Raw genomic sequence first — 72,089 nt, 5'->3', positions numbered from 1 at the left:
GGTCACCCCTGATAAGTCCTTAGTATATGGTACTTAGGTACCCATGGCATTAGGGTTACAGGGGATCTCTATGGGATGCAGCATTTCTTTTGCCACCTACAGGGAGCCCATGAATAGCTTTCTACAGGACTGCCATTGCAGCCTGTGTGAAATGGTGCCATTTACACTGCACCAGATCACTTATAAGTCACCTATATGTCAGGCCTTCCAACCCTTAAGGCTAGGTGCAGAGTACCTGTGTGTGAGGGCACCCCTTCACTAGCAGAGCATTTTCGCAGACTTCGTGAGTGCGGGGACGCCATTTACGTGTGCACTGGACATAGGTCACTACCTATGTACAGCTTCACAATGGTAACACTGAATATGGGCATGTTTAGTATCAAACATGTTGGATTCATACCTCAAGGCTTTTGCAAGCACTGGTTATATGATTCCATGCACTCTGGGGGTTCCTAAGAGGACCTCCAGAAGTGCAATTATAGCCTTCTGGGGTTTTCCCCAGCTGCTGCCACCTCACAGGCAGGTTTCTGCCCTCCTGTTGCTTTAGCAGCTCAGGCCCAGGAAGGCAGAACAAAGGATTTCTTTTGGGAGAGGGATGTTACACCAGCTCCCTTTGGAAATAGGTATTACAGGCATTAGAGTGGTAGCCTCCCAGAGCCTCTGGAAATGCTTTGAAGGGCACAGATGGTGCCTTTCTTGCATAATCCAGTCTACACTGGTTCAGGGACCCCTAGTCCCTGCTCTGGGGCAAAACTGGACAAAGGAAAGGGGGGTGGCCACTCCCCTGTCTGTCCCCAGCCCAGGGGTGGTGCTCAGAGCTCCTCCAGAGTGTCCCTGGGTTTTGCCATCTTGGATTCCAAGTTGGAAGAGCACTCTGGGAGCATCTGAATGGCCAGTGCCAGCAGGTGATGTCAGAGCCCTCCCCTGATACGTGCTTACCTGTTTAGGGAGGAGATGTCTGGAACGCTTTCAGCACTGGCTGCACCTACTGAGGTAAAACACTACAGACTACATTTCTTTGCTGATGAAGGGATGAACCCAGAAACACATGTCCAGAGATTATTGCAAATAGAAGGCCAGGAATAATGAAAATGTCAAAAGAATTCAATGTAAGTTGCTGGCTTTGCCATATTCTCTAATATATAACCTGTTGGGAGTGCGCTTTCATAGAGAACAACTCTTGTTTGTATATATATATATGTGTATATGTATATGTTTTTGTTTTGCCTGTTACAAAGGTTTTTTTAACTTTGAAACTCCACCAGATGAGCTACTTATGCATGGGCTTAGTTATGTTGAGCTCTGCTGCAAGGCTATTCACTGCCGGAAGATGGCAAACCAAAAGTTCAGTGCTGCAAAGATGCTTCTGGGATCCTTACTGCTGAAGGAGAGGTTGCATTCAAAAGGGTATTCAAGGCACTATCACAACTGGAAGACTGCCTACAGAGTGGCCTGCTGTTGTGAAAGGGACTGCGTGGTGTTCAACAAATGTGACAGCAAAAACTAGGTGAACTTGGTCACGACCAATCTGTGAGTAGTATATATTTAGCCCTATATTTCTATCTGTTGGTGAAAATTTCCACCATCAACGCTATTATGCATTTCATTAATCTAAATACTATCGAATTTTTTAAAACATTTAACAGTTCAGTGTTGAAAATTGTGTTTAATATTACTTTTGAAAATAATTACATATTTTTTAAATCACTAGTACATTTTAAACATCAAACTTATTTATTTTATTTAATATTAGCGCCTATGGGGTGGTATTTTACTTCCCTGCTCCCCATTTGTTTCTGCTGGGGTTTGTTCCAGTATTGGTGGCTGGCCACAGATGGTGCTCAACTTGCTTCAAGGCTTGGCTGAAGGGCATTTGAGTCTGTTGTGATAGTTTTAGGTTGCAGTAACTTTAAAAGTGTATTTTTGTTTGCAATGTTTCTACTCCTGAAGGGGTGTTGATTTTTTTAAACTATCTACTTGCCCAAGTGACAGTGGCCCTGATTTATACTTTTGACGCAAACCTGCGTTAGCGAAGGTTTGCGTCAAAAAGTTTACCGCCGGCTAGCACCATTCCTGGAGCCAGCCGGGCGTCATATTTAAGGAATGACGCTAGCCAGCGGTAAGGTTGGTTAGCGTCAAAATAAATTACGCTAACCGGGTGGGGACGGCGTAGGAGAAACAAGAGGCTGTGCGTCAAACAATGGCACTAGTCAGGTTATAGTCCGAAAAATGAATCTAACCTGACTAGCGTCATTTTTGATGCACAACCTCCTGGACATGGCTCCTGTCTTAATAAAGACAGGAGTCATGCCCCCCTCCACAATGGCCATGCCCAGGGGACTTATGTCCCCTGGGCATGGTCATTGGGCACAGTGCCATGTAGGGGGGCCAAAATAATCCCCCCGGGGCACTTTTAAAAAATAAAATAAAAACTTACCTGGACTTACCTGGGATGGGTCCCCATCCTTAGGTGTCCTCCAGGTGTGGGTGGGTGTGTCCCTGTGGGAAGGGAAGGGCACCTATGGGCTGCATCCATGGTCTCCAACCATGGAAATTAGCCCACTGGTCCTCTAATGCCTGCCCTGACCCAGGCGTTAAATAATGGCACTAAGCAAGCAAGCTCTCATTGACACAAGGTTAGGTAGGTAGGTTTTCACAGTACAAAAATGACGTTAACTCCAATATTTTGATGCTAGATGGGTCTAACGTCAAAATATAATCATGGAGATAAGTTTGCGCTGGATTTGCGTAAAACAAATTATGCAAATCTGGTGCAAACAGAGTACAAATATGCCTCAGTATGTTTTAGAAATCGACTTGTCCTGTAAAAAAATTCACTTGTCCCTTTTTGGTCCAAGCAGTGAGGTGACAAATTATAGCTTTGTTCTCATGTCAGGGCTCTGCAAACAGCCTAACTGAATATGCTTATATTGTATCAGGGTTTGGATTCTAGCAATGCACTGTTTTTCCAATATTCTGGCAAATCTAAAAGCAGATACTGAAGTAGGTGGAAAGTGGTATTCCCGCGGCTGGAATGCACTGCTAGTCTGTGCACATCAACCAATTTGCATGTTGAATGGCATTCACAAACTCTTCTCCAGTCTGTTCCCACACAAGCATAGCTTGGAATGTTACTCCTGACAAGGGCATGTGTAGACCTTTTACTAGGATAGGGAAAAGAGGTTGTAAAAAAGTGAATTTGCAATCGTTCAGCAGATTTTCACCCGATCAAATATAACAAACCGTAACGTGTATTTTAAAAATGCATGTCATGTCTACAGTATTTGTTTTTCAATGTTTTTATTGGGCTTTTCCTAAAGTTGCTTTGCAATTAAATATACTTTAATGTCTGCTCAGTAAAATAAAGAGGCAAGAGAAAAGGTACATTGCAAATGTTACTAAGAAGCACCTTATGCTCTGAGTTGATATTCTGTTCCGGTGCCTCAAGCAGTGTAGGCGAACCCTTTCCAGTTGGCAAGATATATGAGTACTTACTAATAGGGTTATAGTGCCAAGTTGACTTAGCAGGCAGCATAGTTTGCTGCAAAGGCAGGTTGGGAATAACAGTAAAACAAATGAACAACAAAAGAACTTGGAAGGCTTGTGACAAGTAAAGCAGTGTGCCATGTCACTGGTTATGTGCTAGGGGCAAGGGAGGGTATTCCGAGGTGTGTTGGTGGCTTCACCTTGGGAAGTTATAAGCAGTACAAGTGCAGTGTGCCTTCAGGGCAAACGAATTGGAATAGCAAATTCTGATGTGGCCCTGAATGAGGCAGTTGGAGAAATGCCAGTTCGAAGCTACTCTGGAAGCCAGAACGATCCAGCACAAATCAATTCACTTCTATAAACGTTATTAGATTTTTGATAACATCATGAAAGTGTAAATCTCATAAAACAACAGCAATGTGTCACAATAATCATGCTTCAGTTAAAAATACATTAAATACATCAAATAAAACCCATAAATCAGGGTTAGGATAAGTCTAAAGTTCCCATCATTGTCCTAATGGGTTAGATCTGAAATTTTGATGCTTAATGCCTTACAGATAGGACACCAGAAAGAAAGCGGGAAACAAAAAAAAACATTTAGGTGTTGTTAGCAGCTGTAAGAAGAGATATGCAGGTCTAAACTGTCTGAAATGTTCGGAAATCAAAAGAGGCCTGATATACTTGTGTTGGAGGTTGGAAAACTTTGGACAAACAAGTAGTATATGCAAAGGGTCACAAACCAAGATGTTATCACAAACCAAGATGTTATCACAGTTGCAAAAAGGCAAAGTAGAAGGTTTATACCAAGCCCCCTTCAGAGAGAAGAGTTGGTGGAAAATGTCCAAACTCAGAAATGTCAGGCAAAGGTGTCATGTTCAGGAGGAGCTAGGACTCTATCTCACTTACAGATTTTTAACCAGGATATACTTGTGCACGGTTTGCTTTGTTAAGGTAGAATTCTGCCATTTGGCTTGCACCTTCTGGGAGAAGACATTTTTAATGCAAGATCACTTTTCACTATGTTCCTAGGGTTGGTAAAAAGACCTAATGCATAAAAAAGAAATATTGACATATTGTAGCCATGGGATTTTAAATGCTTTATCTAAAAATAAACAATCCTGAAATATGAGCCTATTAAAATGTTAATCCTCCTTTTGCCATAGAGAACCCCATAGTTAAAGCAGGCAAGCACGGATAATATCTGTAATGAAGGACATGCCCAGTTCCCTGGCAAACGGCCAGTACATTTCTCAATAGCTTGTTTTCAATCACCTGAGTATGATTGAGATTAGCATAACTCCAAATTTTGCAGCCAAAGGTAGCCATCAGAAGCATTTAGTGGCATATTTATACTCCATTTGTGCCAAATTTACATCATTTGTTTACGCAAATTTGGTGCAAAACTAACTCCATATTTATATTTTGATGTTAGACTCGTCTAACCTCAAAATAATGGAGTTTACATAATTTTTTAGATGTGTGAACCTACCTTGCGTCAATGAGAAGCAAAGGAAGTGTTCCAATGTAAAAAATGGTGCTAACCCCATAGCCTCATATTTATCCTCCCATGCTTAAATGATGCACAGGTGGGAGGAGGGGCTAAATAATGGTGCAAAGCTTGCTTTCTACCATTATTTAACACCTGGGTCAGACCAGACGTTAGGGGACCTGTGGACCCATATCCATAGTTAAACACCATGGAATGGGTCCACAGGTGCCATCCTAAAGCCCCAGGAACACCCCCACACACACCAAAGGGACACCGGAGGATGGGGGACCCCATCCCACGTAAGTAGGGTAATATAGGTAAGTATTTTATTTAATTAAAGTGCCATCAGGTGCCCAACTTGGCCCCCCTGCATGGCACAGGGTGCAATGGCCATGCCCAGGGGACACCCGTCCCCTGTGCTGGCCATTGGGATGGTGGGCATGACTCCTGTCTTTTCTAAGACAGGAGACATGTGGTATGGATGGTTTTGCATCAGAAAATTATGCTAGGCTGTTTAGAGGCATTTTTTTTTGTGCCTCTAACCTGCCTAATGTCATTTTTTGGTGCAAAATCCCTTCTCCCATGCCACCACCCCCACCTGGCCAACATAATTTATTTTTACGCTAGACCATCCTTTGCACCGGCTGGAACCATTCTATAAATATGGCGCCCGGCTGTGGCTCAGGAATAGTGCAAGCCGGTGCTAAACTTTATGATGCAAAACTGCGGTAGTGCAGTTTTGCATCAAAAAGTATAAATATGCCCCTAGTCTTATATATATAATAAACTAGGCTTATATATATAATAAAAGTTTAGGCAATGTTTCTGGCAAAACTGTATAGCCCTGAAATGGCTCTTTGTAGAGTCCCTCCGTTTTTTTGTAAGCAGAGGGTTCCAACTAAGACCCGAATTGAGTAACAAACCCAAGTAAGATACATTTTCCACTCTTGTTAAGACCTGACCTTGTACTGAGAGATTGCAAGATTTTGTAGTCTTGGAGCCTACCATCATAAAATGAGACTTCTTCAAATTTGTAGATGAAGTCCAAATTATTCATAAAATTATTAAATGTATCTAAAAGTCGTTAGAGGCTCCTAGCTGTACAACCAATTAAAACTGCATCATCGGCATATAAAAGTACTGGAATTGGTCTTCCACCATCATTAGGGACCTCAGAACTGATATCAATGAGCACTTCCTCTAGCCAATTTATACACATGATAGGTAAAAAAAGGGCGAGGATGCAACCCTAGATGACGCAAATCACTGCAGAGCAGGGTGATTCAAAGCTGCCTCGCTGATCAAGAGGAAGTCCACAATATAGATCTACAGGACAAGAACATCATCTATGTGAGCAAGGAAGGTTTCAATAAGCTCATCTCTTCAACTGGCTTCCTCTGGACAGAGCAAGGTGCTTGTAATGAGGTAATAATGTCCCACTACAAGTATATGGGTACAATCATAAGTTTAATCTCTGTCGCCTCAGCCATCGATCGGTCCACCTTCCAACCGTCCTCACGCGTCCTCGTCATTCCATCTCGAATTGCGGGATCGCGTGCAGTGTTTGCGTGTATAATACATCACACATCTCCCTTTTATACAATGAACAAATTAATACAGAAATGATGTTCCCACATAACCATGACAACAAATAAATGTATAACCAAAACTATGTATACACCAAACATATCAACTAAACATCATATCAACCCCGCTAAATAAGTTTAATACAAGCTATCACACATCCCTATAAACGTCAATTTTTTTTTTTAAATGAGAACATAGTCTTTAAGATGTCCGGGACTTATCTTCCTTCTACCACTTCTCCTCATTGCGTTCAATTCATCAGTATCATGTCGTCCCTTATATTTTGTTCTTGACCCAACACTGTCTCTAACTCCTCTGGACCTTTCAGTACTAATACCCGTTTCCACCATCCCTTTCAACCGAACCACTCTGTTCATGTTCCATATCTTGCCATCTGAAGTTTTTACAGCATTCTTGAAAAGTTTAATCACATGAAGAGGTCTAGTGAACTTTGACCCCTCAAGACATCCACCTGGTGCCTTCACCTTCACCACATCACCCACAACAATATTATTTTTACACACCCTCTTCCTTGTATCAAATTCTTGTTTCCTTTTCTCTATGAGCCTTTCTTCTCTATCTCTCCACTCCGTGTTCACCAAATTATATCCATTTTTTATCCACTCCATCCATCCAGGAGACAACTTGGTATTAGGTATCCTTTTCCTAAACAGTTCAAAAGGGGATCTGCCAGTAGTTGAATGTGGAGAGAACCGATAGGCTGTAATCCTTTTCAAAAGTTCTGCACGCCAACTCAGAGCATTCACTTTTGCAAGTTGAATGCTTTCCTTTATGTACTTGTTAAATCTTTCAACTGCACCGTTGCTTTCTGGATGATAAACCGCTGTTTTCTTATGTGATATGCCACAATTACTCATAAATTTTTCAAAAACCGTTGAACAAAATTGTGGACCATTATCTGACAATAATGATTTTGGAAATCCCTCTTTCCTAAAAATGTCTTCTAAGAAAATCATCACACTAGAAGATGAAATTTCATGCACATTTTTGACTTCCACCCACCTTGAATACAAATCTATTAACACAATTAGATATGGCATTGAATGTTCTCCTGGTAACGGACCCACAATATCTATTGCTACCTCATCCCAGGGTTTGCATGGTAAACTTCTACAATGCATAGGTGCATTACGAGTTTTTAAAATTTTGTCACTCCGTGCACATTGTATACATTCTCTAACTACACGCTCCACTTGTACATCCATACCAGGCCACCAAAAATTTGCTCGTAAATTTTCTTTTGTCTTAACCATCCCAAGATGACCTTCATGGGCTTGATTCATTATCCTCTCTCTTAATGTTTTTGGAGGAATCAATCTTGTTCCTCTCAACAATATCCCTTTATCCACTGCCAATTCATCTTTCACCAACCTCCAAACTTTCCCTAGAACCACAAATTTACCAGTCTCTAAAGTCTCACACACTCCACTAAACTCAACATCTTCTTTCAACGCCTCTTTCCACTCTTGTTCGGTTATTATTCCACATGTAACTTCAGACACATCACAACATACTTCACACACTAATTCCTCCTGCAAAGTTATATCTTTTTGTTCTTCATCCTTCCTGTCTTCTTCCACTAATCTTGAAAGACAATCCGCACTAACATTCAATGCACCTGGTAAATACTCTACTTTAAATTTAAAATCCTGGAGCCCGATAATCCATCTTCTAATTCTTGCAGAAATGCAATTAAGACCCTTACTACCAAACACTTCTACTAAAGGTTTGTGATCAGACAAAACCACAAACTCTGTGCCCCACACAAAATGTCTAAATTTATTCAATGCCCAATATATGGCCAGGGATTCTCTTTCAATCACAGAGTAATTCCTCTCTGTTCCGCTCAAAGATTTGGATGCACAAGCAATTATTCTTCTCATACCTCCCTCTTCTTGCATCAGAACCGCACCCAAACCTTTTGCACTAGCATCAGTGACAATGGCAGTTGATCTACCCGGTTTAAAAGCTTGTAAGCAGGGAGCATATTCTAATTCTTCTTTAATTTTCCCAAACTCATCTTCACACAGGGAATTCCACTTGAACTCTCTTCCTTTCTTCAGTAAATCTCGCATGTTAACAGTTTTTTCTGACAAGTTCCTAATGTACCGCCCATAGTATTCTACCATTCCTAAAAACGAATTCACTTCTTCTTTGGTTCGAGGAGAGGCTAACCGCTTTATGGTCAAAACCAAATCTGGTTTAGGTTTTACTCCACATCCTGTAATCAAATGTCCCAGGTACTCCACCTCTGTCAAAGCAAAACGACATTTCTTTCTCTTCAAAGTAAGACCAGCACGACTTAAACATCCCAAAACCAACTTCACTCGTTCCCAATGTTCTACCGCCGTGTCAGCGTAAATTAACACATCATCTTGGTAACATTTCACCCCGTTGACCTCTTTAAGAATTTTACACATAATGCGTTGAAACACAGAGGCCGCAGAGACAAGCCCAAATGGCATTCTTTTAAATTTAAATGCACCAAAAGGTGTTATGAATGCAGTCAATTCTTGTGACATCTCTTCCAACTCTACCTGATGATATGCTGACTTAAGATCTAGGGTGGAAAAGTACTTTGCTCCACCAACCATAGATACTATCTCTTCAATGTTTGGAAGTGGGAATTTATCTACCACCACCTCTCTATTTAGAGCCCTCAGATCCACACAAAGCCTGATATCACCATCCCCTTTCTTTGCCACAACTATGGGAGCCAACCATTCGGTTGCCTCTACTTCCTCAATTATGCCCATTAATTCTAATCTTTTAAGTTCAGTTTTCACCGGTTCCTGTAAAGCCAACGGTATTCTTCTCATTTTCGCTACCATGGGTATAGCACCTTCCTTTAACCTAATTTTATGTTTATAACCTTTTAGACATCCCAAATTGTCTGAAAATACTTCAGGAAATTCATTTACTAACTCACTGTCCACACCATCTACACTCTGAATTTGAACTTGAGGTTGTGCGTTTGGATTCAAAATGACGCCTAACAGCTTTTGGTGCGTCCAACTCAAAAGATTATCACCTTGATTGGACACATACACTTTTCCCAACAGGTGTCTACTTTTGAACTCAATATGCCCTTCAAAGTACCCTAGCATTTTTATAGGCTGTCCACCATAACCCCCAGGAGATACATCCATCTTCTTTAATTTCCTAGATTCCAAAATTAACCTGTCAAAACTTGTTTTTGAAATTATCGTCAGTTGTGAACAAGAATCGAAACGCATTAGTAAATCCACACCATCCACTCTCACCACCTCACTTGGATGCTCTCCACACTCAACCTGAGCACCAACTTGGAACACTACCTCTTGAGACACTTCCCTGATCTCTTTCTTCATATTATCATTATGGAATTTATTCTTTCTACCACGGCAACATTTGTAGAAGTGACCTCTCTTCCCGCACCCATTACATATTACATTCACAGCTGGGCAATTGCTCGAATTGGCTTTGTGGCCACTATTACCACACCGATAGCATTCACCTTTGAACTTCACTATATCTTCCTTTTTCTTCTCACCTCCACTTCCTTTGTTCTTCACTTCACACACTATCTCCTCCACCTTCGCACAATCTCCACTCATTAATTTGTTTCCACTTAATTCCTTAACACAGCTCAGCATATGTTCCACTCTTTTCGCCACCATAATTACTTCTTCCAAAGGTGGTTCATCTTTCAACCACAACTCTTCCCTTATTTTGTCACTACAGCACTTTAATACAAACTGATCTCTAATTCTCTCGTCCACCAGTGCTCCAAATTTGCATGACGCCGCCAACTTTCTCAAACTAGTTACAAAATCTTCCACCGACTCTTCTTTACCTTGTTCCCTTTTCCCAAAATAATATCGTTCCATTATCGTGCTCACTCTTGGTAAGTAATGTTTGTCTAACTTCATAATACATGCCTCATATTCATTCAAATTCCTACTTTCTTCAGCACATAAATCAGGCAAATTTTCTAAAACCTCCTGTCCCTCTCCCCCTAGACAGTGTAACAATAATGCATGTTTTCTTTCCGCACTCAATGTCGGTCCACACACTCTAGCATAGTGAGCAAATATCTTTTTCCACTTGTTCCAAGGATATATTGGATCACCTGGACTGCTTAAAAAAAATGGAGGTGGTGTTACATTCTGCATTATTGTGATAAACTAGACGAACCCACAGAACAACACCCTGAATGCCAGACCTAAACTGAACCAATATCTAACTCTAACAGTGAATCACCAATCCTTCAATGTCCTTCCATGTCCCAACATTGAAACCTTTTTTTTATGATAGTTAATTAATTCTTGCTTAGTCAGGGTGTGCCTATCACCGTGTATTCCACACCATAGGCACCGTTCCAATGCAATTCCCTATTTTGGTTTTCCACTGATAGCAAAGTACAACTTCCCTTTAAGAAATTGAAATAACCGTCCCTTTAAGGACACCGGTGTTGTTTGGCACGCCCCCAAACAGACGTTGTTCACGCAGCGTAGCTTCCTTCTACACTCGTTATCTTCCTGCTTTGATTTGTTGGTTCCGCGAAACTTCGTGCTTCCCTTGTGGTCCGCCCTGTGAAATCCTCCCAAAACAACTGCGCCACGGCTCCACCCTCTCAGCCAAATGCGCAAAACTGGCTCGCGTCACCGCAACCTCCACCGTCAGGCGAGACACCAAACCCTTGATGTTGAGGCGACTCTCACCACCTTCGTCGCCAAATGTAATGAGGTAATAATGTCCCACTACAAGTATATGGGTACAATCATAAGTTTAATCTCTGTCGCCTCAGCCATCGATCGGTCCACCTTCCAACCGTCCTCACGCGTCCTCGTCATTCCATCTCGAATGCCGGGATCGCGTGCAGTGTTTGCGTGTATAATACATCACAGTGCTCTTAGCCTCTGCACAAACAATACGCAGGTTCACATCTCTTGCCACTGAAATTATAGATGTTTATTGTTAACCAACTCATTGGTGTACATTATATCCACCACAGAAGGATGAAAGTGTGAGAGGACCTGAAGGGATGGAAACATGTGACCGTGTACATTGTCTCTGTCAAAAACTAAATTCACAAAAGTTTGCTAGAAATACCGCTTCTAGGCATACTTCAATACATTTTTGCAAATTCATGAAAGTCCTAAATCTTACGTTTTACATCGCCCGCAATTTCTTTTTAAATATTGGCGTGAGTCGAATATTTTTATTGAACCAGGTCTCAGAGAAAGTTGTGCAACAGTTTAGTAAGCTACACTTTTCAAGTTGCCCTATTTTTATGTGTATGTTTTACTTTGAAAGTGAAATAGAACCACTCTTATGTTCAAGATCAGGTATATAATCAGTGAGAATTCTGTGAGCTGAGTAAGTAACCTCATATTTTCAAAGGTTGTAAATGTGTACGTTTCTGTACTGGAACCAGTATCAGTAATGCAAGTAAAGCTCACCACTTTTCCTTACTGGCCCTACTAGCAAAGACTAGACTCATACCACTCTGAACAATTTATACATATAAATACAAATCTTGCTTTAGTGGTAGACAATCTTTCTCAGATTGGTTCTGCAACAGGCCTCGACAAATCTACTGCCCACTGGCTATGGAGTCAAGGGTTTTTTAGGACGAGCTATTTGTATCGCCTTCTGCACTGGTCTGGTGAGAGAAGAGCTCGAACTGGATAAGATCATAAGTTCTGATGATGCAGAAAGAAAATGAGCAACAAAGATGCCCTTAAAACTTCTTTTTCTCATAAAACTCCTCCAGACCTTCCCACATTTACTGCAAAGTATAATACTTACATGTGCAGAACTCTGTACAGAAAACATAGGAGAGCGGTAGAGTTCTCGAGCTGTAGGTATGTGAATTTCTTTTTGTAACATGTAAGCAGTACTAATGTACATATTACAAAATGAAGTTTGTGAATCAGGCCTGGAATGTCCATAAAGTTAAACTTACTAAACATATACACTTAATTAGGGCCCATGTGGGCCACGCCCTCCTAAAAACCACTTCTATAAGTGCCGCCCTATGTCAACTTTCGAGTGCATTACAACACTCTAGAGGTAATTTTTAAAATAGGTCACCACAGGGTACCATGGTATGTGGATGCAGTTAATGGCAAATACTAGACCTGGCAAACTGAAGATAAATATTGACATACTGGAGTTTACCTGCTACACATTTTGAAAACATAGGCTCAAATCCTGGGGAACATCAGGTATTCATTGGCTTGGCACACCATGAAAATACTAGAGTCTAGAGTTTTTGTGCATAATTTGGTTCAACATATACTCTTTGACTCCATTGTCTTTTTCTATCTTTTCTATGGCAACATCCCTGCCCCCTAAAACGCCACTAAAAGAAGTCAGGATCACTCGCTACACTCCATGGAATTCAGTGCAAGTAGCATGTCTCACCCCATTCAAATATCACCAACCAGCACTGCAGACATGATACCGAGGCCCAGATGTACAAGAATCCTGGTGCATCAGTACTGATGAGGCAGAATTCTTGCGCCACCTAATGACACCAAGGGTGCGCTGCTTTTACAATTCGGCACACCATGGCGCACTTTGGGCCAATAACGTAAACATTTTTGATGCTATTGTAGCGCTTTGCTCCACCAACATCAAAAAAGTTTACACTAGTGCAGCAAAGTGCAACGAGGCCCATTGACTTCAATGGGTGCGTCTTTTTAACGCCTGATTTCAGCAGGCATTGAAAGTGATGCCAAAAATGGCTTAGTGAAATCTGCTAGATTTATTTGCGCCATTTTTGCTGGCCTCCTAATGCCAGTATGCCCCCCCTTGCATACATTTTTGCCCTCAGTACGAGTTTGGAGGTACCCGGACTGCCATGTTGGCGGTGGCAGTCGTACCGCTGACGGCCTGGTGGTGAAGACCACCAATTTATGACCATTGTGGTTTTCCCAACAGAACACAGCCAATACACCCCCAGTGTGTGCAGGCCACTGCGGACGGCAGTAGGAGCCTTCAGACTGGCGGGGACCATATTTCTGCCAGACAAATTACAAAGCTGCACACCCCAGGGTTTTCACTGCGGTCGCACAGCCATCAAAACCCTGGCGGAAACCAACTCCACGAAAGGAAACACTCACCTTCTTGAACACAGCTGCCCGGAGCTGCCATGGAACCTGAACTCAAAGTCCTCCCGCTACTCCTGCTCATATGACGACTCCGGAACCAGCGACGAAGACAAGAACCATAAGTACACCCACCTAGCACACAGTGGAAAGAAAGGCATTAGTACACACCCACACACAGCACACACAGCCGGGATGCCGTGCGACAGACACACGCACACACGTAACTACACACTCATTTGAACACACACACACCTACATACACACATGTACACAGATACTACACACATGCACACACAAACTACACACATCATGGCCAACACACACGTGCCATATACACACCAATCCACACACACACAGCACCGCCACTATCTAACACAATCATACACAACACCAACGACTCACACAACGACATCACAACCACAACTACACATACGCTCCGCCAACCACTCTCATTGCACACCTCCACATGACAACACATACACACAACAGGTAACAACACCACACAACCAATCAACACTATCACACAGCCATACAACAGTCCATTTGTCACACCCACACCAAACACAACACATAGGATATAGCCAACACACACAAATACACACACACACTACAACCACACAAGGGCACAGAACACCAACATTACACATGTCAACACAAACTACACACAATTTGGCTACACACATGCATGTAACAAACACAAACTTATCCAACACACAAAACACAGCAATGGCAGCAGGACCAATGGCAGGGCCACACACACACATGCAGGCCAGGCACAACAGCTGGCACAACCAACACACACACATACAAACCAAAATCCAAAAACACAAACTACCCATGTAGAAAGAAAGGCAGGACAAGTATGTTGCCATCAAAGCCAACAGCACATTGGCCCATATGTATTAATAAGCCATCAAATAAATAAGGAACCATGTACAAATATACATAAGGCCATTGGCCAGTCAAAAGTCTCAGGTGCTCAAGGAACAAATGGCACCTACCAGTGCCCATATTTGACTCCTGACTGCAAAATGACCTTCACAGGGTAGGGGCATCAAGGGATCAGGCAGGCACCTCAGGAATTAGCGGGGAAGGGGGGCTTGGACAGGGGGGTCCTTGCGCTTGGGCTCAGGCTTGGGAGGGGGGGCCTTGGGCTTGGGAAGGGGTGTCCTTGGGCCTGGGCTTGGGAGGGGTAGGCTTCTTGGCAGGGGTAGGGGCATGGGCACTACCTGGGGGGCAGGGGAGGACTTGGAGGTGAAGGGCTAGACTTGGGGAGAGACACAGAGCGCTTGGGGATATCACGGGGTGGGAGAGGGTTAGGGAACAGGGAAAACAAGGAACACTTTTTTACACACACAAGCATGGTCATGGCTAAAGGGTTTGGAAATGGAGGGAGAGGGAGTGGTTGTCAGATGTGTTGGTCTGGATGTTATGGGTGCAAGTGCGTGCGTGGAATGCTTGTGGGTGCTGGGTGTAAGTTGGGTGGGTGAGTGCGGACATTTAGGTGCTTTAGGAGGAGGTGCTGGGAGATGCTGTGGTGTATGGGTGACTGCCTGTTGGGGTAGTGTCTGCAGGTATGGTACATGTGCTGCATGTGGAAGTAAAAAGAACAAGTGATGGACATAATGCTGAACAATGACAAACATTCACCCCCAGTACAGAGATCTGGGCCTAGATTCATCATTCTTTTGCTATCCATGCCATTCCAGTTTGGACTCAGCTATATGCAAATCAGTCTTGACCCTGTTCCCCATGGGAACAGTCCAGCCCAAACTGCCAAGCCAGGTCTTCCTTGGACTGGAACCAAGCATCCTAGGACCTGTTTCAGGGTATCACCCTTTATAGTTTGACTCCAGTGGAATGGGGAACATTCCGTCCATCACTTGTTCTTTTTGCATTTGTGATTTAGCCAATACCAGTCAGACACCCAAACACTTCACATCAGATGTGTTCTACGTGAATGTGTGGTTTATCCATGTGAGTAGTCAGACCCTATAACAGAGCCAGAGCTCCTGACACAAAACACATACATCATAACTCAGCATACTGCTGAGTGCATCTACAATGGGCCATGTACCACATGTTAAACATACAAACACATCCACTGAGTGCAGTGTCACAAGATGTACCTCTGGAACAGACATACCATATCATGGGCCACTCCCCATGCCACCACACATGTTGTTACACCAGTTGGACTACGCACCATGACAACTCCACCCTCACACACACCATACAACAATTGGCAAAACCTGTCACTGAGCCCAGACGACACACATCTCAGGAGATGAATATTTGCATGCATTAGGCACACATGGACAAACATCACTGCCAGTATACCTAAGACACATCCCACCACCACATAAGCAGCCTAAGGTGACTGATTGCAACATTTCCGTCACATCAACACACCATGGGGGTTATTCTAACTTTGGAGGAGGTGTTAATCCGTCCCAAAAGTGACGGAAAAGTGACGGATTTACCACCAGCCGTATTACGAGTCCATTATATCCTATGGAACTCGTAATACGGCTGGTGGTATATCCGTCACTTTACCGTCACTTTTGGGGCGGATTAACACTCCTCCAAAGTTAGAATAACCCCCCATGTGTCATGCAATACCCAAACCACTCCTAATATGCCACAAAATATTAGCCACACTGTAAAAGTCACAGGACATCTGAAGTGCCCCCACTATCCATGTCAACATAATGTAGGCAGTCAGTTAGCAATGCAGCTGTGGACAAGCTAGGGCTTTGTGATCCATGCCATATACACACCATGGTGACACATCAGGGATCACCCTGGGTACTTAGCACCACTAGTACCAACCTATAGTTTAGAAGGCCACCTCCCCACAAGTATTGCTCCTAGGAATGCAACATCTGTGCAATCTGACCTTATCAAATCTACATTTAACAGTATTCTAGGTTGCCTACCTACACATACCCTACAGTCAGTAGATCACCTATATATTCCTAGTTAGTTCTCAGGCCAGTACTCCTGCCCCATGAAGGCCAGTTCTGTGGTGGAACTGTAATGCCAGCCCCACAATCTATCTACACCAGAAACTGTACATGATTTACATAATCCCAATGATGAAAGGAGAGTCACACAGTGGCATATACAGGTAGCCTACACAGATGGCAGTGGATTGACATCTCAGAGCCACTAATGCAGATGGATGGAGCTGCTTATACACAATGCTTAGGGTGCTACTTACACTCACATCCATCGTATGGCCAGGAGGGAGTCACCATGTGCCTATGTCATTAGTGCATCTCCACATTACAGATTTAGAACGGTATGGAGCAGGGAGATGTAAATCCACTTACAGTAAAGCATGGGGACACATCTACAAAATAAGCTCTGCTGAGGGGCCAATTGCCAATTTCCAAATGTTGATGCACATGCAGCATTAACTACAATGGCACTTTGCCATCATTGAGGCACCCAAACTCAATTAAGGCCAGCCTAGTCCCAGGATACAGCCAGTACTCACCCCCTTGTGGCTGCTGTGCTGCCCTCAAATGCCCATCCACCTCAGGGTAGGCCACCGCCAAAATGCCGGCAATTAGGGGGTCAGGGTCTGACGGGCACTCCTCCCTCATTGGGAGGACAGCCCCAGCTGGGCCTCTGCACTCTTCCAGTCCCAGTGCCTCAAGTCCTCCCACCGCCTGCAACAATGGGTGCTGGCCAGCTATGGACCCCCAGGGTCCGCACTTGTTTGGCGATAGTATACCAGATATCCTTCTTCTGACGGGCATTGATCATCATGGGTGACACAGACAGAAGGAGAAAGTCATGTGCACTGGCACTATACCAACAGCAGTGGACTATTAATAGCAGACCATCAAATGCCCACACAGTTCACACACCTAAATTCCATGCCCCCCGCTTGCATGTAATCCCTGACCACTACACATACGCCATTCACCATCACACACATCCCTATCACACATGACTATGGCATTGGGTCACCTGCTCCTCTGGTGACCCATACAGCTGTCCATACAGGGTTAGGACCCTTCTACCAGCTTCTCCAGCTCTTCTTCGGTGAAGGCAGGAGCCCTATCACCTGCAAGACATGGCATGATGGCTCCCGGAGACAGTACACAACAGCTCAGCTTGTGGAGGTCTTGCTTGCTAGAGTGTGAGGAGGCAAGTGAGCAAGGCGTCAGAAAATAGTGGTCATACAGCACCATCACCGCCAGCGGTGATCGCCATCGGCCCCAGCCAACCATAGGCAACAATGTTACCCAATGAGATGTTGCACAGTGGTTGTGACAGCCTACCACCATAACGACATACGCCAGTGGACTTTGGTCACTTCCACCTGTCCAGTGCTGCAGCACAGGCAGCTGCCATTTTATGTACATATCATGCCTTGATGCAGCAAAATAAGTGCGCCATACACCTACTTCAGAAGAATTCAGAATAGGCCTCAGTTGTACCATCATAGTTTTGCACATGTATGTGACATGCATGACACAGTGACCTTCTGTGGCTGGCTGTTCAATGACCAGCATGCCCAGATACTCATCTGCTGAGTGGTGCTGTCACTGTATAGGCATATGGCATGACTACATACATGCTCAGTACAGGACAGGTCAGTGTCCACAAATAGAACATGACATGTGATGCATGTCAGAAACTATTGATCAGAGGCAGCAATGTGCAGCAAGGTTGGAGCCTATGCTGCTTCAGCATGCCCAGCACTGTGCGGCATGTCTAGTGTTAGGTGTGTACAATTTTGATTTCTTCTGCTAACATGTGTGGTGTGCATATCACAGTGTACAATCTCTCCTCTCCATCCTAGATACCCTGTCATGCACCAGTGTACTGCCTGCTAGTGGACCTTGCAACCCTCGAATAGAGGCATATAATTCAGACCTATCGTCTGAATCGTCAGACCATCAAGGATCTATGTACCCAGTTGGAGCCAGATCTATTGCCTGTTAGTGCAACACTTTCTTGCCACAGGATCCTTTAAGATTAGAGTGGGCTTGACAGCAGGGATGTCACAGCCCATGTTCAGTCCTGTGTTAAAGGATACTGTTTGCTTTTTTGAAACACCTGGACAGATATATCAGGTTCCTCCAATGAGAGGATTTGACCTATGTGAAGGCAGACTTCTATGATGTGGGACACATCCCTCATGTGATAGGGGACATAGATGGCACCCATATAACCTTGGCCCCTCCCAGTGCCAATGAACAGGTGTGTCAGAACCAGAAAAATGACCACTCCATCAATGTTTAGGTGGTGTGTGTGGCACACCAGTACATCTCCTAAGTGACAGCCATGTTTCCTGGATCTGTGCATGACTTCTACATTCTGACGAACTGCAATGTACCACACATGAAAGCATTTCTACAGAGAGAGAGGTCTTAGCTCATTGGTATGTAATCATTTGGATGTGTGACCCTGTTTTGGCACCTGTAGTCACAATGTTCCCTGTGGCTGTACCTATCCTGTAACAGGTCCTATCTCTGTGCACAGAGGTGACTCTGCCTATCCTAACCTTCCCTGGCAGTTGACACCAGTGAGGAACCCTGCCACAGAGGGGAACATCATTTCAATGAGGCCAACGGCAGGTTGAGGCATGTAATAGAAAGGACATTTGGCCTCCTAAATGCCGGACTCAGGTGCCTGCACATCTCTGGAGGTGCCTTCCCCTACACCCCTAAAAGGTATGCCAGATCATAGCTGCATGCTGCATGCTCCAGAATCTAGCCCTGAAGCACCAGATGCCCTTACAAGCTGATGAGGAGGAGGCAGCTGGACCAGTGGCTGGTGATACAGAAATGGAAATGGGTGAGGAGGCAGATGAAGAAGGTGCAGCTGACTCAAGACTTAGCTCATCAATCACTACTTCCAGTAACATACAGGTATGTTGCCAGTGGATTTGCATGTCTAGTATTTCAACATACGTTGGTATCAATGGTCCTCCTGATTTGCAATATCAGTGGTGCTGTTATGTGTTCCTATCTCTATGTGTGTGTTATGGGAGGTGACTGACTGCATGTAAGGTGCTGATTTGAAATGTCTCATCTCTAACATGTGTACTCTATGCAGGTTGCAAGAATCACATCTTCTATGGACAGGCCTGTATTGTGGTCTGTGTCCTACATTCTCTTGTTCTCATGTCATTCCAGCAACTGACTATGCACTGCTCATCTTTGTCACTCTTAACTATTGCTTGAGCCACTCATGTTCATTATCCTTTGATTAATGTTCACAGAGTGGTGTTTTGTGTTTGAGAGGTGCCACCTATAGTGTTTTGTGATGTATGTCCAGCGACTGGTGAAGTAGAAGTGTTATCTGTTGTGCCCTGTTTAGTTGCCTACTACACTGGGCACGTCAACTATGGACTACGTATGTGCTTTGTGTGGCACCATGCCTACTATCCTGATGGTAGTCTCTGTCATGGTCTTTTTGCAGGTTGGATAGTGGATTTACTCTGGTGTGTGGCAAGACTAGTGACTCCCTTACATCAGCCCCAGCACATATCTGCTGTACTGTGTCTTCTGTAGAGAATGCCTCCCTCTGCAGTCCATTTCATTGCCTTTTGGATTGTGGCCCATACCACATTTACAATTTGGTAAACATACAATTGTATCTGTAACAATAAGTACACATATGCTGTAGCTGTGATCTATGGTGTTTATTGTAACTAGAGTGGCAAACAGGTGATAAGTGGGGTCATGAAGACGAAATCCTCAGAGTAAGTGGCACAGCGGTAGGTAGAACAGATCCAGTGTCCATGGGCGATGGGAAAATGGAGTAATGTCATTGAGCAGTCAACAGGGTGCCTCAGTGGCACACAAGGGAGAGTAATCTGGAAAGGGTCCCTTCCTGCCAGTGGGTTTGTCTTGGCATCTGCTTCAGCTGGATGTCTGGGTGGATGCCCACGTTTGCAGGGGGGGTCTTCAGCTACAGAGGAAGGGGTGCCTGAGGCCTGTGCTTCCTCTGGCATGGCCTCCATTCCACTAGCAGCCACATATGTAGAAGGCTCAGGTGTGATGCGGCTAGTGGAAGGGGCCTGCTGGTGGGTGGAAGAAGCATGCATGGTGGTGTTATTGTCCCTGAGCACCCCTGCAATTGAGGCCATGGTGGCATTGTGGGCCTGCCACTGCTGCATGACCTTCTGGTGGTATTCCCTCTGCAGCCTCTGGTTTTCCCCCAACATGGGTATGATCTGGCCCATCCTGTCCTGGGATAGTTGATATGCTCCCAGGACTTGGGAGATGGCTTCCTGGTCAGAGGCCTCCCTTGACTGCCCTGTCCTCTGGCCTACAGGTTCCCTCCCACATCCCCTGCCCCCATGTGCCTGTGCTCCTGGCACAGTTTGCCCACTTCCAGTTTTACCAGGACTTTCATTATCTTGGGTGTGAGGGGTTGACTCCGATCCCTGTACTGTGGGGCACACAATTGATTGAACAGTCTTTGGGGCACAGGTTTGGGGACAGAGGGTTGATTGAGATGTTGTTGCCATAGGGTGGGGATTTGATGTGGGGAGGGTGAGGCAGGGAGTGGTAGACCAACCAGGGGTCCCAGATGGGCCAGGTAGGTCATCACTCTCCAGACATCCAGCAACGTTGTCCTCACTTGGGCGTTCATCCTGAGCAGGGCTGGCAGTCTCTGGTAACCTCTCCAGGGTGGCTGTAGCAGGAGTATCTGTGGATGGAGTGAAAGAGAGTTAAATGTTAGAGGTGTGTATGGTTGTCTGTTAGTCTGAGGGATACAGTGGCTTGACTTGATTTCAAGCAATGGCATTGACAAGTGCAGCACTGTTAACACTGTTCGTGGATAGAGACATGTGTACCATTCTTCTTGGGGTTGTTGTGAATCAGGCTTGGTCACTTTAGCTCAATGGGTGGGTTCTGTTCCTGTGTGATGGTGCCCAATACAGATTTGCCCTGTTAGCTGGTGGGCATTCCGGCCTGGTATATGTTAGTTAGAATGGCTGTACATTGCAGCATTGTGTCCAAATGGGAGGGAGGTATGTGTGCATGCAAGGTTATTTGTCCTGTCTTTGCCTGTTGTGCATGGAGTTTACCTTCTTACTTTCAAGTCCAGGATTTAAGGGTAGTAGGCCTGGATTAGTGGCCCTTAGGATTGGCAACAGTGCTGTGTCTGTGTTTGGGATAGTTTGGCATTGTGTAGTGCCATTGCATTGGTGTTATTGCCATGTAGTGGTCCTCAGTCAAAGCATCTAGTTGTTGTAGCTAGTGCAATAGTCATACATGCAAGAGGTGTGATGTGACATGCACATTGCAGGTTTTGATGTGAATGGGTTTCTGCATTGTGGGAGTTGTAGTGATTGTTCTTGGCAGCTCTTTGTGTACACTTGGTAGGGAGTGTGTGAGCATTGGGGGTGGGTTGTGGTGTGGCATGCAGGAGAAGGGCATTAGGTGACTGAGTGTGAGGTGTCGTGGGAGATGGAGTGAATTGGGGAGTGTTTGGGTGGTAAGGAAGCATGCTGGACAGGACAAATTAGTGCAAGGGGAATGTTAGTTGCTCCCCAGAGTCCAGTCCTCCAGGTAGTCCAGTAAGGCCCTCAGGATGCAGGATGTCCAAGACCTTCTCCTCCCATGATGTGAACTCTGGGGGAGAAGGTGGGGGCCATCTGCCAGTTTTCAGTACAGCCAGCTGGTGCCTGGACAACATTGAATGCACCTTCCAGCGTAGGTCATTCCACCTCTTCCTGATGTCCTACCTTGTGTGTGCATGGTTGCTCACTGAGTTAACCGTGTTGATGATTCTTTGCCATAACTCAATTTTCCTGGATATGGAGGTTTGCTGAACCCGGGCTCCAAAGAGTTGTGGCTCTGCACTGAGGATTTCATCTACCATGACCCGCAACTCCTTGTCAGTGAAGCGTGGGTGCTTTTGATGGGACATGGTGGTTGTGTTGTGGGTGGGGGTGAGTATTGTATGTGTAGGGTGCAGTGTACGGTGATAGGTGGGGTGGGGGTGTTTGGGTGAGAGTGCTGATAGGTTGTGGTATTTGTGTGCAGTTGTGATGTGTGTATAGTGTTGGTGGTGCAGTTGTGAGGTGAGTGTGAAGTGTATATGTGCCTCCAGTGTGTAGGTGCTAGATTTGTGACTGTGGCTGCTCTCGTTGTTCAATCTGTGGTTTTAGTTGTAAAGGTTTGTGGGTTGTGTGGGGGGGGGTTATTTTGTGGTGTGAGTGGGTGTGTCTTGTGTGTGTCAGATGTGGGGTCTTCGAACTGTCCAATGTGGTGCTGTGATCTGACAGGAGTGTGTTCTGTCTGCGGTGGTTCAGACCGTCAATGTTTTTCTGCATTGGAAGGACCACTGTGCTGATTTGTGGATTCTAATATGGCGGGCGTAAAGTTGTTGGTGTGGCAGTTTGATGGTGGAACCGCATCTTTTCCGCCCAGCAGTGTCCTGGAGGTATTGGATTTGTGGCTGTTTTTGGCGGTCTTCATTGTGGACTCTTAATAAGGTGGGAGGGATACCGCCAACACTGGTGGTCTTTTGGCGGCCACCACCACGGCGGGCTTGCCAAAAGACCGCCAAACTCGGGGCCTTCTCTGTCGCAGGCATAATGTGGCACAAGAGGTCGCAAAGTGGCGCAATCCATGCATTGCTCTACTTTGCAAATATTGTGCACTGATTTTTGCCTCGTTGAGCCACATTAACGTAAAAAAAAATCACTCTAATGTGGCACAAAGTGCCTCTCGGGCCTTGTAAATCTGGCCCCTAGTCTTCACGACAAATTTCAAATGGTCATTTATAATAAAAAAATAGGGCAACTTAACCACTGACACTAGTGTGGCCTCATGGCAAAAGCACACTGTGGGGCAGATTTAAGAGCCCCTAGCAGTTCCTTGCGGCACATCAGCACAATTTATTTGACGCTAATATGGCCCTACGAGGCCAACATCATGGTGCCAAATTTAGAAAGAGGCCTCCTCTGTAACCCTTTGCGCTACATTATGCCTGCGCCAGGCATAATGTATGCAAACTGGGTGTTCCCCTGTTAGTGGGGGGGGAATAGCACAAAGAAATCTAAGAGATTTCTTTGCATCATTTTTTTCAGAACTTGTCGTGCCTGCTCAGAGCAGGCATTAAAGGAGACACACCATTGTTTGCAATGGGCCTTGATGGGCTTTGCAGGATTGGCATCAAACTTTTTGACGTTAATCCTGCCAAGCTACGAACTAGTACCAAATATTATGATGCAAGTTCTCTAACTACTGCCATGGTGCGCTGTATCTTAGATACAGCACATACATGGTGGCATTAGGGGGACGCTGAGGGGTGAATGAAAAGTGGTGCTGCACTGGGTGCAATGCCACTTTTCTTAAATCTGGCCCTGTACCTTTCACCCTTTGAAATAAGTCAGCAATGAAAGATATGAACCATAAATGGCGGTGGAGATCTAGAGAGTTAAAAGATTCACAAATTCAGGATGAATTAACAAGTGTCAGGCAAAAAATATGGAGGTGATGGGAAAAAGGTGAGAAATAATAAGGTTATGATAAAAAAGTGGATAAGAGCTCAAAAGAGAAAAACATGGTCAGAAGATGGTGAAATGAGAAAGGGAGCAGAAACCCTGACAAAAAATATGAGATGCAAAGTGGGTGGAAGAATATAGGGCTTAAGAAAATAAACAAGGGTGATACATTATAAATTGTTGTTGTAAAGTATTTCCAAATTTCAGTGATAAAAGTTTTTGTTTTTCAATTAAAGGTGAACATACAAGGTCTGGCTTGAGGAAAGTAGGACAGCAGGCCAAGTGGTCTAGCACATTGAGTCTAATTGTAATTGAATGAGGATCAGGCACTTGATCCTAGGACTATCAGTCATGAGGACATTGAGGCAGGTGGCATACTTCAATCCCTTCGCTGTCTGGCCTTTTCCCCCTCAGGTGGCAGGCCTTTTTTTCTCTATTTGAGGCAGTTTGAGTTTAGGCCCTCATACATTTTTGTCCACATAAGCTACCCACGCCAAATTTGTGTCCTTTTTTTCCTACATCCTAGAGATTCTAGAGATTCCCAGAGTTTGTGGGTTCCCCTGAAGGAGACCACAAAATTGCCAAAATGCAGTGAAAATTTAGTTTTTTTAAAGCACTGCAGAAGAAGGCTTGTGTTTTTTTTCTCCTAAAAATGGCATCAACAAAGGGTTTGTGGGGATAAAATAACCATCTTCCTAGCTTTCAGGAACAGGCAGACTTGAATCAGAAAACCAACTTTTTCAACACAATTTTGGCATTTTACTGGGACATACCCCATTTTTACTATTTTGTGTGCTTTCAGCCTCCTTCCAGTTAGTGACAGAAATGGGTATGAAGCCAATGCTGGATCCCAGAATGCTAAACATTTATGAGAAGTAGACAAAATTCAGAATTCAGCAAGGGGTAATTTGTCTGGATCCTACAAGGTTTCCTACAGAAAATAACAGCTGAATTAAAAAAATATTTAAATTAAGGTGACAAAAACAGCCACTTTTCTCCATGTTTTACTCTGTAACTTTTTCCTGCAATGTCAGATTTTTTAAAGCAATATATCGTTACATCTGCTGGACTCTTCTGGTTGTGGGGATATATAGGGTTTGTAGGTTCGTCAGGAACCCTAGGTATCTGGAGCCAACGAATGAGCTGCACCTTGCAATGGGTTTTCATTCTATACCGGTTATACAGCAATTAATTTGCTGAAATATAAAGAGTGAAAAATAGGTATCAAGAAAACCTTTGTATTTCCAAAATGGGCACACAATAAGGTGTTGAGAAGCAGTGGTTATTTGCACATCTCAGAATTCCGGGGTGCCCATACTAGCTAGTAAATTACAGAGCATTTCTCAAAAAGATGTCTTTTTTACACACTGTCTTACATTTGGAAGGATAAAATATAGAGAAAGACAAAGGGCAATAACACTTGTTTTGCTATTCTGTGTTCTCCCAAGTCTCCAGATAAAAACAGTACCTCACTGGCATGGGTAGGCCTAATGCTCGCTACAGGAAACGCAACATGGACACATCACATTTTTACATTGAAATCTGACGTTTTTTTCTTAAAGTCTGTAGCTGTAGATTTTGGCCTTTAGCTCAGATGGCACCTAAGGTAACCCACCAATCCTGTGCAGTTTTTAAAACTAGACACCTAGGGGAATCCAAGATGGGGTGACTTGTGGGGCTCTCACCAGGTTCTGTTATCCAGAATCCTTTGCAAACCTCAAAATGAGGCCAAAAACACTTTTTTCCTCACATTTGGCTGACAGAAAGTTCTGGAATCTGACAGTAGCCACACATTTCCTTCCACCAAGCCTTCCCACAATTTTCCCGATAAAAAAATGGTACCTCACTTGTGTGGGCAGGCCTAGCGCCTGCGACAGGAAATTACCCAAAACACAATGTGGACACATCACATTTTCCCAAAGAAAACAGAGCTGTTTTTTAGAAAGTGCCTAGCTGTGGATTTTGGTCTTTATCTCAGCCGGCACCTAAGGAAACCTACCAAACCTGTGCATTTTTTAAAACTAGACACCTAGGGGAATCCAAGATGGGGTGACTTGTGGGGCTCTCACCAGGTTCTGTTATCCAGAATCCTTTGCAAACCTCAAAATGAGGCCAAAAAACACTTTTTTCCTCACATTTGGCTGACAGAAAGTTCTGGAATCTGACAGTAGCCACAAATTTCCTTCCACCCAGCTTTCCCCCAAGTCGTCCAATAAAAATGGTCCCTCACTGTGAGAAGGTAGCCTCTTTCTAGCCTTGTTACCCCCACTTTTGGCCTGTTTGTGAGTGTATGTCAGGGTGTTTGTCACTGTTTTCACTGTCTCACTGGGATCCTGATAGCCAGGCCTCAGTGCTCATAGTGAAAACACTATGTTTTCAGTATGTTTGTTATGTGTCACTGGGATCCTGCTGGTCAGGACCCCAGTGCTCATAGGTTTGTGGCCTATATGTATGTGTCACTGGGACCCTGTCACACAGGGCCCCAGTGCTCATAGGTGTGCATGTATATGTTCCCTGTGTGGTGCCTAACTGTCTCACTGAGGCTCTGCTAACCAGAACCTCAGTGGTTATGCTCTCTCATTTATTTCAAATTGTCACTAACAGGCTAGTGACCAATTTTACCAATTTGCATTGGCTTACTGGAACACCCTTATAATTCCCTAGTATATGGTACTGAGGTACCCAGGGTATTGGGGTTCCAGGAGATCCCTATGGGCTGCAGCATTTCTTTTGCCACCCATAGGGAGCTCTGACAATTCTTACACAGGCCTGCCACTGCAGCCTGAGTGAAATAACGTCCACGTTATTTCACAGCCATTTACACTGCACTTAAGTAACTTATAAGTCACCTATATGTCTAACCTTTACCTGGTAAAGGTTAGGTGCAAAGTTACTTAGTGTGAGGGCACCCTGGCACTAGCCAAGGTGCCCCCACATTGTTCAGAGCCAATTCCCTGAACTTTGTGAGTGCGGGGACACCATTACACGCGTGCACTACATATAGGTCACTACCTATATGTAGCTTCACAATGGTAACTCCGAATATGGCCATGTAACATGTCTATGATCATGGAATTGCCCCCTCTATGCCATCCTGGCATAGTTGGCACAATCCCATGATCCCAGTGGTCTGTAGCACAAACCCTGGTACTGCCAAACTGCCCTTCCTGGGGTTTCACTGCAGCTGCTGCTGCTGCCAACCCCTCAGACAGGCAGCTGCCCTCCTGGGGTCCAGCCAGGCCTGGCCCAGGATGGCAGAACAAAGAACTTCCTCTGAGAGAGGGTGTGACACCATCTCCCTTTGGAAAATGGTGTGAAGGCAGGGGAGGAGTAGCCTCCCCCAGCCTCTGGAAATGCTTTCTTGGGCACAGATGTGCCCAATTCTGCATAAGCCAGTCTACACCGGTTCAGGGACCCCTTAGCCCCTGCTCTGGCGCGAAACTGGACAAAGGAAAGGGGAGTGACCACTCCCCTGACCTGCACCTCCCCTGGGAGGTGTCCAGAGCTCCTCCAGTGTGCTCCAGACCTCTGCCATCTTGGAAACAGAGGTGCTGCTGGCACACTGGACTGCTCTGAGTGGCCAGTGCCACCAGGTGACGTCAGAGACTCCTGCTGATAGGCTCCTTCAGGTGTTAGTAGCCTATCCTCTCTCCTAAGTAGCCAAACCCTCTTTTCTGGCTATTTAGGGTCTCTGTCTCTGGGGAAACTTCAGATAACGAATGCATGAGCTCAGCCAAGTTCCTCTGCATCTCTCTCTTCACCTTCTGATAAGGAAACGACCGCTGACCGCGCTGGAAGCCTGCAAACCTGCAACATAGTAGCAAAGACGACTACTGCAACTCTGTAACGCTGATCCTGCCGCCTTCTCGACTGTTTTCCTGCTTGTGCATGCTGTGGGGGTAGCCTGCCTCCTCTCTGCACCAGAAGCTCCGAAGAAATCTCCCGTGGGTCGACGGAATCTTCCCCCTGCAACCGCAGGCACCAAAAAGCTGCATTACCGGTCCCTTGGGTCTCCTCTCAGCACGACGAGCGAGGTCCCTCGAATCCAGCGACTCTGTCCAAGTGACCCCCACAGTCCAGTGACTCTTCATTCCAAGTTTGGTGGAGGTAAGTCCTTGCCTCACCTCGCTGGGCTGCATTGCTGGGATCCGCGACTTTGCAGCTACTCCGGCCCTTGTGCACTTCCAGCAGAAATCCTTTGTGCACAGCCAAGCCTGGGTCCACGGCACTCTAACCTGCATTGCACGACTTTCTAAGTTGGTCTCCGGCGACGTGGGACTCCTTTGTGCAACTTCGGCGAGCACCATTTCACGCATCATCGTAGTGCCTGTTTCTGGCACTTCTCTGGGTGCTACCTGCTTCATTGAGGGCTGTTTGTCTTGCTCGACGTCCCCTCTCTCTTCAGGTCCAATTTGCGACCTCCTGGTCCCTCCTGGGCCCCAGCAGCGTCCAAAAACGCCAAACGCACGATTTGCGCCTAGCAAGGCTTGTTGGCGTCCTTTCGGCGGGAAAACACTTCTGCACGACTCTCCAAGGCGAGAGAAATCCGTCCACCAAAGGGGAAGTCTCTAGCCCTTTTCCTTCCTGCAGAAACCTCAGCTTCTTCTGTCCAGTCGAAGCTTCTTTGCACCCGCAGCTGGCATTTCCTGGGCACCTGCCCATCTCCGACTTGCTTGTGACTTTTGGACTTGGTCCCCTTGTTCCACAGGTATCCTAGATTGGAAATCCACAGTTGTTGCATTGCTGGTTTGTGTCTTTCCTGCATTATTCCTCTAACACGACTTCTTTGTCCTTAGGGGAACTTTAGTGCACTTTGCACTCACTTTTCAGGGTCTTGGGGAGGGTTATTTTTCTAACTCTCACTATTTTCTATTAGTCCCAGCGACCCTCTACAAGGTCACATAGGTGTGGGGTCCATTCGTGGTTCGCATTCCACTTTTGGAGTATATGGTTTGTGTTGCCCCTATCCCTATGTTTCCCCATTGCATCCTATTGTAACTATACATTGTTTGCACTGTTTTCTAAGACTATACTGCATATTTTTGCTATTGTGTATATATATCTTGTGTATATTTCCTATCCTCTCACTGAGGGTACACTCTAAGATACTTTGGCATATTGTCATAAAAATAAAGTACCTTTATTTTTAGTATAACTGTGTATTGTGTTTTCTTATGATATTGTGCATATGACACTAAGTGGTACTGTAGTAGCTTCACACGTCTCCTAGTTCAGCCTAAGCTGCTCTGCTAAGCTACCATTATCTATCAGCCTAAGCTGCTAGACACCCTATACACTAATAAGGGATAACTGGGCCTGGTGCAAGGTGCAAGTACCCCTTGGTACTCACTACAAGCCAGTCCAGCCTCCTACATTGGTTGTGCAGTGGTGGGATAAGTGCTTGAGACTACTTACCACTCTTGTCATTGTACTTTTCATAAGAGAAAAATATACAAAACAAGGTCAGTGTATATACACATAGCCAAAAAGTTTTGCATTTCCTCTTTTCACTCTTTTCTAAGTGCTGAAAAGTACTCCTAAACTTTCAAAAAGTTCTTAAAAGTTTTAAAAGTTTTTTTTCTGTCTTTCCAAAAAGTTCTGAAAACTTTTTTCTCTTTTTCTATCACTTTAACTCTCTCTAAAAAATGTCTGGCACAGGCCAAAGTGTTGATCTGTCCAAACTTGCATATGACAACCTTAGCTGGAAAAGAGCAAGGAGTCTCTGTATAGAGAGAGGTTTGAGTGTAGGGAAGAATCCTTCCTTGGAACTGTTACTTAACATGCTTAGAGAACAGGATAAGGCCATAGGTGCCTCATCTGTTGAAAAAGTACCTAATAGTTCTCAATCTGATTCAGGGACTCCCCCAGGAAAAGATTCAGGAAAGAAACTTCCTAGCCTGCCCATTACTAGACAATCTAGCATAGATGGTAATGATGATGAGCCACACCATATAAATAGTGTTGTCTCACATCATAGCAAAAGCATTTATTCTCACCATACTGGTAGTAATGTTTCTGTAAACCAAGCTGTTAGGGTGGCTTCTGTAAGGGACAGGTCTCCTTCTGTTCATTCCCATCATAGCTCTGTTTCTAGAAATGTCCCTCCCACTAACCCTGATGACAGAATGTTAGAGAGGGAACTCAATAAGTTGAGGGTGGAACAAACCAGACTGAAGCTTAAAAAGCAACAGCTGGATTTGGATAGACAGTCTTTTGAATTAGAGAAGGAAAGACAGAAGTTGGGTTTAGATACCCATGGTGGCAGCAGCAGTATTCCCCATAGTCATCCTGCAAAAGAGCATGATTCCAGGAATCTGCACAAGATAGTTCCCCCTTATAAGGAGGGGGATGACATTAACAAGTGGTTTGCTGCACTTGAGAGGGCCTGTGTTGTACAGGATGTCCCTCAAAGGCAGTGGGCTGCTATCCTATGGCTATCATTTAGTGGAAAAGGTAGGGATAGACGCCTTACTGTGAAAGAAAATGATGCCAATAATTTTACAGTTCTTAAGAATGCACTCCTGGATGGTTATGGCTTAACCACTGAACAGTACAGGATAAAGTTCAGAGAGACCAAAAAGGAGTCTTCACAAGACTGGGTTGATTTCATTGACCATTCAGTGAAGGCCTTGGAGGGGTGGTTACATGGCAGTAAAGTTACTGATTATGAAAGCCTGTATAACACAATCCTGAGAGAGCATATACTTAATAATTGTGTGTCTGATTTGTTGCACCAGTACCTGGTAGACTCTGATCTGACCTCTCCCCAAGAATTGGGAAAGAAGGCAGACAAATGGGTCAGAACAAGGGTGAACAGAAAAGTTCATACAGGGGGTGACAAAGATGGCAATAAGAAGAAAGATGGTGAAAAATCTCAAGATAAGCATGGGGATAAGGGTAAAACCAAAGATCCCACTTCAAATCTTAAACACTCTTCAGAGGGTGGGGATAAAACAAATTCTTCCTCTTCTTCCCAACCTGCACACATTAAAAAGCCTTGGTGCTTTGTGTGTAAAAACAGAGGCCATAGGCCAGGGGATAAGTCCTGTCCAGGTAAACCCCCTGAGCCTACCACCACTAATACATCAAGCTCTAGTGCCCCTAGCAGTAGTGGTACTAGTGGTGGGACTGCTGGCAACAGTCAAGTTAAGGGTGTAGTTGGGTTCACTTATGGGTCCATCATTGAAACTGGGGTAGTCAGTCCCAAGACAGTTTCTGTCTCACCTAGTGGCATTGGCCTTGCCACACTGGCTGCTTGTCCCCTTACAATGGATAAGTACAGGCAGACAGTTTCAATAAATGGTGTTGAGGCCTTGGCCTACAGGGACACAGGTGCCAGTTTCACTTTGGTGACTGAAAACCTAGTGCACCCTGATCAACACATCATTGGACAACAGTATAAGATTATTGATGTCCATAACTCCACTAAGTTTCTTCCCTTAGCTATAATTCAGTTTAGTTGGGGTGGAGTTACTGGCCCTAAGCAGGTGGTGGTATCACCTAGCTTACCTGTAGACTGTCTCTTAGGTAATGACCTAGAGGCCTCAGGTTGGGCTGATGTAGAGTTTTATGCCCATGCAGCCATGCTGGGCATCCCTGAGGAATTGTTCCCTCTCATTTCTACTGAAATGAAAAAGCAAAGGAGAGAAGGCCTGAAAACTCAGGATCCCTCTCCATCAACAGGTAAAAAGGGTATCACAGTATCCCCTAACCACCCTGCCATTCAAGATACCATTCCTGTGGTGGGAGAAACCTCTCCTGGGGTGACACCTGTTCCAAGGGAATCATCAGCTGGCAAAGCTGGACTCCCTGAGGTAGAAGTACCTCTCTGTGGGATAACTAACATTGGTGAGAAAAAGAGCACCATTTTAGTTAACATGGAGCATCCCTCCAACCCTCCCAGAGAAACTTTAGTGCAGAAACCCTGCACTGCCTCACAACACTTAGGACAGCATCCCTGCCCTAGTGTGGAGCTCATAGGACATCATCCCTGCCCTGCTCCAACTCAAGAGAAACAGCATCCCTGTTCTCTCTTCAAGCCATATGGACAAAGTTTTTGCCCAGCTATGGCTTTTCTGAGACAGCATCCCTGTCTGGCATTTCCATCACTACAAATAGGTTCAGTGGACAATTCCCACTGCTCTAAACTAAAACTTACTGATAGAAACTCTGAAAATACATCTTCACATTGTTGCTTAGCTAAAAAACTTCAAACAGGGTGGTTTACATCCCCACAGGGAAGTAACCATATAGTGGATGATAAAGGGAGTAACCAGTCTATTGCAGAGCTACTCTCTACTTATCACCACTTAGACAATAAAGTCTCAACTGGCCAAGGTTAGCCTTATTGTCCTTCGTTTGGGGGGGGGGGTTGTGTGAGAAGGTAGCTTCTTTCTAGCCTTGTTACCCCCACTTTTGGCCTGTTTGTGAGTGTATGTCAGGGTGTTTGTCACTGTTTTCACTGTCTCACTGGGATCCTGATAGCCAGGCCTCAGTGCTCATAGTGAAAACACTATGGGCCTGATTCTAACTTTGGAGGACGGTGTTAAACCGTCCCAAAAGTGGCGGATATACCACCTACCGTATTACGAGTCCATTATATCCTATGGAACTCGTAATACGGTAGGTGGTATATCCGCCACTTTTGGGACGGTTTAACACCGTCCTCCAAAGTTAGAATCAGGCCCTATGTTTTCAGTATGTTTGTTATGTGTCACTGGGATCCTGCTGGTCAGGACCCCAGTGCTCATAGGTTTGTGGCCTATATGTATGTGTCACTGGGACCCTGTCACACAGGGCCCCAGTGCTCATAGGTGTGCATGTATATGTTCCCTGTGTGGTGCCTAACTGTCTCACTGAGGCTCTGCTAACCAGAACCTCAGTGGTTATGCTCTCTCATTTATTTCAAATTGTCACTAACAGGCTAGTGACCAATTTTACCAATTTACATTGGCTTACTGGAACACCCTTATAATTCCCTAGTATATGGTACTGAGGTACCCAGGGTATTGGGGTTCCAGGAGATCCCTATGGGCTGCAGCATTTCTTTTGCCACCCATAGGGAGCTCTGACAATTCTTACACAGGCCTGCCACTGCAGCCTGAGTGAAATAACGTCCACGTTATTTCACAGCCATTTACACTGCACTTAAGTAACTTATAAGTCACCTATATGTCTAACCTTTACCTGGTAAAGGTTAGGTGCAAAGTTACTTAGTGTGAGGGCACCCTGGCACTAGCCAAGGTGCCCCCACATTGTTCAGAGCCAATTCCCTGAACTTTGTGAGTGCGGGGACACCATTACACGCGTGCACTACATATAGGTCACTACCTATATGTAGCTTCACAATGGTAACTCCGAATATGGCCATGTAACATGTCTATGATCATGGAATTGCCCCCTCTATGCCATCCTGGCATAGTTGGCACAATCCCATGATCCCAGTGGTCTGTAGCACAAACCCTGGTACTGCCAAACTGCCCTTCCTGGGGTTTCACTGCAGCTGCTGCTGCTGCCAACCCCTCAGACAGGCAGCTGCCCTCCTGGGGTCCAGCCAGGCCTGGCCCAGGATGGCAGAACAAAGAACTTCCTCTGAGAGAGGGTGTGACACCCTCTCCCTTTGGAAAATGGTGTGAAGGCAGGGGAGGAGTAGCCTCCCCCAGCCTCTGGAAATGCTTTCTTGGGCACAGATGTGCCCAATTCTGCATAAGCCAGTCTACACTGGTTCAGGGACCCCTTAGCCCCTGCTCTGGCGCGAAACTGGACAAAGGAAAGGGGAGTGACCACTCCCCTGACCTGCACCTCCCCTGGGAGGTGTCCAGAGCTCCTCCAGTGTGCTCCAGACCTCTGCCATCTTGGAAACAGAGGTGCTGCTGGCACACTGGACTGCTCTGAGTGGCCAGTGCCACCAGGTGACGTCAGAGACTCCTGCTGATAGGCTCCTTCAGGTGTTAGTAGCCTATCCTCTCTCCTAAGTAGCCAAACCCTCTTTTCTGGCTATTTAGGGTCTCTGTCTCTGGGGAAACTTCAGATAACGAATGCATGAGCTCAGCCGAGTTCCTCTGCATCTCTCTCTTCACCTTCTGATAAGGAAACGACCGCTGACCGCGCTGGAAGCCTGCAAACCTGCAACATAGTAGCAAAGACGACTACTGCAACTCTGTAACGCTGATCCTGCTGCCTTCTCGACTGTTTTCCTGCTTGTGCATGCTGTGGGGGTAGCCTGCCTCCTCTCTGCACCAGAAGCTCCGAAGAAATCTCCCGTGGGTCGACGGAATCTTCCCCCTGCAACCGCAGGCACCAAAAAGCTGCATTACCGGTCCCTTGGGTCTCCTCTCAGCACGACGAGCGAGGTCCCTCGAATCCAGAGACTCTGTCCAAGTGACCCCCACAGTCCAGTGACTCTTCAGTCCAAGTTTGGTGGAGGTAAGTCCTTGCCTCACCTCGCTGGGCTGCATTGCTGGGAACCGCGACTTTGCAGCTACTCCGGCCCCTGTGCACTTCCGGTGGAAATCCTTTGTGCACAGCCAAGCCTGGGTCCACGGCACTCTAACCTGCATTGCACGACTTTCTAAGTTGGTCTCCGGCGATGTGGGACTCCTTTGTGCAACTTCGGCGAGCACTGTTTCACGCATCCTCGTAGTGCCTGTTTCTGGCACTTCTCCGGGTGCTACCTGCTTCATTGAGGGCTCTTTGTCTTGCTCGACGTCCCTTCTCTCTTCAGGTCCAATTTGCGACCTCCTGGTCCCTCCTGGGCCCCAGCAGCGTCCAAAAACGACAAACGCACGATTTGCACCTAGCAAGGCTTGTTGGCGTCCTTTCGGCGGGAAAAGACTTCTGCACAACTCTCCAAGGCAAGAGGGATCCGTCCACCAAAGGGGAAGTCTCTAGCCCTTTTTGTTCCTGCAGAAACCTCAGCTTCTTCTGTCCAGTCGAAGCTTCTTTGCACCCGCAGCTGGCATTTCCTGGGCACCTGCCCATCTCCGACTTGCTTGTGACTTTTGGACTTGGTCCCCTTGTTCCACAGGTATCCTAGATTGGAAATCCACAGTTGTTGCATTGCTGGTTTGTGTCTTTCCTGCATTATTCCTCTAACACGACTTCTTTGTCCTTAGGGGAACTTTAGTGCACTTTGCACTCACTTTTCAGGGTCTTGGGGAGGGTTATTTTTCTAACTCTCACTATTTTCTAATAGTCCCAGCGACCCTCTACAAGGTCACATAGGTTTGGGGTCCATTCGTGGTTCGCATTCCACTTTTGGAGTATATGGTTTGTGTTGCCCCTATACCTATGTTTCCCCATTGCATCCTATTGTAACTATACATTGTTTGCACTGTTTTCTAAGACTATACTGCATATTTTTGCTATTGTGTATATATATCTTGTGTATATTTCCTATCCTCTCACTGAGGGTACACTCTAAGATACTTTGGCATATTGTCATAAAAATAAAGTACCTTTATTTTTAGTATCACTGTGTATTGTGTTTTCTTATGATATTGTGCATATGACACTAAGTGGTACTGTAGTAGCTTCACACGTCTCCTAGTTCAGCCTAAGCTGCTCTGCTAAGCTACCATTATCTATCAGCCTAAGCTGCTAGACACCCTATACACTAATAAGGGATAACTGGGCCTGGTGCAAGGTGCAAGTACCCCTTGGTACTCACTACAAGCCAGTCCAGCCTCCTACACTCACTGTGTGGGTAGGCCTAGTGCCCGGGAAAGGAAATGGCCCAAAACACTATCTGGACACATCAAAATTGTCAAATACAAAACTACCTGTAATTGTAGGGGGGGCACCTGCGTTTTTGGTCCTGGACTCAGCAGCCATCTAGGGAACCCTACAAAACCCAGACATTTCTGAAGATTAGACACCTGAGGGAGTCCAGGGAGGTGTGACGTGCGTGGATCCCCCAGTGTTTTTTTACCCAGAATCCTCAGCAAACCTCAATTTTAGCAAAAAAAATCTTATTTTTCCCACATTTCTATGTGGGATCACTGCACTGGGACAAATGTCCTACCACCCAACGTTCCCCTCAGTCTCCCAGTAAAAATGATAGCTCACATGTGTAGGTGGGCCAATTGCCTGTGACAGGGAAGAGCCAAAAACATGTTGAAATTGAGGGGGAACCAAAGCGGGTCCAAAAGGGCAGTTTTAAAAAACAAATTTTTAAGCTGACAAGTGGGGCAGAAATGTTATCAGTATAGATGAGACAATGCTGAGTGGTAGGAATTTTGTGGATTCCTGCAGATTCCGGAAGGTTCCATCACAAAAATGTGGGGGATATGTGTGATTTTCAGCAAAGTTGGATGTTTGCAGGGCATTTTGGGTAAGAAAATGGTGCAGGGTGCATGTGAAGCACACCACCCTGGACTCACCCATATGTTTAGTTTTCAGATGTGTCTAGGTTTTGTGTATTTTTTTTGCTACATGACAGTGTCCCAAAGCCCAAAAAGTGCACCCTCATCATTCCAAGTGGGAAGATTTGAAGTGTTAACCAAGCTCTCATGGCCCAAATGTAAAACCAAAACCCAAATTAATCAAATGTCCTCTTGCTTGTTTTAGTGTGCAGGGGGAGAGCTGGAAGACACTTTCCCCCTTCATTTGGGGTTGGGGCATAACCATGCCCATACTGGTTGGTAGCCACCACCACACTATGGCCCTCATTCTGACCTTGGCGGGCGGCGGAGGCCGCCCGCCAAAGTCCCGCCGTCAGGTTACCGTTCCGCGGTCGAAAGACCGCGGCGGTAATTCTGACTTTCCCGCTGGGCTGGCGGGCGGTCGCCTTCAGACCGCCAGCCAGCCCAGCGGGAAAGAGGCTTTCACGATGAAGCCGGCTCGGAATCGAGCCGGCGGAGTGGAAGCTGTGCGACGGGTGCAGTTGCCCCGCGACCCCCCCTACCGCCATCCGGATCTCGGCGGTCCGACCGCCGGGATCTGGATGGCGGTAGGGGGGGTCGGAATCCCCGCGGCGGTGCAGCAAGCTGCGCCGCCGCGGAGGATTCAATGGGGCCGCGGTACACTGGCGGGACCCCGCCAGTCGTGCCGGTCCGACCGCGGCTTTACCGCCGCGGTCGGAATCCCCATTGGAGCACCGCCGGCCTGTCGGCGGTGCTCCCGCGGTCCTCCGCCCTGGCGGTCAAAGACCGCCAGGGTCAGAATGACCACCTATATATTTTTTGGGGATTCCCTGCATCTAGTAGACTTTCTGCCCCCCCAGGTGTGGATCGGTGTAAGTGCCCCATTTGCCCCCTGGTGGGCAGAACAACTTTGGCCCCATTTATTTGGGGTAGGAGTATTGCCCTCTCATTTTGAAAAACAATCTTCCCTGGTCTCTGGTGGGCTTTCTGCCCCCCAATCCCTGGTTCCTACGTGGTTTCTGCCCCCCGGTAGAAGATCAGCCTAATAGAAATAGGCCGATCTGCCCCCAAGGGGAGCAGAAATGGCCTAAAAGAAATTTGCCCCCCAGGGGAGAGTCCCTTGCCTATGGGGTCGCTCCCCTTGCATGAAATTGGTGCAAAAAAAAAAAAAACAGTGCCTAGTGGTTTCTGCCTCCCTTGGGGGCAGATTGGCCTAATAAAAATAGCAGAAATGGCTTAAATACAATTTGCCCCGTAGGGGAGCGATCCTTGCCTAAGGAGTTGCTCCCCATACATAAAAAAATTAAGTAAACAAATAAAATATATATCCCTGGTGTCTAGGGGATTCCCCTTCCATCCCTGCCCAGGCGAGGGGGGTGCGAGGCCCCCAGGGGGAGTGCTAGTGCTTCCCCTGAGAGCCCCTATCTAGACTTAATGATTACGTCCTGGGCACCCGAGCGGTGCTGCCCAGGACGTAACCGTTGTGTCCAGGACACCCGAGGGGTTAAAGACACAGGGCCAGTTTTGTGGGAGAGCTCTCAAGTTTCATGAAGCAGGTTGATGTAAATGTAGACCATCCTGTCCTTGTTTTTTTTTTAAATGGAGCTTTAATCCTAATTTTAAAATGGAATAAACACAGAACTACAAATCAGAATGAAAAAGAGGAACGAGGCTACTCAAGCATAGATGTGAGCAACTATTAAAGATGCTGTTGGGTCAGAGAAGAGGGAGAAAACATATACTGTGCACATCACCAACCTCAGCCACATGCAGGCCGTTGGCCTAGGCATGCTCACAGAATATGACACAAAGTAAGGACAGAAAAAGCACAAGGGCACATTCAAGAGCCCCTTGTGCCACTTTGTGCCGCTTTAGCATCATTTTTTTGGCACTAAGGCAGTGCTAAGTTGCCCTTTTCTTCATGCCATATTTGCAAAGTGACACAATGCATTCATTGTGCCATGTTGTAACCCCTAGTGCCACATTTTGCCTGCGCCATGCATGATATATGCAAGGGGGGTGTTCCCCATTAGGAGCCACGGAAAAAGATTTCACTGCACCATTTTTTCTGTCATTTTTAACTCCTGCTCATTTTTGCTGCTAGTGTAGCAAAGCACCACAATGGCGTCACTAATGTTGACGCTATTGTTCTAACTACCGCCATTGTGTGCCGTATTGTAAATACAGCGTGCACATGTGGGTGCAGGGGAGTTCAAGAAAAGTGGTGCTGCATTGGATGCAGTGCCACTTTTCTAAGTTCGGCCCACAGTTTTAGGGCCTATACTGATAGTGTTGAAATCAAGGAATGTGCTTCATTTAAAACTTGCCTTGCCCTTTATTCTAGTTACATTTTCATGTTCCCCAAGAATTCCCGAAAACAAGTGGTACCATTGTTCCAGTACTGTATGCATTAAAAGGAAAGGTTTTTTAGCCCAATACGTACGCCAGCATGAAACCCATATACTATCTCTCTGAGCAGGGGCATAACACAGACATCTGCAGCCCCTGGGCGCATGTGGGCTCCTAACTCTCCAAGGGCCCCCAACATTTTAATGGTGTTCCCATTTGGACCAGGGCCAATGAATCGCCACAAGCAGCTCTTCAACGTCATGAAGGAACTCTCCAACCCCAGCTCCAATGCCAACAATATCCCGCCTTCCCAAGACCTCTGCGACTCCCTAGCCTCCTACTTCCACCACAAGATTGCAGACATCCACAAGAGCTTCAGCACCCAGACCCCTCTGCAACCACCAACACCACAGATTCACCTCTGACCAACCTCCTGCTCTCCTGGACCCCGCTCAATGACAACGATACCATCGCAATCATGAACACCATCCACTCCGGCTCTCCATCTGACCCCTGCCCTTACCACATCCTCAACAAAGCAAGCTCCGTCATCGCACCCCAACTAAGGAAGAACATAAACAGCTCCTTCGAGTCCGCCACCTTCGGAGAGAGCTTGAAACACGCCGAGATCAATGCCCTCCTCAAAAAACTCAAGGCGGACCCAAAGGACCTCAAGAACTTCCAGCCTATCTCCCTGCACCCCTTCCCAGCAAAAGTCATGGAGAAGCCTATCAACAGACAATTAACCCGCTTCCTCGAGGAGAACCGCACCCTGAACCCTTCCCAAACCAGATTCCGCAACAACCACAGCACCGAAACCACCCTCATCGCTGCCACAGACAACAATAGAACCATACTGGACAGCGGAGAAACCGCAGCCCTCATCATCCTGGACCTCTCGGCCGCGTTCGACACGGTCTGCCACCACACCATATGCTCACGCCTCAGCAGTGCTGGAATCTGAGACAGAGCCCTGGACTGGGTCACCTCCTTTCTCACCGGCAAAACCAAGAGAGTCCACCTCCCCCCATTCCGCTCGGAGGCCACCCAAATCATCTCAGCCATCAGCCCGACCCTCTTCAACGTCTACATGGCCCGCTCGCTAACATCGCCGATCCCACAACTTCAACATCATCACATACGCCGACAACACCCAGCTGATTCTCTCCCTCACCAAGGACTCCTCCAAGACCTACCTCTATGAAGGAATGAAGGCCATCGCTGAATGGATGAAGAGCAGCTGCCTCAAACTCAATTTCGACAAGATGGAAGTCCTCATCTATGGCTCCACCCCCTCTGCATGGCCTGTATCTCTTGGAACCACTCCGACTCCCACCTACCACGCACGCAACCTGGGATTCATCTTGGACCCCTCACTATCCATGACCAAGCAAGTCAACGCCATCTCCTCCTCCTGCTTCAACACCCACCGCATGCTCTGAAAGATCTACAAATGGGTACCCACCGAAACCAAAAGAACAGTCACCCAAGCCCTCGTAAGCAGCAAGCTGGACTACGGCAATGCCCTCTACGCAGGAACCACGGCCAAACACCATAAGAGGCTGCAGCACATCCAGAACACCTCTGCACGCCTCATCCTGGACATCCCCGCCACTGCCACATCACAGACCACCTGAAAAACCTGCACTAGCTCCCAGTCAACAAGAGAATCACGTTCAAACTCCTCACCCACGCTCACAAAGTAGTGCACAACACCGGACCAGAATACCTCAACAGACGACTCTCCTTCTACACCCTAACCCAGCATCTCCGCTCCGCCGACCTCACCCTCACAACCATCTCACACGTCTGCAGAACTACAAACGGCGGTAGATCATTCTCACACCTCGCCGCCAAAATGGGGAAAACTCTTCCCACCCACCTGAGCCAGACTAAAGACCTCCTTACCTTCAGGAAACGTCTCAAGACCTGGCTGTTCGAGCAGTAGCAGCACCCAACCCTCCTCAGCGCCTTGGGACTCCCACGGGTGAGTAGTGCGCATTACAAATTCCTGATTGATTGATTGATTGATTGATTGAATATCTGTGAGATATGAGAGAACTGTGGCCCTCTTCTCACATTGTGCACAAAGGGGCCAATCATTTAGGCTATGTCACTGCCTTTGAGCGGAAATTAATACATATTACTGCAAATAAATGTTGGAAACATGAAAGACGGCTGTCGTATTTCTAAGTCATAAAAAATGCAATTAACTGCAGGAGGTCAGTTGTCACTAAGTACTTTCATACAACCAAGCCCACAAGTAATTAAGACCACACTTGAGGATGTGCAGAAACAAAAATGACAGGTAACATCATGCACTTGAAGATGCTAAATGTTAGCTAACAACATACCTTCTGTTTTATTCTGTTTATGCCTTCCACAATGTTTGAATTTTTCCAACATCGAGCCTCTTAGACCTGTCATCTTTAAAGTGGTTTTCCCACACACTCATTGCCTTCACCCCTCCAGTTTTCTGAATTTCATTTTTGTTGGCATTACAACTCTGTGCACCTTAACAATGCTAACCAGTACTAAAATGGTAGTGCTCTTCTTCAAACATGATTGGCATATTTAGTTTGCTTATCAGTCCCTAGTATATGATATTACATGCACCCAGGGGCTGTAAATTAATTGCTGCTGGTGTGGCTGCAGCACCTTTTGTGACTCCACTTAAGTAGCTCTTAAAAACCTGTCTCAGGTCTACCACTGCAGCCTTGTAATGCCAGGCCTAAAACATCATGTTTAAAACATACAAGTCAAAACCCTAAAGTAGGCCTTAAACAGCCGATAGTGCCTAGTGCATTTTATATATAGATGGACATGTGTATGTGAGTTTTACATGTCCTGGTAGTGAAAAACTCATCAGTTCACTTTTCACTACAAAAAGGCCTATCTCTCCAATTGGATAACACCGAGTTAGCTAATTACATGTATTAAGTGCTAATGTTTGGTTGGGAACAGATAGGAATGTCAAGTTTGGAGTCAAATGTATTGTAATTTAAAACTGACTTTAATAGTAAAATTGGATTTTAACTCACAATTCTAATGCCACTTTTAAAAAGTTGCCATTTTCTTGTCCTAACCATTGGGGCCTGCAGTCTGTGCCCTGGGTTGCATGACTGTGAATAGCTTGGCAGTTGGCCTTTGTGTGTTTTTCCTAGACAGTGAGACAAAGGGGAACTAGCTGATAGCAGGATGGGTGGGGCAGAGTTGGCCCTGCCCCACTTTCATTTCAAAAGGCTACCTCCAGAACACACACAAAGTTAACAGTCTTATGTCATCCCAGAATATGTAGATACTTGGCAGGGAAATTGAAGAACTGCCCATAACCAAATGTCAGGGTACCAAGCTTGTCACCCCCCCCACTTTAAAGGTGGGCATCAAGAATAAATATTGGACCTCCAGAACCACCTTTTTGGTATCCATCGCAAGATCAGCGACCTCCACGACAGCTTCGGACACCAGACGCAACCAAGCATCACCGAACCCACACCCCCGGCCATCACCCTCAACGACTGGACCCACATCAACACTGAAGAAACCAAAACCACAATGAACTCTTTCCACTCCGGCGCCCCATCGGACCCCTGCCCTCACTTCATCTTCAATAAAGCCGACGACATCATCGCCCCGCACCTCCAGGCCATCATCAACTCTTCTTTTTCTTCTGCTACCTTCCCCGAAAGCTGGAAACACGCCGAAGTCAACGTGCTACTAAAGAAACCTACGGCTGACCCTAGCGACCTGAAAAACTTCCACCCCATCTGGCTCCTCCCCTTCCCTGCCAAGGTAATAGAGAAGACCGTCAACAAACAGCTTACCACCTTCCTGGAAGACAACAACCTGCTCGACCCCTCACAAACCGGATTCCGAACCAACCACAGCACTGAAACCGCCCTCATCTCAGTCACAGACGACATCAGAACCCTGATGGACAACGGTGAAACAGTCGCCCTCATCCTCCTCGACCTCTCGGCTGCCTTCGACACCGTCTGTCACCGCACCCTAATAACCCGCCTCCGCTCCACCGGGATCCAAGGCCAGGCCCTGGACTGGATTGCCTCCTTCCTCTCAAACTGATCTCTAAGAGTTTACCTCCCACCGTTTCGCTCAGACCCCACCGAGATCATCTGCGGCGTACCTCAAGGCTCATCGCTCAGCCCGACACTCTTCAATGTCTACATGAGCCCCCTCGCCGACATCGTACGCAAGCACGACATCATCATCACCTCCTACGCCGACGACACCCAACTTATACTCTCCCTCACCAAGGACCCCGCCAGCGCCAAGACCAACCTACAAGAGGGCATGAAGGACGTCGCAGATTGGATGAGGCTCAGCCGCCTAAAGCTGAACTCGGACAAAACGGAAGTCCTCATCCTCGGCAACACCCCGTCCGCTTGGGACGACTCCTGGTGGCCCACGGCCCTCGGCACCGCACTGACCCCCTCAGACCACGCCCGCAACCTCAGCTTCATATTGGACCCTCTTCTCACCATGACCAAGCAAGTCAACGCCGTGTCCTCCGCCTGCTTCCTCACCCTCCGCATGCTCCGCAAGATCTTCCGCTGGATCCCCACCGACACTAGAAAAACCGTGACCCACGCCCTCGTCACGAGCCGCCTGGACTACGGCAACACCCTCTATGCTGAGACCACCGCTAAACTCCAAAAACGCCTGCAACGTATTCAAAACGCCTCGGCCCGCCTCATCCTCGACGTACCCCGCAACAGCCACATCTCCGCACACCTGAGACACCTGCATTGGCTCCCAGTCAGCAAAAGGATCACCTTCCAACTTCTCACCCACGCACACAAAGCCCTCCACAAGGGACCGGAATACCTCAACCATCGCCTCAGCTTCTACGCCCCCACCCGTCTCCTCCGTTCCTCTGGCCTCGAGCTCGCTGCCGTCCCTCGCATCCGCCGCTCCACGGCGGGTGGGAGGTCCTTCTCCTTCCTGGCAGCTAAGACCTGGAACACCCTCCCCACCAGCCTCAGGACCACCCAGGACCACTCCGCATTCTGAAGACTCCTCAAAACCTGGCTTTTCGTGCAGCAGTAATCCCCCCTTCCCCCTAGCGCCTTGAGACCCGCACGGGTGAGTAGCGCACTTTATAAATGTTAATGATTTGATTTGATTTTGGTACACTGTGGCCTATAGATGAAAGACTGCTTTGTTCCCTTGAGGCCTGTCTTGTTTTTCAGAGGACTCCCATGTTGCTGGAGGTCTGTTTTGTTCTCCAGTGGACTACCCTGCTGCTTGGAGCCTGTCCTGCATTCTGTGATGGAAGACTGGACCTGCTCCCTTTATCCCAGGTTAATCTGAGTGACTTCAAGGATCAGTTGGCTGATGTCTTGCTCTGAGCTACAGGGACACAACAAGTACCAAGACCTGCTGCCACTGGACCTGCCTGGACCTGCAATTGGCCCTTCTTGAGCCCTGCTGGCCTCTGCTAGAGTGAGTCTTTGTTCCCCAAGAGATGCCTTCCCAGGTCCTAGATCCTTGTCTGGCATCTAAGTACACTCCTCTGGAAGAAAAGGAGGTTTTGGGCTCTTCATAACCATGAACGAGCCTATTCATGCCGAGACTCTGACAAGCACCAACACGAAGTTCTGGTGAACTTGATTCTTTGTGCTACTGTGACCGGAAACACAAGAACTGCACTTTTGATTGCAGCAATGGCAGCCAACAGTGACCGTTAATGTGAAGCTCCAACTATCTGCAACACTGGAATGGATCTTTGCGCTACAGGAATGACTGTCTGTGACGCCTGGCCTGCTCTTTGTGCTACATCAACAACTATCATTGACGCCCTCCTTGCTCCTTGACTCCTCACGTCAGACTTTGAGAAGGTAACCTTTCCTGCTGGACCTACCTGGCACCTGTATACGCCCCACACTCCATTGCTGTCGGCCTAAACTTGTAACTTTCCTTCGGTTTTGCATGACCAGAAGACTGCGAGTAGTTTTTTTGTACTTTTAGGCACTATACTTGCCCAAAACTTTGAAATTCCATATCTGCAGTTCTACTGATTGGATTTATTGCTTTAGCGGTTTGATATCATTTTCTTTATTAAAATGTATTTACTCCATTGTTGTAGAATTGTCTTCATGTTTTCACTTTATCACTGTTTGTGTGCTGCATAAATACTTTACATATTGCCTCTAAGTGAAGCCTGACTGGTTCTATAAGAATTAAACTCCAATGCGCCCCACCGGCTAGTGCAAGACAACCAGGAGTACATGGGGCTTGAGGAGTGTGGGCAGGAGGGTGTTCTGCTGGCTGATAGCAGATGGGCTGCTCAAGTTGCCCCCACCAACAGGAGAGGAGTACCAATAGCCTGGCAGAGGACAAGGCTGGCACAAGGAGCCAGAAAATCCAGTTCCTCACAAATTTCTCCCCTTTAGAGGCCATTTGCTGGATAAAAATGCTTCTGGCAGTTAATTTTAGCCAGCAAAAACAAAAACTAGCCACAAATGGATAGAATCAGCCCAAAGGAGTCTGAGATGTTCATCTTCACATATTTCCACTTAAAAAAAAAAGAAAATCAGTAGAAGACCTTGGTGTGCCAGGGCCCGGGGGGATCAGTGCATTTTGCATTAATTAAACATCTGGGTGGGGCACACGTGGAGCCCCTATCCTTGAGCCAAACTTTGGCCCCTGCAATCCCATCCTCTGGGGCCCAACAAAAGAATGTCCCTGGGACAACACCAGCAGCTTTAGCTATGAAGCCGGACACACTGCCTGCCTCCATTGTTCCAGGCAAGCGACTAGTCCCACTCAGCAGGAGCACAAAACTAATTGTGGCTTGTTCAAAGCACAAGGGCTGAGTGTGGGGGGTCATGGGGACCTTTGGGCTCCCCCTATGAAGAGTAAAGTCTGTGTGTACCCTGAGTGGGACAGGGGCAGTCACATCTCAAATACAAACATGCAGAAGGGTTGCAAAAAGTATATAAAAGCAGGGGAGAAGAACTGTGTAGATATTCATTTCACCCGACCTAAGAGCCCTCCATGATGACCCAAGGGGTATTTTGCATATTTTCCTTTGCTTGTGGGGCCCCAAGGAGGGGCTTGGATACCTCCATTGTTGGACACACGTGTTGTGGGGGGTGCAGGAGTAGCAACATCACATCCCAGGAGTCTTTTACTAAACTGTACCCTAAGTCTCTGAGTTCATTGAATTCATGATCCTGGGAGAGTTTGGTAAAGAGTTCAGGCACTCTCAGAGCTGGAGCTTTTGTTATTGGCTTTGGAGTGTGAGGACCCAAGTGGTCTGTTCTATGGCTACAGTATGTGGCCTGTAAAAATTAAAGCAAGATTTCTGACATGTTTTTGAATTTGCATGCTTTATTAACATGTTGGTAATAGACAATGCAATGCTAATACTTATAATATATGCATTTTGAAGGTGGATATTGAGCTCATTGGTTTTAATGGTGAATTCTAACATTTGGGTATTGTTATTAAAGAAGTGGTACTTTGACAAAACACAGTTGGCCTATGTGGTTGTTGTTACTAATGTAGTGCCCTTAACAATGGCCAGTAGGCCTGCCTTATTTAAAATGACACCCCCATATATCATGATGTTGTATCCGGTATAGGTAGGGGTGTATTGTAAGTGATTGAAGCTAAAATAATGCCACTCTGCAATGCCTTAAATTAATTGTCCTTAAAAAAGGTACCAGAAACAGCTTCCTGGGTCTTCCATAGTGTTTACCAAAAGATAAAAAATGTTACTCGACTGAATCACACGGGCAGGGAACAAGATCAGGTGTCTTTAAACCATCCCTTGGACAGCTTACTAAAAATGTGCAATATTAAACCTCAACCATGTACGTTAAAGTCTGGTGTGCAGAAAGAACAAACCTCAAATATTGTTCAATTCAGTTGGTGTTTGAGAGTAATTGATATTCTCTGACCTTTCCATTTGTCAACTCTAAACAGTCTCAGTCACAGACACATTGGGTCAGAAAGAGGTTTTGGACTATTTTCTTAGCTGATGTAGCAATACCCCTAGGACTGTCAAAAAACTCCAGCTTACCCAACCTAGTAAAGTGCTCTTTGAGATGAGACAACCATGGAATCTTGAATGAGTAATCTTAGTGTGTGTAAGGCAGTCAGAAATGACACAGTGATTAAATGTGGTCTCCTTTTTAGCCCAAATAGCATCCCATTGTAACAGTGCATGTAGCACTACATAATCCTCCAGATATGCTGCTCATGATTCCTAATGACTAAAAGCTTTTAGCGAGCTGGCAGGAACTGCTAAGAGCCATTTAAAAAAAGCATTCTCTGGATGGAACCCCTAAGTATGTGAAAGTGGATACTCAAGCAAAGCTTACACTGTTGATTAAATGACTTTCAACCCTATTATACTTTGGTCCACAAAACACAACACATGACTTGGTGTAATTAGCCCATAGATTTAGCCTGTCCATAAACACAGTGAATGAATCAGGCAAATTTTGCAGGACATTACCTGTTCTCGACATGAGAACTCTATAGTCCCCAAATAGTAAAACCAGGACTGATCTTCTCTCCGTTTTAGTGTGCCTGCCCTATCTCAATCAATGAGCGCTCAGTTTATTAATGTAAAAAGTTCATAGAAAATGGGCCAGGATACACACTTGCCTGACCATTCTCCTATTGTGATTGGATCAGAGCACTCGCAGGCGGGACCATACCTAATACAGGCTGTGACATCTATGTGTAATTTTCTCAAGAAGAGCAGCAGAGGCTCTTCTACACCTATAGAACTCATCAACTCCCAAAACTTTGATTAAGTCACAAAGTTGAAGGCGAAGCATAAATCCATACAGGCAAGAGGGATACAGTCTTACTTCAACCTGGTATATCTATTGATAAAGAGATACAGGCCCTCATTACAACCTTGGCGGTCATTGATAAAGTGGCGGTAATACCGCCAACAGGCTGGCAGTAAGTACCTCCAAATAATGACCATGGCGGTGATATCTCGGAAAGACAGCCAATGTACCACACTGACCGCCAGGGTCGAAAGAAAAGTCACCATGGCAATAGCCACCTACAGCCAGGCGGAAGACAAAGTTCCGCCCACCATATTATGACATGCCAAATGCCACCTTTTTGTGGGTGGTACCAACACCATCAAAAGCCTGGCAGAAACTGAGCTCAGAAGGACTTACCATTTGTGAGACAGTAGTCTCTTTCTATCATGGTTACCCCCACTTTTGGCCTGTTTGTCAGTGTGTGTCAGTGTGTTTTTGCTGTGTCACTGGGATCCTGCTAGCCAGGACCCCAATGCTCATAGATAAAAAGCTATTTGTCAGTGTATCTTGCCTGGCTCACTGGGATCCTGCTAGCCAGGACCCTAGTTCTCATAGTTTGTGGCCTAATGTGTGTGTCGTCAGTAGTGCTTAACTGTGTTACTGAGGTTCTGCTAACCAGAACCTCAGTGCTTATGCTCTCTCTGCTTTTAAAGTTGTCACTATAGGCTAGTCACTTCACTTACCAATTTCAATTGGCACACTGGACCACCCTTATAAGTCCCTAGTACATGGTAACTAGGTACCCAGGGAATTGGGGTTCCAGGAGATCCATATGGGCTGCAGTATTTCTTTTGCCACCCATAGGGAGCTCAGACAATCCCTTGCACAGGCCTGCCATTGCAGCCTGTGTGAAATAACGCACATGTTATTTCACAGCTATTTTCACTGCACTTAAGTAACTTATAAGTCACCTATATGTCTAACCTTCACTTGCTGAAGGTTAGGTGCAAAGTTAGTAAGTGTGAGGGCATCCTTGCACTAGCAAAGGTGCCCCTTCATAGTTCAGGGCCATTTCCCGGGACTTTGTGAGTGCGGGGACACCATTACACGTGTGCACTACATATAGGTCAATACCTATATGTAGCTTCACAATGATAACTCTGAATATGGCCATGTAACATGTCTAAGATCATGGAATTGTCCACCCATTCCAAGTCTGGTATTGGGGAGCCAATTCCATGCATCCTGGCAGCTCCACTATGGACCCCCAGGACTGCCAAACCAGATCTCAGAGGATTACACTGCAGCTACAGCTGCTGCCACCTCACAGACAGTGTTCTGCCCTCCTGGGTTCTGGGCAGCCCAGTCGCAGGAAGGCAGAACAAAGCATTTTCTCTGAGAGCAGGCTGTTACACCCTCTCCCTTTGGAAATAAGTGTTACAGGCTGGGCAGTGGTAGCCTCCCCCAGCCTCTGGAAATACTTTGAAGGGCACAAATGGCGCCCTCCTTGCATAAGCCAGTCTACACTGGTTCAGGGACCCCTTGTCCCCTGCTCTGGTGCGAAAGTAGACAAAGGAAAGGGGAGGGACAACTCCCCTGTCTATCACCACCGTAGGGGTGATGCCCAGAGCTCCTCCAGTGTGTTCCAGACTTCAGCCATCTTGCTTTGCAAGGTGTGGGGGCACTCTGGAGGGCTCTGAGTGGCCAGTGCCAGCAGGTGACATCAGAGACCCCTCCTGATAGGTCCTTACCTGATAAGGTAGCCAATCCCCCTCTCGGCTATTTAGGGTCTCTCCTGTGGGTTCTCTTCAGATTCTGCTTGCAAGTTTCCTTCATGAATCCTCTGAAACTACTACTTCATCCTCTGACCTCGGATCAACCGCATTCTGCTCCAGGAACTGCTGTAACAGCAACAAAGTATCCACAAGGGATACTTTTCCTCTGTAACTTCAGCTCCAGCCAGCAACTGCAACAGTTTCCATGGTGTGCATGCTCTGAGGCCTCCCTGTCTTCATCCTGCACCAGAAGGACAAAGAAATCTCCAGTGGGGTGATGGAGTCACTCTCCTGCTCATGCAGGCACTTTCCAAGACGACGACCGGTACCCTTGGACTTCTCTCACAGTGACGAGCGTGCACCTAAGGACACAGAGGGTGGACCTTATCAACATAAACTGTCCTGAGGTCCTGCTGATGCAAATTGGAGGAGGTAAGACCTTGCCTTCCCTGAGAATGACGGTACCCCTGTGTACTGTGTCTTCCTCACCTCCTGAGGCCTCTGTGCACTATTTGCAAAATTCCTTCATGCACAGCCTGGCCCACGTCTCCAGCACTCCATCCTATGATGCTTAACTTGCAAAGTTGTTCTCTGATGGCGTGGGACCTTCCTTTGTTGTGCTGCACCAACCGTTTTTTGCTCCTCCTTTGTCCCCATGTCCTGGGACTCCTGTGGGTGCTGTCTGGCATCCTGAGGGCTCTCTAAAGTGATGAGAGCCCGCTCTTCCTCCTCACACAGAGTTGAGGCCCCCAGGTCCCTCCTGGGTCCAGCCAGCGCCATTTTGACACAAAAAGCATATTTGTCGTAACCAAGGCTTGTTGGCGACTTCCAACTCGAAATCATGTCTGCATCCATCTTCACGTAGTGGGACATCTTTTGCATCATGTAGGAACCCGCTGGCATCTTCCTGGGGTCCATTCCTGCAGTCTTTGTCCAACTGGGGACTCTTCTTTTGCACCCTTTTCTCGGTTGGTAGGGACTCCTGTCCTTCCTTGAACTTCTTTCGACTTCTGGTTGTGGTCCCTTTCTTTTGCAGGTCCAGGAATCCAGCAGTTGTTGTTTGTAGACTTGGTTGGTTACTGCAAAATACCAATCACAAGGTGTAGTGTGTCCTAAGGAAACTTGCAGTACTTTACTCCCACTTTTCTGGGCTCCGGGGTGGGGTAATTTACTTACCTTTACTGTATTCTTACTTTCCCAGCGATTCTGCACACACTACACTAGCCTAGGGGGGAATTTGTGATTCACATTCCACTTTCTTAGTATATGATTTGTGTTGCCCCTAGACCTATTTTCTCCTATTGCATTCCCATAGCATTTCCTGTTGTTTGCACTATCCTATGTCTAATTACTTACCTTATTTTGGTGTCTAGTGTATTTATTGTGTATAATACTTACCTCCAGAAGGAGTATTGCCTCTAAGATATTTTTAGTACTGTGCACCCAAATAAATATGTTTATTTTTGGTAACACTGAGTATTGTCTTTACTTGTGTATAAGTACTGTGTAACTAAAAGTGGTATTGCATGAGCTTTTCATGTCTCCTAGTTCAGCCTAAGCTGCTCTGCTACAGCTACCTCTATCAGCCTAAGCTGCTAGAACACTACTTCTTCACTAATAAGGGATAACTGGACCTGGTATAAGGTTTGTGTACCCACTACAAACCAAGCCAGCCTCTTACACCATTGGTGACACAGGGAAGAAACACGCAGCCATGGAATCAGAATTGAAAGTCTTCCCCATGATCTTCTACGTTATGATCCACCACGAACACCAACGCCGGCGAAGCTGACGATGATGAGTACAGCTGCCTAGCACTCAAGGGAGGGATGGAGGAAAACGACAGTTGAACACACACGCACCACACACACACCATACACACAACCAGCTGTACAAGAAAAACAGGTTGTTCCCGTAAATTGGCTGAATAATGCAAGGACAATAGGAATTGACTCAAGTGATTGTAATAAGATCAACATCAAAAGTAATAATTCAACTATGCAATGCAACAGATAGGTACAAATGTACAAAAAAGGGACACTGCCCCATCCTCAGTTCACAGTGGCCACATGGCCCCAAGGCAAAGTCCAAGGCCCCACTCGTTCCCTGCACCAATACAGAGAGAACACTGCAGGGGCATCAGTTGGCAAATAGGCAGGCACCTCAGGGGGAGGAGGGCTCCTCAGCCAGATGCAGAAACAAGACCACTGGTTCTGGAGGGGGCAACATGGCCTGTGCTTGGTCCTGGGGAGTGCAAAGCCACAGTCTCTGAGGTGGGTGAATACCCCACTGGTTCTAGAAGGGGCAACATGCCCTGTGCTTGGTCCTGGGGAGTGCAAAGCCACAGTCTCTCAGGTGGGTGACTTGCCCACTGGTTCTGGAGGTGGCAACATGCCCTGTGCTTGGTCCTGGAGAGTAGAAGGCCACAGTCCCTGGAGTGGGTGACTTGCCCACTGGTTCTGGAGGGGGCAACATGCCCTGTGCTTGGTCCTGGGGAGTGCAAGGCCACAGTCTCTCAGGTGGGTGACTTGCCCAATGGTTCTGAAGGTAGCAACATGCCCTTTGCTTGGTCTTGGGGAGTGGAAGGCCACAGTCTCTGGAGTGGGTGACTTGCCCACTGGTTCTGGAGGGAGCAACATGCCCTGTGCTTGGTCCTGGGGAGTGCAAGGCCACAGTCTCTCAAGTGGATGAATACCTCACTGGTTCTGGTAGGGGCAGGCCGCACAGCAGTCCGTGGAGGTTGGATCATATGGCGTCTGCCGGCGGTGATGGCTGCACTGTGGTGGTGGTAGTGGGAGGCTCCTGCTCAGCCCCTGCACCATTAGATGGCTGCATTGTGGTGGTGCTGGTAGTGGGAGGCTCCTTCTCAGCCCCTGCACCCTTGGATGGCTGCACTCTGGTGGTGGCGGTAGTGGGAGGCTCCTGCTCTACCCCTGCGCCATTAGATGGCTGCACTGTGGTGGTGCTGGTGGTGGGAGGCTCCTTCTCAGCCCCTGCACCCTCAGATGGCTGCACTGTGGTGGTAGTGGGTGGCTCCTGCTCAGCCCCTGCACTCACTGATGGCTGCACAACCACGGCTGGCAGTGGGGGCTCTGTGACAGCTGCTGGTGCAGGATCCTTCCCCTTTTTCCTGGCTGGTGCAGCTTCCTCCCCCTTTCTGCTGGCTGGTGCAGGCTCCTTCCCTTTCTTGCTGACTGGTTCAGGCTCCTTCCCCTTGTTGCTGGCTGGTGCAGGCTCCTTCCCCTTCTTGCTGGCTGTTGCAGGCTCCTTCCTCTTCTTGCTGGCTGGTACAGGCTCCTTCCCCTTCTTGCTGGCTGGTGCAGGCTCCTTCCCCTTTAGTATTTGTGACCTGGAATCCTTTCCACCATGAGTAAGTGCCAATGGAATTGGGCCAGTGGGCTGTTTGGCTGAGGTGCTTGGCTAGGTTTGTGATTCCCTGGCCATACGTGCAGGAACGGGAGGGGTAGGGAAGAGGTCAATGGTGGAAAGGAAAAGGTTTTTAGGGACATTGGGGTGGAAAGAGGGAGAAGAAATGGGAGTGGAGGATGCAGGAGAGGTTGTTGGAGGTGTTGGTCTGCTGATTTTGGGTGCATGGGTTGTATGCTGTTGTGAGGTGGATGGCTGTTGCGTATCTGAGTGCTTGCGTTTGTTTATTTTAGGAGGGGGGACAGACACAGTGGGAGAGGACACAGGGGACGTGTGCATGGATGTTTTGGAGTTTTGGAGGTGCCTGCCAGTGAGGTGAGTGTTCTGCTCGGTGTGGTCATGGTGCAGGTAGTGGATGATGATATAGTACATGCAGGTGTGAGTGTGGACGTAACTGGGTGGGAGGTGGAGGAGGAGGAGGAGGGGGAGACAGTGGAAATAGTGTTGTTGTGTCTGCAACTCAATGGTGTTTTTGTGAGTGTCTGTGGGATGAAGGGTGGTGCTTGTATTTGCCTGTGACTCTCTTGGGAGTTGTCTTGTGTGCATGCTCATCTGGCTGTGTGCTTGGGGTGAGTTGGGGTTGAGGAAAATAGTACTGGGAAGTGGAAGTTGGAATGGGATTGGTTGAAACAGGGACAATGGCTGCCATCAAAGAGGAGGCCAGAGCCTGGATCTATCTTTGTTGGGCCGCCAATCCACTGTGAATGCCCTCCAGGAATGCATTAGATTGTTGCATCTGGGCTGCAAGCCCCTGGATGGCATTCACAATGGTTGATTGCCCTACAGAGATGGATCTCAGGAGGTCAACAGCCTCCTTATTCAGGGCAGCAGGGCTGACAGGGGCAGGGCCTGTGGTGCCTGGGGTGAAGGAGATGCCCACCCTCCTGGGTGAGCGGGCATGGGCAACTTGCTGAGGGGCTGCTGGGAGGGCAGTGATGGTATGGGAGTGGTGGCTGTACCTGTAGCTGGAGTGGTCACAGAGGTGTCCGCCACCACCAGGGAGCTCCCATCGGAGGAGGTATCAGAGCCTGTATTGTCCCCTCCAGTCTCCTCCGTGGTGCTCCCCTCGCCCTCCGTCCCACTGGTGCCCTCAGTGTCAGTGGACTCTGCCTCCTGGCTCCTGTGGGATGCAGCTCCCTCTATCGCCAGTGCCTCTGCTCCTCCGCCAGATGATGCTAATGCACCGAAGGACAGGATGGCAAAACAAGAAAGGGGGGAAAGAGACAAAGGATACACTGGGTCAATGACTGCAACAACACCTCCGTTAGCGTACACAGCACCCTCACACACAGAGTACAGGCCTATGCACTATGCATTGCACTACCAGTGATATTGCTAGCCACCAAGGCATGAAGAGGAGCACACACCGCCAACTGCAGCACACCTGGGACCCATGCAGCACTGACCAGCAGTGGATGCTTCCAAGCTAGGTAGGTAATATTTCCCCTTCAGACCCTTAGCCACCAGAGGACCTACGCTGCTATGTCTGGCCTGGCCTAGGGGCATCTACTGACACACACCGCCCACCTGGATACCACCACTCCAGCCATTTTGTTCAATGATGGCTGCTGTACTCACCCCCTTGTGGCTGCTGTGATTTCCTTAAGCGCCCATCCAGCTCTGGATAGGCCACCACCAGTATGCGGGCCATCGGGGGTCAGGGTTCGACGGGCACCCCTTCCTCGTTGGGAGGCCATCCCCAGCTGGGCCTCCACGGTCTTCCATGCCCAGCGTCTCAGGTCCTCACACCGATTGCAACAGTGGGTGCTCTGCCTGCCATAGACCCCCAGGGTCCGCACCTCCTTTGCAATGGCACGCCATATACCCTTCTTTTGATGGGTGCTGCCCTGCAGAGAGAATACAGACAGGAGAACACCATTAGACAAACATTCCAGCCAGTAACACAAATGACCCACCATACCCGTTTCCATCAATATTGGCACACAGACAGCCAAGCACTCAATGTGTACCCAGCCAGAAGGACATCCCTCCCCATTACACAATGCCTTCACACACACTTCCATACATTCATGCCACATGCATCGTGCCCACAGGGTACTCACCTGTTGGTCTGGAGGCCCATACAGCAGTCGGTATTGGAGTAGGACTCCATCCACCAGTCTCTCCAACTCCTCAGGTGTGAAGGCTGGGGGCCTTTCCGCGGTCACACGGGCCGTGGTAGGTTCCAGACACAGGTCACAGCAGCACATGCAGTGTAGGTGCTCTCCTATGGAAGGTCAGGAAACAAGTGAGGAATCAGATAGAAAATGGCAGTCACATCAGTGGCGGTGCATATTGTCACCGCCAGCATAGATCCCCATTGACCACTGTACCCCATAGGGCCTAATTTTAACCAATGATGAATTGCACAGCGGTTTCCAACCTCCCCCCACCACCGCACACAACGTCAGTGGCAAAACCTCACTTCCACCTGTCCCTCCAAACAGGACAGGCAGACGCCATTTTACGGGTGGGGGGGCAGGCCTAGAGAATAATGCTGCATCACAGGAGACAAAGGCACATACTGGAAAAAATAACACAGACCCATTACATGTTTACAGATTGCAGACTATTGTTGTGGCTCCATTGTTCAGTTTGTGACAGCCTCCTCACACTTTTGTCCCTTAGATTCCTACCATTGTGGATGAATAGGAGATGGAGACATACCACTGTGTACAGACCCCTGGTGGACTTGGCTACGCTGGAGGACAGGCACATAATACTCACCTATAGACTGGACAGGGCCACAATCACAGAGCTGTGTACCCAATTGGAGCCTGACCTGATACCTGCTATCCGTCAGCCCACTCGAATCCCCCCTCTTGTGCAAGTTCTATCAGTGCTCCATTTCCTGGCAACTGTTTTTTTCTAAGTGACAGTGGGCTTGGCAGCAGGAATGTCACAGCCAATGTTCTCAATAGAGCTGACCAGAGTGTTGTCTGCCCTGATAAAACACATGTGCAGCTACGTTGCATTCCCCCAGGTAAGGATTTGGCCACCCTGAAGGCTAAGTTTTATGCAATGGGACATATCCCCAATATAGTTGGGGCGATTGACGGAACACATATTGCATTTGTTCCCCCCCTGCCAGAATGAACAGGTGTTCAGGAATCGTTAGAGTTTCCACTCTATGAATGTGCAGATGGTGTGCTTGGCGGACCAATATATCTCCCACGTCAATGCTAAGTATCCTGGGTCGGTGCATGATGCCTTTGTCCTGAGGAATAGCAGCACCCCAAATGTGATGGCCCAACTACAGAGGCACAGGGTGTGGCTAATAGGTGAGCCCTGGTTCCCACCCAGTATATGTTGATGTATGGCTATGGTCTTTGGCTAAATGTTGTCCCTCAATATTTACAGGTGACTCTGGTTACCCAAACCTATCATGGCTGCTGACCCCTGTGGGGAATGCCATGAAAAGGGCAGAAGAACGTTATAATGAGGCACATGGGCAAACCAGAAGGATAATTGAGAGAACCTTTGGCCTCCTGAAGGCCAGGTTACGGTGCCTCCATCTAACAGGTGGAACCCTGTGCTACTCACCCAAGAAGGTCTGCCAGATAGTAGTGGCATGCTGCATGTTGAACAACCTGGCCCTCAGACGACATGTACCTTTTCTGCAGGAGGAGGAGACTGGAGATGCCCCTGTGGCAGCAGTGGACCCTGTGGACAGTGAGGATGAGGATAGCAATGCAACAGATAGGTACAAATGTACAAAAAAGGGACACTGCCCCACCCTCAGTTCACAGTGGCCACATGGCCCCAAGGCAAAGTCCAAGGCCCCACTCGTTCCCTGCACCAATACAGAGAGAACACTGCAGGGGCATCAGTTGGCAAATAGGCAGGCACCTCAGGGGGAGGAGGGCTCCTCAGCCAGATGCAGAAACAAGACCACTGGTTCTGGAGGGGGCAACATGGCCTGTGCTTGGTCCTGGGGAGTGCAAAGCCACAGTCTCTGAGGTGGGTGAATACCCCACTGGTTCTAGAAGGGGCAACATGCCCTGTGCTTGGTCCTGGGGAGTGCAAAGCCACAGTCTCTCAGGTGGGTTACTTGCCCACTGGTTCTGGAGGTGGCAACATGCCCTGTGCTTGGTCCTGGAGAGTAGAAGGCCACAGTCCCTGGAGTGGGTGACTTGCCCACTGGTTCTGGAGGGGGCAACATGCCCTGTGCTTGGTCCTGGGGAGTGCAAGGCCACAGTCTCTCAGGTGGGTGACTTGCCCAATGGTTCTGAAGGTGGCAACATGCCCTTTGCTTGGTCTTGGGGAGTGGAAGGCCACAGTCTCTGGAGTGGGTGACTTGCCCACTGGTTCTGGAGGGAGCAACATGCCCTGTGCTTGGTCCTGGGGAGTGCAAGGCCACAGTCTCTCAAGTGGATGAATACCTCACTGGTTCTGGTAGGGGCAGGCCGCACAGCAGTCCGTGGAGGTTGGATCATATGGCGTCTGCCGGCGGTGATGGCTGCACTGTGGTGGTGGTAGTGGGAGGCTCCTGCTCAGCCCCTGCACCATTAGATGGCTGCATTGTGGTGGTGCTGGTAGTGGGAGGCTCCTTCTCAGCCCCTGCACCCTTGGATGGCTGCACTCTGGTGGTGGCGGTAGTGGGAGGCTCCTGCTCTACCCCTGCGCCATTAGATGGCTGCACTGTGGTGGTGCTGGTGGTGGGAGGCTCCTTCTCAGCCCCTGCACCCTCAGATGGCTGCACTGTGGTGGTAGTGGGTGGCTCCTGCTCAGCCCCTGCACTCACTGATGGCTGCACAACCACGGCTGGCAGTGGGGGCTCTGTGACAGCTGCTGGTGCAGGATCCTTCCCCTTTTTCCTGGCTGGTGCAGCTTCCTCCCCCTTTCTGCTGGCTGGTGCAGGCTCCTTCCCTTTCTTGCTGACTGGTTCAGGCTCCTTCCCCTTGTTGCTGGCTGGTGCAGGCTCCTTCCCCTTCTTGCTGGCTGTTGCAGGCTCCTTCCTCTTCTTGCTGGCTGGTGCAGGCTCCTTCCCCTTTAGTATTTGTGACCTGGAATCCTTTCCACCATGAGTAAGTGCCAGACACAGTGGGAGAGGACACAGGGGACGTGTGCATGGATGTTTTGGAGTTTTGGAGGTGCCTGCCAGTGAGGTGAGTGTTCTGCTCGGTGTGGTCATGGTGCAGGTAGTGGATGATGATGTAGTACATGCAGGTGTGAGTGTGGACGTAACTGGGTGGGAGGTGGAGGAGGAGGAGGAGGGGGAGACAGTGGAAATAGTGTTGTTGTGTCTGCAACTCAATGGTGTTTGTGTGAGTGTCTGTGGGATGAAGGGTGGTGCTTGTATTTGCCTGTGACTCTCTTGGGAGTTGTCTTGTGTGCATGCTCATCTGGCTGTGTGCTTGGGGTGAGTTGGGGTTGAGGAAAATAGTACTGGGAAGTGGAAGTTGGAATGGGATTGGTTGAAACAGGGACAATGGCTGCCATCAAAGAGGAGGCCAGAGCCTGGATCTATCTTTGTTGGGCCGCCAATCCACTGTGAATGCCCTCCAGGAATGCATTAGATTGTTGCATCTGGGCTGCAAGCCCCTGGATGGCATTCACAATGGTTGATTGCCCTACAGAGATGGATCTCAGGAGGTCAACAGCCTCCTTATTCAGGGCAGCAGGGCTGACAGGGGCAGGGCCTGTGGTGCCTGGGGTGAAGGAGATGCCCACCCTCCTGGGTGAGCGGGCATGGGCAACTTGCTGAGGGGCTGCTGGGAGGGCAGTGATGGTATGGGAGTGGTGGCTGTACCTGTAGCTGGAGTGGTCACAGAGGTGTCCGCCACCACCAGGGAGCTCCCATCGGAGGAGGTATCAGAGCCTGTATTGTCCCCTCCAGTCTCCTCCGTGGTGCTCCCCTCGCCCTCCGTCCCACTGGTGCCCTCAGTGTCAGTGGACTCTGCCTCCTGGCTCCTGTGGGATGCAGCTCCCTCTATCGCCAGTGCCTCTGCTCCTCCGCCAGATGATGCTAATGCACCGAAGGACAGGATGGCAAAACAAGAAAGGGGGGAAAGAGACAAAGGATACACTGGGTCAATGACTGCAACAACACCTCCGTTAGCGTACACAGCACCCTCACACACAGAGTACAGGCCTATGCACTATGCATTGCACTACCAGTGATATTGCTAGCCACCAAGGCATGAAGAGGAGCACACACCGCCAACTGCAGCACACCTGGGACCCATGCAGCACTGACCAGCAGTGGATGCTTACAAGCTAGGTAGGTAATATTTCCCCTTCAGACCCTTAGCCACCAGAGGACCTACGCTGCTATGTCTGGCCTGGCCTAGGGGCATCTACTGACACACACCGCCCACCTGGATACCACCACTCCAGCCATTTTGTTCAATGATGGCTGCTGTACTCACCCCCTTGTGGCTGCTGTGATTTCCTTAAGCGCCCATCCAGCTCTGGATAGGCCACCACCAGTATGCGGGCCATCGGGGGTCAGGGTTCGACGGGCACCCCTTCCTCGTTGGGAGGCCATCCCCAGCTGGGCCTCCACGGTCTTCCATGCCCAGCGTCTCAGGTCCTCACACCGTTTGCAACAGTGGGTGCCCTGCCTGCCATAGACCCCCAGGGTCCGCACCTCCTTTGCAATGGCACGCCATATACCCTTCTTTTGATGGGTGCTGCCCTGCAGAGAGAATACAGACAGGAGAACACCATTAGACAAACATTCCAGCCAGTAACACAAATGGCCCACCATACCCATTTCCATCAATATTGGCACACAGACAGCCAAGCACTCAATGTGTACCCAGCCAGAAGGACATCCCTCCCCATTACACAATGCCTTCACACACACTTCCATACATTCATGCCACATGCATCGTGCCCACAGGGTACTCACCTGTTGGTCTGGAGGCCCATACAGCAGTCGGTATTGGAGTAGGACTCCATCCACCAGTCTCTCCAACTCCTCAGGTGTGAAGGCTGGGGGCCTTTCCGCGGTCACACGGGCCGTGGTAGGTTCCAGACACAGGTCACAGCAGCACATGCAGTGTAGGTGCTCTCCTATGGAAGGTCAGGAAACAAGTGAGGAATCAGATAGAAAATGGCAGTCACATCAGTGGCGGTGCATATTGTCACCGCCAGCATAGATCCCCATTGACCACTGTACCCCATAGGGCCTAATTTTAACCAATGATGAATTGCACAGCGGTTTCCAACCGCCCCCCACCACCGCACACAACGTCAGTGGCAAAACCTCACTTCCACCTGTCCCTCCAAACAGGACAGGCAGACGCCATTTTCCGGGTGGGGGGGGCAGGCCTAGAGAATAATGCTGCATCACAGGAGACAAAGGCACATACTGGAAAAAATAACACAGACCCATTACATGTTTACAGATTGCAGACTATTGTTGTGGCTCCATTGTTCAGTTTGTGACAGCCTCCTCACACTTTTGTCCCTTAGATTCCTACCATTGCGGATGAATAGGAGATGGAGACATACCACTGTGTACAGACCCCTGGTGGACTTGGCTACGCTGGAGGACAGGCACATAATACTCACCTATAGACTGGACAGGGCCACAATCACAGAGCTGTGTACCCAATTGGAGCCTGACCTGATACCTGCTATCCGTCAGCCCACTCGAATCCCCCCTCTTGTGCAAGTTCTATCAGTGCTCCATTTCCTGGCAACTGGTTTTTTCCAAGTGACAGTGGGCTTGGCAGCAGGAATGTCACAGCCAATGTTCTCAATAGAGCTGACCAGAGTGTTGTCTGCCCTGATAAAACACATGTGCAGCTACGTTGCATTCCCCCAGGTAAGGATTTGGCCACCCTGAAGGCTAAGTTTTATGCAATGGGACATATCCCCAATATAGTTGGGGCGATTGACGGAACACATATTGCATTTGTTTCCCCCCTGCCAGAATGAACAGGTGTTCAGGAATCGTTAGAATTTCCACTCTATGAATGTGCAGATGGTGTGCTTGGCGGACCAATATATCTCCCACGTCAATGCTAAGTATCCTGGGTCGGTGCATGATGCCTTTGTCCTGAGGAATAGCAGCACCCCAAATGTGATGGCCCAACTACAGAGGCACAGGGTGTGGCTAATAGGTGAGCCCTGGTTCCCACCCAGTATATGTTGATGTATGGCTATGGTCTTTGGCTAAATGTTGTCCCTCAATATTTACAGGTGACTCTGGTTACCCAAACCTATCATGGCTGCTGACCCCTGTGGGGAATGCCATGAAAAGGGCAGAAGAACGTTATAATGAGGCACATGGGCAAACCAGAAGGATAATTGAGAGAACCTTTGGCCTCCTGAAGGCCAGGTTACGGTGCCTCCATCTAACAGGTGGAACCCTGTGCTACTCACCCAAGAAGGTCTGCCAGATAGTAGTGGCATGCTGCATGTTGAACAACCTGGCCCTCAGACGACATGTACCTTTTCTGCAGGAGGAGGAGACTGGAGATGCCCCTGTGGCAGCAGTGGACCCTGTGGACAGTGAGGATGAGGAGGCAGAGGATGAGGATGAGGACAACAGAGCATCTGTAATCCGTCAGTACTTTCAATGACACACAGGTGAGACAGTGCAACTTTACATTTCAATGACTTTGGTTGTATTCGGTGCCTCCTGGAGAGTCTGTTCCCTGGGGCTGTCCTACCCCTGGTGCACAGCAGTCCTCCCAGTGTCCCAGTTGGCCTGTGCCTCTGTCCCCTGAACCGTGTGCCCACTGCCACTGACCCCAGGTCCCTGATTGTCTTAGGTGCAAGGTGTAGCCTGGGGTCCCTGTACAGGTGGGCACACTGCTGATTGACGTGTCCTGGGGACAGAGGTGTGGGTACGCTGGGTGGGTGCAGTGGTGTTGTTTGCTGATGGGGGAGGCTCTGTGGTGGTCTGTGACTGGGCTTGGGTAACCGGCTGTCCAGTATCCCTGATGGGCCAGGTACATTATCCAGATCTTGAAGTCCAGAGTTACTGTCATCACTGTGGGTCTCTTCAGTTGGTGACTGGATAGCGATGGCACCTCCTCTCCTGTGACATTGGCTGGGGTACCTATGGTTAATGTGTATAGCATATTGTACATCCTTGGCTTCCCCTCTATGGTTGGTGTTGCCCTGCCAGCTTTTACTTGTGTATGTTAGTGTATGGTGGGATTGTTAGTTCTCTATGCTGTGCATGCTTTGGTGATGAGTGTCCATGCAGGGCTGTGAGGGGTGTCCATGGATTGGTACAGCATGCAGGGCTTGGCATTGGGATTAGTAAGATGTGATGGTGGAGTGTGTGGGATGTAGTGGAGTGAGGGTGCCTTTGTGGTGCCATGGGTGTCATGTGATATGTGTTGGTGAGAGTGTGTTGGGTAATATGTTGGGGTGTGTGAATTAGGGTGCGTGAGGGATGTATGGGTGCATGTGGTGTGTGTATGTAGTTGTGTCAGTGGTCTTGGTGTTAGTCTTGTGCCTATTAATTGTATTCGTAAAGGGTTGTGGGTAATGTGGGTGTGTTTTATGGTGGTGTGTGGGTGTGGTGTGTGTATGGTTATCAAGTGTGTGTTGTTTGAATTGTCCAATGTGGTGTTGTTTTGTCTGTGGGTGTCCATTGTGAGCGCGGCTGTATGTGCCTCCAATGGTTTACCGCCGTTGAATGTCCGCCGTAGTGATTCGTGGGTCAGAATGTGGTGGCCGATGTTCTGTTGGTGTAACGGTGTGAGTTTTGATACCGCCAGTTTATCACTGACCTTTGTTCTGGTGGTTTTGTGTCTGAATTGTGTCAGATTTGTGTGTGTGTGTCATAATATGGTGACGGATATTCACCGCCGCAGCAGTAACTTAGCAGCCATCTGCGTGGCCGTAAGTGGGTTTTACCGCCAGGGCCATAATGAGGGCCATGGATTCAAACACTGCTCTGTGGTCCTGAGTCTCCCAAAAGGCAAACTGGACTTTGGAAAGAATGTAATCCTCTGTGGCCCGTAGCTAAAGATAATTAAGAAGGAATCTACTCACCACCTTCACTGTCGATTTGATCAGGGATATTGGGTGGTAGCATTTTGGTCTGCCCTGTCCTCCTTTTTATAAATGCCGACCATTGCTGACTGAGACCAAGACTTCAAGCACCACAATGAGCCACACATCTCAGGACATTGGTTTGTAAAACACCCATATGTTGATGTTAAGACATGAAAAGATCCATGGGTACTCGATTGCGCCTGGGGATGGGCACAGAAATGGTTAGGGGCAGGCAACTACCACTGGTGGTAGTGACTTTGATACCTCCTCCGATGGGAGCTCCCTGGTGGTGGTGGACCCAAGTGGGCCCACCCATTCTGTGTCATCTTCCGTCACCCCCATACCATCACCGCCCTCCCAGTTGCTCCCCAACCAGTTGCTCATGCCAGCTCACCCAGAAGGGTGGGCGTCTCCTGCACCCCAGGCACCTCATCTCCTGCTCCAGTCAGCCCTGCTGCCCTCACCGTGAGGCTATTGACCTCCTGAGGACCATCTCTGTAGGGCAGACAACCATCAAGAATGCCATCCAGGGGCTAGCATCCCAGATGCAGCAATGCAATGCATACCTGGAAGGCATTCATGGTGCCATGTCTGGCCTACAGAGATCTTTTCAGGCTCTGGCCTCCTCTTTGACGGCAGCAAGTGTCCCTGGTCTTTCCATACCCCCTCCAACCACCTCTACCCCTTCCAGCACCCCACTCCCTTCACCCATTCCAAGCACACGTTCAGACAGCCATGAACACACATCAACACACAAGAAGCATAGAGAGAAACTCAAGCATCACCCTTCCCACCACAGGCATACACACACCCAACATACATAGGCACACACAACAACATCCACTTCCCCGAGTGTGTCCACCTCTCCCGCCTCCCTGTCTGTCACCTGAACATGCACACCCAAAAGCACTGCACCCTCAGTCACTACTGCTGGCCCCATTCTTGCAGTTACCACAACATCTGACATCCTGTTATGAACTCCAGACACCACACCTGCACTCACCACAACGACATTGACTGACACATGCAGCACACTCATCAGACCTGTAGACACCCAGACAACCTCCATTTACACTGGCAGCCTATCTTTTCCCACTGGGTCCACCCCACCTCTTCCCAAGACACTCAAACGTTCCCAGACACCCACTCAACACACATCCACCACACATCAGCATACTGTACAGGCACTTGCATCGACGTCCAGCACAACTACACCAGTTACAAGCACTCCCTCTACCTCCACTCTCACACCTTCCTCTATGTCCACCCTAACTGCCCCTAAAAAACTTTTCCCGTCCTGTGTTGACTTGTTCAAACCCACTGGCCCACCCCGTCTCGTCCCTAAATGTGCCCATCTCCATGCCCTGTCCACTCCTTCCTCGTCTAAGTCTGCCCCAGTCCGCCCTTCCCATTCCTGTGCCCCTTCCCCAGAGAGGAAGAAGCCCCAGGTGCATTTGCCACCCCTGGTCCAAGCCCGCTCCCCCACCTTCCAAGGACAAACCCAAACCACCTCCACCTCCCAAACGTAAGCCCAAGCCAATCGCCACCCAGACGTAAGGCCCCGCCACCCCGTGCACCTTTTCCCTGACGTGCCTTGCTGCCCCATTGAGGTCCATTTAGGTTGGAGTACCCTGTGCACATGTGGGAGTCAAGTTCAGCCGATTTGGGCCCTTCAGGCTATTTATCACAGACTGACCAACTGCATTATTTGGACATTCCTCTATTTATTTTGTTATAAAGTTTGTGTGCCCAGTGGTGCTGTTGGCACATTATGGAGACGTGGTTCATCGTTTCATTGTGGGGGTGTGGTGTGCACATGTGTGTACTTTGGGCAAGTTTTATTTGCCTTGTGTTGGGTAAGTACCTCTGGTTCTGGTGTGTATGGCTTGTGATGGTGTGAGGGGTTGGGAGCGTGTTGCAGCATGGGTTGGCTGGGTGGTTGTGTAACTGTGCCCTTTCTTCCCTTGTTTACTAGGTTGCAGTACTTACCATTGTCTTCTTCGTCGGTGGTCATGGTCGTGGAGGTATATTACAAGGAGCAGGACTGGCATTATTTGCAACTCTCTCTCCATGTCTGCTTCGGAGTGTTGTATGTGCCTACGGTGAGTGTTTCATTTTATTTGGTTCGTTTTCGCCACGCTTTGTGTGGTGGTAGTTCCCGCCCCGGAACTGACGGCGGTCTTCTGCTTCATTATTTGTTGGGCGGGTGGGGCCTTTCCGGCGGCCTGTAGGCGGATTCTTCCGTCATTGTCGGCACTCCAATGCTGGTGGTGTGTGGATAGCCCGCTGGTTGTTTCTCATGAGCTTCATTATTTGGCAGTCCGGACCCCAGGCTGTTGGCAGTAGTTACCGTCACTGCCGGCGGAGCAGTGATTGCCGCCATGTTCATAATGACCACCTAAATTTGAAAATCACCAGGTCTCTTAGCCACAACCCATGATAGTATTGTCCACCACCACACACCAATGCAACCATTCAACAAAACAGGGACACAAACAATACCAGAAGCAAGTCTGAGTCACCACTCCACCTAAAACTTACATCTGCCATGGCACACATGACACCACAAATATGCATGACAGACACATGTTCTCACATTCCTTTCCAGCCAACTAAGGTTACGGCATCCAGCCATGGGCGGCGACTCCTTTTGGCAACCCGACAACAGAGGAAGAGCAGGCATACAATGAAGGGCACAGAAGGACACAAAATGTGGTGGAGGGGGCATTTTGGCCCCTGAAGTCACGGTACAGGTACCTGGCCCTGACAGGAGGAACCCTGTTGTTTGCACCACTCCTGGTATGCAAGATGATCCTTGCATGTGCAATTTTGCACAACATGTGAATTTGGACTTATGTACCCTGGGATGAACTGGTAGATGTCCCCAATGAAGAGGAGGATGACAATGGTGCAGCACAGGTGGAGAGGGAACAAAAAAACACTGCTGCAGGAGTTCACAGGAAACAACATATTCTACTGACTTCTACACCTAGACACTGTACAACAAAAATGACCCTGTAAATCACTATTAAATCATTTTGCACCAGATTATCCAGGTGTACTCATTCTCTGCTACAAAGTTGATTATACCTCAGGGAGCAGAAAAAACCCGCAACAGTTACAAAGAATGTTGGAACAAAAGCTGTGATCTAAGAGGGTTTAGTGCCTACATAACGCACAGCAGCGTCACATAACTCACGCTTATGTGGCTCTTGAAGGCCTTGATCCATGCACCAGAAATACTAAGTGCTGCAATGTAGGCATTGCGCCAATTCCGACCCCTTGCACCACATCATGGCTATGCCAGTCAAGATGTATGCAAGGGGGACGTACATACGGTAGGGGTTGTTTTAAAATGGTGTACTTGAAAATAAGGAACTAAACTGTGCCACATCTGAGACAGGTAGCTGTAAGTCCAGCACTGAGCAGGTGTACAAGGGGGAAACCATTGGTATCAAAGGACAATCATGGACTGGTCGGTGTAAGGGCCAACAGTTTGACCCCTACCCTGTACCACACATCAATTCCGTTATGTATTGTGAGTGCTATTGGCCCCAACCTTGCCATATGGTGTGCTGTCTCTCAAATATAGCACACACATGTTTGCTGTGGAGTGCGCTAAGGGTCACTAGCTAAGTGGAGTAGCAATGGGTGTTGATCTACTCTCCACACATGCCCCATAGCCAGGAATGATCAATAAAACTGGAGAATGCACCACAGTATGAAAGTGTGGGTGGAATGTTGGCAGAGTCTGTAACACTTCCAATGTACATTATTTGGCACATGTCACACAACTGTGTTGTCTTGACATACGCCTGCAGCTATTCTGGAAATATATGTGAAGACTGATGTACCAGTGTATGGTCTAGGAAGGAAAAGGTTAGCAATTACCTACAATGGTTGTTATGTGTCTTCAAGGTAACCCAGTATAGTCTATTTGATACCATCACACACCACATAGGAAAACACACCTCTCATTGACACTCACATGTCTGACCAAGAGAAAGTGACCTACTGGGACCAATACCCTAAACTTTCTAGATCTCCCACATGACCACAGCTTTGGGATGTGTATGTAAGTCTAGCAATGTCCAAACATGTCACAGACCGATCCTAAATTGTATGGTGAAGAAGGAGCTAGAAATGTTGCATGTGGCAAATCAAATATTTGATTTGCCAAAGGAGGCACCAAATACCTAAACATCTGTCAAAAATTTGACAACTGCAAGCATTGTGGCAGTGTGAAAGGCTGGTGCCACATGACGGTAGAACCAGTATTGAGGAATGGAAGCTGTGCATTCCTGCCATAGGTGGCACCCAAAAATATAGCATAACATCAACTTGCTTACACTGTTCTTTTATTGCAGTCAACATATATATCTGCTTAAGGTTGGTTGATTACATGAATGTTCCCTTGTCATCAAGAAGCCAATTTCCACTTTGCACGTGTAGTATATTCATGTATGGTGTCAAACATTCCAAGTGCAACCATACTGACAGGGTTCCCAACATCAGTGTCCTAACATACACCATGGTGTGCCATATGTTACATATGGTACGCACGTGATTGAGGTGTGTGTGGGTGCTATGTGATTAAATACAGGCAGGCATCTAAATGGTTAGCTGCTTCTTCATATAGATCAACTACTAAGTAAATGTTTTAGCCAATGGCCAATATCCTGTCCCCCTATATTGTTATATATATATGTAACTGAAATATGTACATATGTCTGCCACCCAAATCAGTGCATGTTGTTCTGTGATACCTATGAGCCACAGGTGTGTGAAACAGGTGCAGCACAGTCCTGTGTCAACATCAGCAACACTGCGCTGAATTTGAAACAGAGGTCTGCCCTGTATTATTGAGAGTACAGCTAGGCCTGCATCTGCGCCTGCACTGGAACATAACTCAGCAGCCTGCGCCATAGCAGGCATACTTGTACCACAGAGCAAGTGTGTCTTTGTTGAGGGGAGTGTCTATGCGCAGATTGGTATCCCTTCCTGGACATAAACAGTCTACAATGGTGATATGCCACTTCTATGTGTGCTGCAAAAGTCAGCCCTCATAGTAGTGCCAAGACATCCTTTATTTTCTTTTGTAAATGTGTATGAAGGGACACCTACGTGCACATAAGCAAACATCCATGGCATTTTACCTCTATTGTGTGTGCCTTCAAATGGCGCACACATATAAGAAGCAAGAAACAAGCAGGTATTAATGCATTCCTCAACTCTTTGGTATGCTTACACCACCCCTAGGCTGTGGTCAGTCTTTTGGCGCCGGCAGCATGTACGATGTCTTGAAAATCTGGGGCAGCGTCAAAAGTAATGGGTGTTACTATGGGATGGCCACTGCAACAACTATTGCATGCCCCGTTGATGCAGAATAGTGAGTCATGGTACCCATACGTACATGGAGGCGTCAAGCTACAAATATCTGCATAACAGATCCTTGTACATACGGTGCAGTGAAAAGCACCACGGGATTCTCTGGTGGTGCCAGGGCCTCTTTAAACCCTTAGTCAGGCAGTTGTTCAGGCCTAACACAAAGTTGACTTGCTTACTCAGTTTAACAAGTTGAATGTGTAACAGTTGTCCATGCCTATACATGTTTCAAAATCACTAAGCTATATTTTCCTCTAATGCCTTGCAGGTGGACCTCCACCCTACACAAATGGAGAGGTGTCCAAGTTTGAAGAATCCGATGCAGCCAGTAAGTGTCACCTTGTGCAACACATGTGTCAGTCCAGGGTTTTGTGTGAGAGGATATGATGTGTGCAATGCAATGTTGAAATGTCATGTGTGACCAATGAGATGACATCATCTGAGTTAGGATTTTGACATCATGTCTGATGCAATGTTGAGGATGTAGATTAAGTTGGTTCTTGCACAAGTGCAAACCTGTGCTGCTATGGAATTCTGAGAATTAGGAAAAAGAAATCATGCCCACATACACAGTGATGTCAGTCACAATATGTGTCAATGTTGCTGTTTATCAGATTAACATGCCTGTTGCCAACATATTTGTCACAGCACATTTTACAGCACTGTGTGCAACATGTTGCTTTATGTTACTCAGGACATGGTGCAAATGATGTACATGTGTTGAGGTCTCTAGGAGGATTATGAAAGAGACACTTACACTGCTGGTGCTCCACTACTCTTCTGAAATTAATTGAGGCAGCAGCTGTGTAAGGAGCCTTATTGTGTTGGGCAACAGTCACCTAGGTACACAATGAGAATACAACTCTACTCCAGATGGACATGGGGCACGTCTATGGATTGTAGCAAATTAGATGTGTGCAGATTAAACAACATGATCTACTCATCATGATTATTGTGAGTGAGTTTAGTCACATCACGTGTGTATTGAATGTGGATCCTGAGTGTATACACAGTGCAGTGCCACACTTCCTGTGCCCATTAATGCATCCATACAGCCACCACGTGTGTGCTGAATAAAAGATTATGCCCAGCATGCCACAGGGTAGGGGGCAATAGGTACAAAATCTGTAGACAATATATATGTACTGTTCAGGCTTAGGGCAAACTATATGGGCACTAACCCTGAACTGTACATAGGGGCCCATCCAAAGCAATGGTGTCTGTCCTTGTAATGCCTGCTCTGAGCAGGTGTTAACCCAAGGACACATGAATGATGCATTGGCATTCTTTAGAATTCCTGCTGCCAATTTTTTTCTGTCCCCCTACCGGGTAAACCCCACCTTACTGCCTGGTCAAGGCTTAATGTAGCATAAGGAGTTTCAAAGTGATCAAATGCATGCATTGCGCCACTTTGTGACTATGGCATAGAGATTTGGGATTTGTTAGGCCACTTGATCCTCACAACTATGATGACACAAGTGCTGTGCAAGGAGGCACTTGTCCACTTACCTCTGGGCCCTAATGGTCAACAATGGATAGCTGTTAACCCAGTGTCATGTATATGATACTGTAGATGGCTGGTAGGAAGTTTAGTCTTGAATTGGTAATTAGCATTGTTGTAAAATGTCTGGTGGACAGCATGTGTCGTCTGAGGATGATGTGTACATATCATGTTTGTTCTACTTCTATCCAATGCAGTATTTGATGCCATGTTCTCCTCATGTTTTAGCTGCCACTATGACCTGTGTGCTTTTGATGAGAGGGCAGAGCATTTATGTCACATCATGGAGGTACAAGCAGGGTACCGGAAGATAGCCAGCAGATATTGGTAGGAAACATCTTTAGGGGCTTGGATTGCCTTTCCACATGCAGGCCTGCGAAACAGACCACAGCTGTGCAGGGCACATTGGGCATAAAATCAGGTTCCTTCCTTTCTCCCATTGTATATTGTAATCAGTTTTATTGGGTTTTAGGTGGGTAGTGATAGGTTAGTTAAATAAATTATGTTAGTTGTAAGATAGACTAATTATAACACGGAGTGGGTTTTAGTATTTCTTTTTGGGGGATTCGGTAGGGGTTTGTGTATGGGGCTCTATGTTTATAAAACAAACATATATATTTGTTTAGGATATATGTTAAGTTAGTTTATGTGTAGCTTTAGCTAATATTGTCCTACTCGTATCTTGTCTCTTAAGAAGGGTGGGGGGAAAATGATTAGTGTGGTATTAAATGTTGAGATAAGTTTATATTAGGATAGATAGCTGTAGGGTTAAGTTAGGTTAGTATATGTTAGTTTAGTGTAGGATAGTGTCTAGGTTAGGTTTTAATAAGGTGTTGTTTTTAAGTTTCAATAAATCCTGTTAGTTTTAGACAACTAGGTGTCCTTATTGATTCAGAGTATGGGTGTTCTCATGTGTGCACTGGCCAAGTTAGAGGAATGTTTTAGGGTATGTTTTCTGTATTGATTTACATGTATGACTAGGTGAATCCCCTATAACCAAGGAGATGTCAGGTGCAATATGATATCAACTTCTCAAAACATTTATCATACCCAGTTCCTAAAATTCACATTGTGTATGTATATGGAATCTTTAACAGGTAAGTATGGAACTTCAACTGACATTGCTGTGGTCTGTCAGAAATAATCTTGTAAAGTAAAACTTATTTGGGGTATGGGTCCTGACACACTGACAGCTGCCCGTCACTGATCAAATTTGTCTCTTCTGTTCCACACATATTAGTTGTACTGGTGCTCTCATCAGGAAAAATTCCAGACATTTGATTCTGACCCATACACCATATGTCAGCCTGCATAGATATTTGCTCAAACCATGCTTTTAAGGCTCTGTAAGTTGGTTGTAGCCCACAACACCACCAGCCAACTTCTTCATGTTAGAGTCCTAGTGTGTGGCTTTGTGTTTAACAGTAAGCCACACATGTAATTAGGTTATGTTCTCATTGGTGTAGCTTCACACATTGCATACATTTAGATGAGTTGATGAGTCACAGTAAAAGATAACATAATACATGTGAATGTTTAGATGTATTTAAATATGCAAGTGTATTTTCCAATGCAATACAATGTTGAGTTCACAGACCCCTCGAGAGATCCTGAGCCATTTGTTGTACATGGGTGAAGGACATGTCATGAGACATGGGTAGGAGAAGTGTGCATTAGTGAGGAGGTGTCTTAATTGACAATCAGTAGGAATTAAGATAATGACAGTCTATAGCAGATAAGTTAACAGTGGTTGAGTGAAATGGGCACATTACCAGCTGTCACAACACTGGCATGATCTTAAGCGCAGAATTAAGGAAATACTGTCCATGTGGCACAGACTGATGCTACCAGGTGGTTTTCCGTGTGAAAGTTGTTCCTTCTACATCTTCATCCTTTGATGTGTCGGTGCCTCCTGTGCCATGGGTGGTGCTGTTGTTGAAGTTGAGGGGGCCACAAATGCATCAGGGGATTGAGAAGTGGAATCACAGGTCCCGGCAGCTGCCATTTGTGGGAACACATAAGGCAACACTGCAGCAAGGAGAAACTGCTGATTTCTCTACATCACGGTGGTAGGCAGCCATGTTTTCCCTGAGGGAGGCCACTTCCTGCTGTATGGGCTACAGGGTACTTTGTATCATCCCCAGTCTGTTGTCTATCATGCATTTTGCCTTGTCACTCCATCCTGACACCACCCCTGGGGTGGTGTTGACTTTAGTCACAGTCTATGGTGAACATGTTGTCTTGGATCTGGGGCAACAACAGTATGCCATGGGAGTTGTTGTGGAACAGCCACAGCCACACTGATTGCATGCCCCTTCCAGGCAAAATGCTGCGTATGCAGGGGCCATATTTACAAGGTGGTGCTAAGCCACAGTAAGTGGCTTAAGTCCATTT

The sequence above is a fragment of the Pleurodeles waltl genome, chromosome 9 (genome assembly GCF_031143425.1).
Source record: "Pleurodeles waltl isolate 20211129_DDA chromosome 9, aPleWal1.hap1.20221129, whole genome shotgun sequence".
In the NCBI taxonomy this organism is placed as follows: Eukaryota; Metazoa; Chordata; class Amphibia; order Caudata; family Salamandridae; genus Pleurodeles; species Pleurodeles waltl.
The sequence above is the reverse complement of the archived record's forward strand: the minus strand, read 5'-3'. Positions refer to the sequence as shown.